The sequence below is a fragment of the Calypte anna genome, chromosome 3 (genome assembly GCF_003957555.1).
Source record: "Calypte anna isolate BGI_N300 chromosome 3, bCalAnn1_v1.p, whole genome shotgun sequence".
NCBI lineage: Eukaryota > Metazoa > Chordata > Aves > Apodiformes > Trochilidae > Calypte > Calypte anna.
The window spans coordinates 17,539,993-17,612,081 of NC_044246.1; the positions used below are offsets into that span (position 1 = coordinate 17,539,993).

A 72,089-nucleotide genomic window follows, 5' to 3' on the forward strand; every position below is an offset into this window, starting at 1 on the left:
ACAGGGATACCTCACTGCTTTCAAGCTGATAGTTTCTTAAATGCAACACTTGTTGGTCAGAGTTGGTTTTGCAGCTGGCAGGGTCACCTCCCCTTCTTCCTTCTCCATTGTCAATGACAGAAAATGGCACTTTAATCGACTTTGCCAAGTTTTTACCCTGAGTATTTTACTTCAAGCAGTTCAGCATCTGCTGTAGCCAAAACTGTTCAGCCATTTCCTGGAATATTATTAAGGGAAAAGTATATTGTTTGGCATGCATTAAATAAATGCAGACAATTTTTTTATACGAGGATCTCTATCTTCAGAAAGGGAATTCTGAAATTTGGTAGAGAGGCCAACCTTTGTGGTAGAAATGTGTTTATACCTATTAAAATCTACCCATGTTCAGCCTGATGACAGAACAGTGGAGAAAACTGCAGTGAAGGGCTCAGGAAAGGCTTTTGAGAAATAGCAGCTCCCTGCTATTTCTGCTGTGGGCAAGAAGTCCCTTATCTCCCACAGAGCCCCAGGCACAAGGGTGACTTTGAGCTGTGAAGGAGGAGACTGGAGACACAGGAAGAGACACAAATGGAAACCAAGGAGCTCAGGAGCAAGGAAGATACAGGACCTGGGGCCCTGGCAAGGGAAGGACTGGCTGTGCCCAGAAGAGATGGGGAGATCTGTTTAAAAATGGCCTTGCCTATGGGAGCTAGCAAGGGCAGAGGAAATGTGAGAGAAGAGGGAAAGCTGGTGAGGGATTGAGACCTGGACTTGCAGAATTGGAAGAGGAGGTGAGGCAGGTGGGAAAGGGATTTGCTTTCTGCCTGACCACACATAGTCTCAGAGGGTTACACCTGCACAGCCCCTCCATGGCTGGACCCTGGATGTGTGTAGCTGGGTGACACATAGATGCATAGATGGTAGGTCATAGGGTGGGCTGGAGAGATCAGCACTTAGAATCATAGAATTGGCTGGGTTGGAAGGGACCTCTGAGATTATCAAGTCCAACCCTTACTCCACTACCGCCATGGTTACCAGACCATGGCACCGACCATGGCCACATCCAGTCTCTTTTTAAATATCTCCAGGGATGGAGAATCCACTACCTCCCTGGGCAGCCCATTCCAATGTCTGATCACCCTCTCGGTAAAGAAATTCTTTCTAATATCCAACCTAAACCTCCCCTGGCACAACTTGAGACCGTGCCCTCTTGTCTTGCTGATAGTTGCCCGGGAAAAGAGACCGACCCCCACCTGGCTACCCCCTCCTTTCAGGGATTTGTAGAGAGTGATGAGGTCTCCTCTGAGCCTCCTCTTCTCCAGGCTGAACAGCCCCAGCTCCCTCAGCCTCACCTCACAGGACTTGTGCTGGAGTCTCTTCACCAGCCTAGTTGCCCTCCTTTGGACCCACTCCAGGACCTCAACCTCCTTCCTGTACTGAGGGGCCCAGAACTGGACACAGTACTCGAGGTGTGGCCTCACCAGCACTGAGTACAGGGGCAGAATCACTTCCTTGGACCTGCTGGCCACGCTGTTCCTGATGCAGACCAGGATGTCATTGGCCTTCTTGGCCACCTGGGCACACTGCTGGCTCATGTTCAGCTTCCTGTCAATCCAGACTCCCAGGTCCCTTTGAGTCTCATTGCTCTCCAGCCACTCTGTCCCTAGCCTGTAGCGCTGCTTGGGGTTGTTGAGGCCAAAGTGCAACAACTTGGCCTTGTTCAACCTCATCCCATTGGAATCAGCCCAACTCTCCAGTCTGTCCAGGTCCCTCTGCAGAGCCCTCCCTGCCAGCTCGTCTTTCAGCACACCGGGACAGCCTGCTCCTGTGCTTTCAAAACTTGCTTCTTGAAGTATGTCCATCCCTCCTGAACCCCTTTCTTTTCGAGGGCTGTTTCCCAGGGTACACTCTGAATCAGTCTTCTGAATAGGCCAAAATCTGCCCTATGGAAGTCCAGCATAGAGGTTTTATTGACAGCCCTCCTTGCATCCCTGAGTATTGAAAGTTTTATTATTTCATGGTCATTCTGTCCCAGATGTCCACTGACCACCACATCTCCCACCAGCCCCTCTCTGTTTGTGAACGGGAGGTCTAGGGGGGCTCCCTCCCTGGTAGGCTCATTTACCAGCTGGAGCAGGAAATTATCCTCTGTACACTCGATGAATTTCCTAGACTGCCTCCTCTCTGTTGTGTGGAGTTCCCAGCAGATGTCCGGCAGGTTAAAGTCACCCACAAGAACAAGAGCTGATGATTTTGAAACATCCGCCAGTTGCTTGTAGAATTATTCATCACCCTCATCATCCTGATTGGGTGGTCTGTAACAGACTCCCACCAGGATATCAGCCTTGTTGGCCTTCCCCCCGATTCTGATCCACAAGCACTCAACCTTATCATTACTGAATTCAACTTCTACAGAGTCAAGAGACTCTCTAACATACAGAGCTACCCCTCCACCTCTCCCACCCTGCCTGTCCCTTCTGTAGCCACCCATGGCAGCAGCAGTCCAGTCATGGGAGTCATCCCACCACGTTTCCGTGATAGCGACTGCATCATAGGTTTCCTGCTGCACAATGGCTTCCAGCTACTCCTGTTTGTTGCCCATGCTGCGTGCATTGGTGCACATGCACTTCAGCTGGGCTGCTAATTTGGCTCTTAACTTGGGCTGTCCACCCTTGGGCTCCTTTCTGGAGAGCCCGGTTTTGACGCCATCCTCCTTCAAACCTAGTTTAAAGCCCTCCTTATCAGCCCCGCCATCTTATAGGCTAGAGTCCTTTTGCCCTTGCTAGACAGATGAAGCCCATCTGGTTTGAAGAGACTAGGTTTGATAAAATTTGGCCCATGCTCAAAAAACCCAAAGTTCTGCCAGTGGCACCAATCCCTTAGCCACCTATTGATATGACAGGTTTTCCTACTCCTCTCCTCATTCATCTCTGCTACTGCAAGAATTCAGGCAAACACCATCTGTGCTCCTGACCCATCAACTAAATGACCCAGTGCCTTGAAGTCCTTTTTAATTGTCTTAGTACTTCTTCCATTAATGTCATCACTGCCAGCCTGGACTACCATCAGTGGATAATAATCAGAGGGCCGAATTAGCTGGGGGAGTCTCCTACTAATATCCCTCACCCGGGCCCAAGGAAGGCAGCAGACCTCCCTGTGGGATGGGTCCGGTCGACATATAGGGCCCTCAGTTCCCCTCAGAAGGGAGTCACCAACTACAACTACCCTTCTTTTTTCCTTTGTAGCTGTAGTTGTAACCCATCTGCTAGACAAGGGGCGAACAGGAGACCTTCCAGACAGATCTTCCTCTTGTCTGTCCTCTGCCTGATGCTCTGAGTCCAGGGCCTCATATCTGTTCTCCAAGGGCACCTGAGGAGATGGTGGGGGTTGGGAGGGGATTCTTTTGCCTCTCCAATGAGGGACCTGTTTCCATTCCCTCCCATCCACCTGCTCTGCTCCAACAGCCTGATGGCAGGAGTGGCAGGGCTTCACCATCTCCTTCTGGACTTCCTTAGGGTTAGAAAGGGTGTGACTCCACCAGTCAATTTCCCTTTCACTGTCCCTAATCCTTCTTAGTCTCTCTACCTCCTCCATGAACTCTGCCACCAGGCATAGAAAGTCATTCACCTGCTCGCGTTGCTCACAGACCCCACTCACACTGTCCTCTGGTGCTAACACGAGGCTCAGACACTCTACACAGCCAGAGGCCTGATAAGCTACGTCTATCTTCAGGGGTTCCGTCTGTGTGGACACGCCCTGCGTCTTAACAGGACCAGGTTTTGCTTTTTTGGAGACCCTTGCTCCTTCAAGAAAGCTGGGAGGTGCCTGTGCCTCTCCTGCTTACCCTGCCTGCACGAACAGCCTCGCTAACTGCCATGCACCGTTCTTGTTTACCTGCTCCTGTTTGCCGTACTCTGGGTCGCTGACGCTCCTCTTCGAAGCCCTTTAGACCTCTCTGGGCAGTGGTGGGTGCCGCCCCCTTATCAGCAGATTGATTGGCCTCACCTGAGACCACCAGCAGAAGGGGGGGCAGCTCTTCGCAGCCCTTTATATCCCTCTCGGCAGTGCTGGGTACTGCCCACTTATGAGCTGATTGATTGGCCTCACCAGCAGGAGCACTTCCATCTGACATCCCTGTATTTTTCCAGATTTCGTTGGATTCCAACATGAAACAAGCCAAAGCTTTTGTGACAGTTTTGTAGCTGATAACAGCTGAGAAAATACTGACTGTAGCTCCTTGTGAAACAACTGTTTGCCCACCCTTAGGGAACCAAGTGGTGGCTGGAGGGCACTCCATGCCTCTGTCCCCAGAGCCAGGTGGCCCCTGTGATAGCTCGAGTGTGAGTCTGACATGGCACAGCCCCATCTGCCACACAGACCAGGATCAACCTCAGCATCGTGAGGACTGAGCAGGCAAGGGAGCACTGCAGGAACTCAAATGCCACCACATAAATTGGGGTAGTTAAAGCAAAGAGAGGCACAGCCCTCTCAGAAATTATGTCAAACAATGTCATTGCTGATATCTCCTAACAATAAAAGCTTGAATGTGTTGCCTCAGTAGAACCCTCTAAGTGGAGTTTGTGTGCAGTACAGTGAGGCTTTCTCTAAGAAATATAAATATAGGCCCTCGTTCTGCAAACAGTTTTCATGCACCCAAGCCCTTGCATTCAGATGCCATCTCACTGGCTTGGCTGCAAAATCAAGGTCATTCCCTTTAAAAGCACAGAGGAGAACAAGTGTTCAAACTAGTGCAGTGGTAACCCTGCTAGTTAATTATCCAGACAACTCTTCTCACACCATGGAAATACTGTTTGAGGACAGGCAGATATATGCTCTTGCACTTAAAAGGGAGAAGTCAGTATTTGCATTGTATCTGGCGTGAATGGAACTGATGGTCTGTGAGGAGGTGGGCTCAAAGGGCTCTTATTCATATCTTACAAATCGGGGTTAAGAGGATTTACAGATTTACAATGAAAGCACTTACCCGATAATGTCGCCGTATTTCAGTAATTCCTCAGTCTTGGCTCATGGAGAAAGGACAAAGCCAATCAAACTCCATCTGAATAAACGTGTTAAGTAGAGTTTATCTAGACCCTGCTGTTCCTTCATCTCTGCCCCCAGGGATTTACAGCCTGGCACACCCACCAAGGTGATGGTTTCAAGGCAAGCAGGAAGATCTGTGGAGGAAACAACCTTAAACCAACCATGGGACAAAGCCACTCTGCCTTCCACAAAAGGGTATCTTGTCCATGATCTTTAGTAGATAATACAACCCATTCCTGTGGGACCTCAGAAGTAATTTTCCACAGACAAAGAGCTGGCATGTCAGCAACACCCTACAGAACAGTTTCAGTTCAGTAACTGCTGCTAGGAAAAGGATTATTTTTACTTTTACAATAAAAAACAAAACCCAACCCAACCAACCAAACAAACAAAAAACCCCAAAAAACCAACTTAACCTGACTTGTGAGTTGAAGGATGAATCAAGGGAAAAGCTAACATACCTCTTAACTCCTTTCCACAGGACAAATCCACCATTCCCTTTCCTTATCTTGAAAACAGAAGCATCATTAGAACTTCCATATATATATATATTTATATATATATATACACATATATATATATATATACACACCTCAGTATTTAAATGTACTGGAGTTGCAAGGTCTGGTTAAAGCATGGTGGTGAGTGGAAGGACTTGGTGGTGCTTTTGTTCCTGTGGGAGAGGGGAAACCATTGCTCCTGCAGAAGGCCAAGGCACCACACAGTCTGCAAAAGGAACTTGACAAACCTTTTTGCTTTGCCAGACTCAAGTGCTTGGTTAATGATTCACCACCCAAAAAGCCCAAAAAAACAGACCATGGAGCCAGTGCAAGAGGAAGCTTCACACCCTGAAGTGCTGGAGTGAACTCTTCCCAGGAACATGAACTGGGTTTATGTATCACAACAGGAGGTATGGCAAGATCTGAGGAGTCAAACCAGCAATATGTGAACCTTGTGTTGTTTTCCATTAGCAGAACCCAACCCAGATGCTCTGCATAATCATTGACTTCCAAATGGGGAAATCGAAGCATAGAAAGCACATTTGGTTGACTTCCTGATGGGCAAATGAAGACCCAGAGGCTGGATCTCCTTCAGCCCCAGACTTGGAGTGTCTGCAAAATCCTCTTTTCCTCTCACACCCCTGAAAACTGCCTGCATGGTGACATGCTGCTTGTTTATGTGTTTTTGCCCATGAGACAACTTTTTTATGCCTTGTGAAACACACGGTCTCACAGAAATCTGAGGAGAAAAAACACACATCCAAGAATTCAGTAAAACATCTTTCTGTTTGGAGCACACAACTTCAACAAGACTGCTTTAATGGGAAGAGGACTTGGTAGATGTTTTAAAATGCTGGCAATATATTTTGCTAGACAGAATTTTATGATAACATTCATCATATAGATAGCTAATTTGCAACAAAAACATAATCTGAGACCCAGTGAAGGCCATACAAATGGTATAGAAGTGGTATCAGAAGATTTCCATGGGCAGTTTGGAACACAGTGGCATGAGGTCAGGCCAGTTGCAAGTGTACAGGCTACTTAATTCTTCCAGGTCTCATACACTGAGCCACTTGGCTGTCTGAAGGGCAACCTGAGCTATTACAATGCTTCCACAAAGGACTGCACAGAATGATCATCCTCTCCTCCCCTTTTAAGAGCTGCATAACCAGATAAATGATTCCATGTTCAATAACTAAAATTAAAATTCCCTCTGCACAAAGCCTCCGGTGAAGAATTTGGCTGCTCTCCTTGAGAAACCACATCCTGCTCTATACCACAGTCAGATTGCTCTCACAGACAGAACCCAGGTTCAGCAGCCTTCCAAGAGTGCTGGTGACCTCTTGGAGTCCACAGCAAACATTTCTTTGCTGTACCAACAACTGGGTCAGATCTGACAAGCTATAGAATTTTACATCACCCAGGAAAAGTACTGGACTGGCTTTTTAACCAAAGCAGATGCAGGGTTGCATTTATGGGACAAATATACTCACAACCAGTAGAAAAACTAAACAAAAAAAATTAAAACCAAAATGAAACATCTCTTTCCCCCTCAGAGCTTATGTCCCGATGGACAGTAATTGTTTTCCCAGGACTTCTGTGTGTCCAGTAGTGATTGGAACCATCATACAGTAAATCCACTCAGGCTTACCAGAAAACTGAGAATCCAAGACGCACACACAGCCACTCTTCCTTCACTGTGGATATTACAACCCTTTTGCAAACTCTTACTCCACATAACGCTCAGGGCTGCATGGTGGATTCACCTAAGTCTGATGCTGGGGGAAAACAGGTCCTGCTGAGTCAGTACAATCTACACATATGCAAACAAGGACCTCTGGAAAGCATCAGATAACACACCTAGCAGTTGGACAAGAGATATTTGACATTTCTTAGGTGATGTCACAGAATCACAGATTTGTCATGGTTGGAAAAGACTTCCAAGGTCACTATGTCCAACCATCAATGTCCCCTCCCACAAACAAAACAGAATTTTATACAGACACACACACACATATATCACTATGCCCACTAAAGCATGTCCTGAAGTCCCTCATCTACACGGTTTTTAAATACCTCCAGGGATGGTGACTCCACCACCTCCCTGGGAAGTCTCTTCCAGCACCTGACTACTCTCTCAGTAAAGAAATTCTTCCTCATATCTATTCTAAACCTCCCTTGGTGCAACTTCAGGCCATTTCCTCTAGTCCTATCATTGTTCACTTGAGAGAAGAGGCCAGAACCCACCTCCCTACAACCTCCTTTCAGGTAGTTCTAGAGGGCAATAAGGTCTCCTCTCAGACTTCTCTTCTCCAAACTAAACATTCCCAACTCCCTCAGCCTCTCCTCACAGGACTTGTTCTCCAGACCCATCACCAGCTTGGTTGCCCCTCTCTGAACCTGCTCCAGCACCTCAATGTCCTTCTTGTAGTGAGGGCCCCAGAACTGAACACAGTGCTTGAGGTGCAGCCTCACAGTGCTGAGTATTGGGCAGGGTCACTTCCCTTCTGCTGCTGGCCACACTATTGCTGATACAAGCCAGGATGCTGTTGGCAAGTCCTGCATTTGCAAATTCAAATAGGTATTAGTACAGAGAGTAGCAGCACTATGGGGTCCATACATATACTCCAGACCTGCCTGGTATGACTGCTCCAAACAGCTCTCTTCCCACCTCCCACATGCCTCAGCACATAAGAAAATCAGCCTGAAGTGCCTCACTTCAGCCTTTGGTCAGCTGGTTTGCACAGCCCTAGAGCTTTGCAATGTCCCAGAGCACTACCAGTTGGCTTCCACCATCACTGCCATGGACAGGCAGGCAGGGTGGAAGTCACAACCCACCCCCTGGATCCTCCCATGCTGCACTTACAGGATGCCTCACGGGTGTTTTGACTTGAAGGCAAAAAAAAAAAAAACCAACCCTGATGAGGCCAGGAGAAGACTGAGGGGCAGGCTCAGGTCCCAGACCTGTGCAGACATCTGCTTGGCAATCAAGCAGAAGGAATTTTGCTGTGGAAAAGAAGCCTGCTCCAGCTATCAGCAGGAAACAGAGCTTTCAATGCACAGGCTCTGTCAAACCTGCCTATTTATGGTGGCAAGGTAAAGGTGCTATGACTCAGGTGCCTGAGCAGGAATCTCTAATAATACTTTCCAACTACATGTATATAAATAGACTGTGTGGGTAAGAAATGTACGAAATAAGAGAGCATTTATTATAATTATTTTAAAAGAGCTTTAAAAATATTTAGGTATTTAAACTTTACAGCATGGCAAGAGAGCTGCTGAGAAGGGAGAGGAAAGTGGATAACCTTCTTTTCCCCAGCTTTCTTACTGGCCACTTGGCAACAAAAGGTTTGAACTCTGCTTTTCTGCTTCAGTCTCCTTGCTTTTACAGTCACATTGGGCAATACTTCACTGTTTAATAAACTGAGTTCTACCGATGGAAAGGAATTTATAAAGCCTGGTGAAATTTGTAAGTACGAGACAAGGATATTCAAACTGTGGCTTCTTTGGCCAAAGTGGACAAATTTCTGGATTTATCAGTTGTTTTGATAGAAATTAAGCTTCTGTGGAAAATGCTGGAGCATCAGTACTGAGAAGCAGAGCAAAGAGGCAAAAGCAGCTCTGAGCCCTGCACAAAGGAGATGAGGAGCAGGGGTGGGAAGGTTCCCCAAGGCTGGGGCTGCTCTCAGGAGATGGTCTAGGTTGGTGCTGGTGACCCACGTGTGGTGTGTGTATTTGCCCACTGTGCTGTGGGGCAATGTCACTAGGCAGGACTAACACTGGCTGCTCTGGGGCCTCTTGGGGACAGCCCACCCCTGTGTCCCCAGCTCTGTCTTGGGACCACACAACAGAGGATGAAAACCCTGGGAGATCCATCTACAATGGCCACAGCAGAGCTGCCTGACCAGAAGGAGACTTCCTGAGAACAGAGGAGTGGATGTTCAGGAGAATTTTAGAACTGTCCCTTTGGAGAGGGGTTTGAACCTAAGGGATGTTTTTGGACAGTGACTCGTGGTGCCCAGTGCACAGCTGGGGCAGGACTGCACATCCAATTACAGTTATTCAAGTCAGTCAGCTATAAACAACCACTGCTTCAAAGTAGGATCTGAGAAACCACAATAATTTCCAGCTCAAACTGCAGAAGAAAAATGTGGCATTTTTTGGTACCAGCATGTAAGAGTATTTGCAACAGTATTTGTACATATTCAACTGAAAGGAAAATTATGTTTCCTGACAAATTTAGTTTCTGGTATCAAAAGTCTGGTCAATACAAGAAGGTCCACCAGTGATGAAGCATATGCATTACAGATGCAACTTTCCATTCCTCAATGTCAGGGAAGGCTTTGGACAAGGGGTGTAGTCATACCTATGGAAAAATACCACTCAGCAAACCCTGACATCACCTGTCCCCTCCTTCCTAATTTACAGAGAGAACAAAATGCACTGGTAGAATTACAACTTTCTAAAGAACAAAATAAATCCATAAAAGTTAGGATTTGAGTAGATCCATTAGAGATAGAAATGTGGGTATGCCCCACAAAGCAGTGCAAAGCTCTAATGTCACAGCTACTCATCCATATTTTTTTAAAACCACAATTTCTGAAGGTTTTCTCCTATATACTTATTTAACATTTATAGGATAAGTAATTTTTACATAAATCTTAACCAAATAGATGTTAAAAAAAGAAAGTCCAGCAGACATCATCACCAGAACAGCAGGTCTAGTCAGTTTACATTTGAACAATCACTTCAGGAAAGAAAAGACAGTGAATTACTTACACTGCTTGTCTCCATGCCAGAATAAAAAAAAAATATCTAAGCTTATTTTTAAGTATGCCCACATTTTTAGTCATAATTAAACACTCAAAGCACAGAGACACGTGGTACCTCACAGTATCTCACTCAAGTGATTAACAGATGTAGGTGACTTACCATGCTTCATGTTTCCATGACTTGCTTTAATAATCTTTGAGAGGCTGAAGACCTGTTCTGTTGCATTAGTGATTGCCAGGATTATGATCAAATCTCTTTGGGTTGTGTCCTTGGAAAGAACTGTATACAATTAGCAAATACCTATGTGGCTTCCCAAAGCCCATTTCATTTGTTGTAAGCCAGCAAGTTGAACCTTTGGCTGTCTCAGCTCCCCAACAGTCTGAGTTGAGCATGAGGTCTTTGCTGTGGCCACATACAAAGGTTTTTGACAAGCATGTTCCAGGATGTGTGTCATCCCAGAAAAGTTTGTTTGACTGTAAAACACCCACAGAAGACCTGGGAGCAACCCAGTGAACGCTGGAGTGCAACCCTGGCTCATGTGTTGAGGACAAAGAGAGAGCTGAGTCAGCCCCTGAGGTGATAACATGATGGAGGATGAGTATAGAGGCAATGTCACAGACCACCAAACAGCACCGGGTCCCAGGCCAGATGGTGGTGAGCAAGGAATAATGGAGGGTCAGGCTTCCCTCCAGCAAACACAAAATAAGAAATCTTTTATTTGGATGAGTGACCTAATGCTAGCAAGGAACAAAGCACAGCTGTGCTCCTGAGGGACTGTGGACTCATGGAAAGCATCTGAGACAGCACATCCACACCAAGACATTTTGAGGAAAGAGGTGAGTGTGCACCTTCCCCACATCATGGCCTGCATTCAAACAACATAAAAACTCACAGCTCAAAGGCTGCAATAATTTGCCAGGTGGGCTGACTGGGAAGCTAGGGCTGTAGGGTGCACCCCAGAAGGTGAACCATGAGCACCTCACAGCCCCACACAGAGAAATGCTGCACAACCCAGCCCACCCTTTCTGAGACTAGCTACTCAGGTTCCCAAAATAAATCAAAACACCCCCTTACAGCTTTCCCTTGAGTCCTAATTGTAAACTCATAGCAATTTCTCATCTTAAACAGCAGCATTTAATCACTGTAGAATAAACCAATTAAATCAAGACACTACACATAAATCATTAAACCCTGCAACTTCAAATTCCATGTTTCTAGATCTAAAAGCCACACTAAAAAAGATTCAGGGGGTGTAAATATTCCAGAATCTCATACAACTCAGATGGAATCCCAGTCTTGTAATTTTTCCTCAGGTTCCAATACCTATTAACCCATCACATGCATGCCAAACACACCATCTGACTTTTGCTTAGCATTGACCAACAGCTGCCCAGTAAAGTGAGAATGGGATAAATATAAACGCACAAGTACATTTGATTTCCAACCTTCTCCTCCTCCTTGCCAAGGGGTTTGGTACAGAAAGGCATCCTCGGATACGACTTCCATACACTTGAATTATTTTCAGAAAACTAATTAATTTTTTAAAAGCATAAATCTATCTGTTAAGACACATATTTGCTGCATCCCAGCTGAACTGTGTCAGAGTACTCCTGCAGCCATTTACACAACACCCAGCAACATGTGCTTTTGCTTACCTTGTGTCCAGAGCAGACGTAGTGTAGATATTTTCTGCCCTCATTAAAGTCACTTTGATTGAATGCATTTTCAGAACATGTCACAGAAGTGTCATTTTTTCCAGGAGCAACATCCATTTCCACAGAGTATGTACTTAGTGGACAACCCTGCTACCCCCTGAACCTGAGTAAGCAACATGATGAAGGATTTTATGGCCATTCAGAGAGTAGTGAGCACAATACTCTTCTCTGAAACCACACCATACCTGGAAGCCCCCCACATCAGCTGGCTCCTCAGTAAAGATGCAACCATGGTTCAAGGTAGCTGCTTTCCTCACCCAGACCATTCAAGTTGTCCACACTTTGGTGGGCTGTATTTTGGCCATGTTTAATACTTCCATCCTGTCACATTCCTTGTAGAAGATGTCACAACCAACTTTCTAGTACCACGACCTGTGGATAAAATAGCTGAGCCCTGGACTTCTGTTGTGGAAGATCCTCCTGGTTTCACAGTGTTCAAATAGAAAACCAAAAGGTTCCTCAATGTCTAAGATAAAATGGGATGATTCAGGTATGAACATCTGCAGTTTTGGAAAAAAATAGAGTAATTAGCACAAAGAAAATTCACCTCAGATCAAAAAGTAAAGCAACTGCAACAGATAATTTTGTCAAGACAGAGAGAGTATGGAAAGGGCCAGCTGTAAGGGCATGTATTGCTCATGCTTTTCATCGATTTGACAGCCATCAGAATGGTTGTCCTGGGCTCAGCAATCTGATTTTCATAGAAGTCTAAAGCAGTTTAAATATCCCCTAAGGAAAGAGATTTAAAAGTAACATAGAGAGATGACAATTAAAGAGAATGAAAGGAAGTGTTTCCAAATCCTTAAGGTTTCTAATTGTTGCAGCATGAACGAAAAAAATATTGTCTGAGCAGCAAAGATGGCTTTAGACAAATGTTTAACTAGGCTCAAACACCAAACAGCATGCCAGAACAAAAGAGGAGGAACACCTCCCTGGGGAAAAGAGATTACTGAACTTCAAGCAGAGAATCTAATTACTTGGCTTTGGCATTCATTCGACTGTTAATTAGGGTATCTCCCAATAGAAAAGCAAAGCCATGAATTAACACAGAGGACCATATGAGTCAGGGAGTGAGGGCAAGGAGTGGAGCTTTGAGTGGAGATGCTGATTTAAAAATCCCTGAGCAGGTCTGAAACTGTGCCTGCTTGATCAACGTTACTGATTAGTAAGTTGCATAGTTATTTTTGACAAAAACATGCTGCAGCAAAACAAAGAAATTATAAGCTATTACTGACTCAGGTTACAATAAACATGACGAGACTAGACATTGTCTTGAGCCCTCTGAAATGACCTAAAGGGGACAGTAATGCTGCAGAAATTTTCCTTATGCTAACCTGAAGGCAGCTCGCTGCTCAGAGTGCAAATCACTCATGATAGGGGTGCAGAAACATGATCTTTGCACTCTAGAAAAGGCAGCCTGAGGAGAGCTCTGTGCAACCACCCTTAACCAAGGCAGCTGGGCACAATCTCTTATCTTGCACATGACAAGGGGGATGCCAGAACTGTCCCTGTTAGGTCAGGGATTTTGGTCCGCAGCCTCACTCAGGCAGGAGGCAAGCCAGATTTTCTCCTGTGAACCTGAGAATTCTGGCAACAGGAGGGCAGTAAAAACTCCCTGACTACAGAGGATGGAAAGCAGGACTGGCCACTAAATCCACTCACTGTCCAGCCTGAGAGGGGGATCCACCCATGCCTGGCCCTCCCTTTCCACCTATTTTAGGTGGCAATGGAAGGCTGAGCCACTTTCAGATTCTCAGAACATATTACACTGTTCCATTAGATTCCATCGGCCCCAAGAAGAACAGAAGGTTTAGAAATGAGACCTCTGTTAAAATGTCTAAACTGCCAGGAAACCAGGGCCTAGGGCAAGCTCTGGAGGGCACCAGCACCTACGAAGTAGACAGTCCAGAAATCAATGAACTGCTGGAAAGTGACTTCCAAGGCATCTACCAAGAACTGCAGCCAAGCGGTGTTTCAGAGCACTACTCAACTTTTCTGGGCAACTGTATCTCTGGAGATGGTGCCAGTCTTTAATTCCTGTGAGAGACACCAGACACCTGAGAAACTCAGGAGGTCTTAAAGCAATACAGATACAAGTCTTGGAAACAGTCCTTTCAAAATATGTGCTGTTGTTATTTGCAAGTACCTTTTCTTTTCCTTTCCCCTCTCAACATTAAAAAAAAAAATCTAGTTGAGGTGACCCAACCTAAGAATCAAGACTGATGTATGCAATGAAGATGAAGCTAAAATCTTTCAGAAAAATTACTTGAAGCTGTTGATGCTTCTTACAAACTCTTGGCTTAGAACCCCTGCCCACAGAATGCTTCCCACCAGCTTCTTCCTAAACAGCATAAATCCTGGCAGTACTCATCCGACGGTCAGCAGTGACTCCGACACATCTGGAACAACTTAAAACCACAGCCTTTATGCAAAGCCATGCCCACAAAGACAAGAAGACAAATTTTCAGTTAAGAAGAAGTTGGATAGCTATATACAGTTCGACTGGACAGTCAGGAGAACAAGGATAAAAGTGTGCTCCAGCCAAGAGTACACAACATGTAAGCCACGCTGGGGAGAAGGGGAGAACCCTTATGAATACTGCTTGGGCAGGGAAGTATCTGGCTGAAGCACCAGGATTCTGCATGCCCACAGTATGAACAGTTACAACAGGCAATCACTTGAAGGAGAAGTCTGCCTTTTTTTTTCTTCTTGGCACATAATGAAACCGTAGACAAACGGTGTATAAATAAAATGGGGTGCTTGTGTAGTACAGAATGATAACCATCTCAGCAATTCAGCAGCTCGTGCCAGGAAACTCTCCTCGCACGCTGCTTGCAGGTTATCCCTTATCAGATGGGATACAAAAAGTAAAATGACAGGAGGAGGGAAAAGAGTCTCCACAACAGAACCTGCAAGGAGAAAATAACTCTTTATATGGGGAAAACCCAAACTATGCCTTGACAAAGGGCTGGGATAGGAAAAAAAGGGCATATGAGTCAGCATCCTACATACCTGTGTATGGTGAGTATTGTGTCCATAGCTGTCAGTTACCACTAGAGCAAAGCCACTGAATTACAAGTAGAGTGGATGCCAACCTGCCTCAGGTCTACTGCTGGGTGAAGGAAGGGTGTCACACATTCCCAAGTAACACAGACTCATTCTTAGATTATGCTGCTCATTACTAGAGCACAAAGTATGTCACAAAAGGATGAGAAGCACCATTTTTCTTTCATTAGAAGGAAACCTGAGCAACTATCCAACTTGCCCAACATCTAGGAAGTCCAATGCCAAGCAGCTATTTGTGACCTTCTTACAAAGGCTGTGTCCCAGTCTCAAAACTTAGATGAATTTACACATTCCTCCCCACGTAACAAATGGAAGGAATTTACACTACCTGGAGATTAGAGATCCTATAAATAGCGATTTTCATTAATTTTAGTTTACAGTCTTGACTTCCCAGATGCTACAGGACACCTGATGGGAGAGTGAAATGAGAACAGTCTCATAAGCAGGTCATACCAGTGCTATTTCCACCCACAGCAGAGATATTCCAGGGACTGTTGGGAAGCCCAGATGTGGAAGTACACCAATACTCCTCACCCCACCAGCTGCTTCAGAAGTGAAGTGACATCATGAACCCTTCTTACTGATCCATTTGTCCAGGTCCTTGGGGTAGGGTGGCAGCAATGTTGCTTCAGTAATCTCTACTGTGAAGAAAGCTCTTGTACTGCTTCTCAGCATTTGATCTGGGTGGCCAAATAAGTGCTTATGAGGACAGGAAGCTCATGAAGCACTGCTACCTGTATGTATTTATCTTTTGCACAACTTGCACTACTGTAAGTCAGCCATGCTCATTCTAGGGCCTCTCCTGTATTTATTCTGCATATCTATATATTCTATTCTAGATACCTACGTACTTTTGACATCCTGCAAAGTCACAACACATGAAGCTTTCTGGAACAGACTCCTAAAATTTCCTCTTCTAGGGAAAGTGGCACAAAAAAGACTGATTACAGAAATCTTAGCTTCAGGTCACCGGGCATTCTGAAACCCTTTTGAAATACTACTGTGCCTGCACCTTCCTTACCTAAACTATCAAAATACTTATGATTAAATATTATTATTTCTGCAGTATGTTTAACAGAATTAGAGCTTCATATTTCAAACATTATAATAGATAATTCCCACAGCCTTCAGTTATTAATCAGCTATGAATATATTTTAGCTGAGCTGAAGACAGGTAACCTTTTGTGTGTTCCAAAGGAGCTAAAAGTACAAAAGCAATCTCTGCCTAAACAAGCAACAAAGCCTGCAGTTTTGTTTTCAGGGTTTTGTTTTTCTATTATTTCACTAGTCATGAGAGATAAAGACTCCAAGGAATGCTAAATATATTTTTAGGAGTCATGTTCAAGAAAACATATAATTAACAAATTAAGAAGCCCAAAATAGTTGCACAGAACAGACCAGAACATATTTTCAGCTTGTCACACGGCTGTTGTGCCCAGCTGCAACTCCTCACCAGCAGCATTTAGTCCAGTTTTCACAATTACAGAGCTTGTGCAAACTTGTTTTAGTAGCAACTCCATCAGGCATGAAGGAGAAAAGCTTTCCATTTTACAGGACAACAGCTACATCTGTTCCTGAAGTCTGTGCTCATGGGGGCTGTGCTCTAGAATACACATTTATGTCACTAATAACATGTACTCAGCCCACAAGTGGGGAGAAAAACCCTTGATATTTAAGTGAAAACTCCCTAAATTAAGAGCTTGCTGGAACTGCAGAGTGCAATCAAACTCCTAAAAATTATAATTATCAGTCTCTGGGTCTCTTCAAGTATTTGAGATACAACAGAAACGGACTGGAATAAACATGAATTACTGCTTATTTTTATCTAACTACTTATCTCTTTTGACATGGAGGACAACTAAGTATAGCAAAATATGTATTTACGCTATAGTGTTAAAATAAATTCATTAAAATCACAACTTTTTGCTCCCAAACAAATATAAAAGAAAACAATATGGTAGTTTATACCCCATTTATTTAGACAGAGCCATCTACTACTTAATACACTGGTTGGGTAGCCATAAATCACATTATTTTCTTACTATATTAAGATGCAAGACAGTTTGGCAACCAGATAACACAGACACATCAGGAAGGGTGGAGAAATATTTAAGCTGCAGCAGGTTAAAAACCATCTAAGTTAGGGAGAAATAAACCAGTGCATTTACACAAGATGCTGGCATTGGGTGACACTTGGCACAGCATCCTTGCCAGCCAACTCCTCGAGTGCCTGATGGGACTGCCAGGGCCCCTTCAGATGGAATGTCAGGACAAGGTCCAGGGACTGTCTGGGTGCTGCTTTTTTGGCCACCTACCAAACAGTGCATCACCAAAGCTACAGTTTTTCTGTGTGGGGATCACACATGGTTGGTTTTTGTTTGGTTTTTTTTTTGTAAGAATGAAGGCTTCTAGTAAGAAAGTTTATAGTGCAATCTGAATTAATTTGTGCCCACAGTGTCATTATTCATTCTTCCAAAACACTTTAAATATAATCATGTAGGATTTTGCTATCTCTATAAAGATATTATAAAGTAGTGCTTATGCAGTTGGTGACTACATGAATTAAATTTTAATAAATACATCTCTTCATGCTTTTACGATACTACAAGCAAGAAGTGACAATGCAGCCAAGTTTAATATCTTCCAAAAGCTATTAAAATTCTTAGGGATCTAAAAAGTGACTATACCTTATCACACAGGAAGCACACACTGTGTTCAGTTTAACAGCTGCTCAGAGAAGAATAAAACCCAATTCTGCTTCCTCTTTCCTAGTGTGCCACCAAGTCACAACTCCTGCTGACAAATCAGAGGTTGCTTTACTCCAGACAAGCCAGTTCAGGTATGTTTCTTCTTGTTAGTGTAGCTGGGTGATTAACAAGGAAATCTGCACATAAACAATCATATATTTTTTCTACTGAAGACGGGGAAAAAAAAAAAGGGTCAAGCACCAGGAACTTCAGCTCATAAGTACACTGTGTTGTCCCTAAGAAACTGCTGCAGCAGCTGCTGCAGCTGAGAAGAGCTGCAGCTTTGATGAAAATTTACCAAGTGAACATTTATTCAGCTTGAAAGCATACACAGTAGTTACCCTGATAACAAGAGAATTAAAGACTGTATTGGGTTAACATCCTGCTGATAGACATTTTTTAAAGTGGAATATTTTATAAAAATAAGAAATGGCAGTACTTCATTGAAATAACCCCAAAATTTGCTGCTTGAAACAGCTACTATTAAATCAGTATGGCAACATGCAAAGCACCAGATTTCTTTTCAGTCTTTAAATGCCAATAAGGTCATATGGTTAAAGTCATCAAGAGGTTGGCTGGTTTGGCTTTTATAATTATTTTTTAAAGATACTTAGACCATTGTGAAACACTTATGTATCTTATGAAAAAATCAAGCTTTTTTTATTTTCAAATACCTCATTTTAATTTAAAAATTAAAAGAAGCTTGAAATTCTGACATTTTAAGTGAACTGCATTCCGTACACAATCCGTACACAAGCCAAATGAGTCTTTGCATATCAACACTGCAAATAGGGAAAACAATCAGCAGTATTAGACCATGCTTTATAAGAGTTAACAGTTTAAAACCTATCTGATTTGATTTCTGTCTCTTGCAAAAATCTTTTAAAAGTAATTATGGACAAAAAAATCTCCTTTGGTCACAATCAGGAGACATTTGTGTAGGCAAGTGTGGCAATAGCAGGAAAACACCCCAGTCACCTGGCTACAATATATAAATACAGCTGAAGATACAAATAAGAGGGTTTTTATTTGCTAATGCATGCCATGCACAGACAAAGAGAGAATTTTTAGAATTCCAATATATTAATGCTCACCATATTGGTGTACTTCAGGCAGCTTCAAAAGACCATGACTGTACACATGCTTGGAAGCATCATATGTATGTATGGACTACATAGATTCTTGCAGACTAAGGTGTGGCGCATACATGATAATTTCACATCAATGCTTTGGGAAAAAGAGACTCCAAAAGAGCTTTGGGATTTTTAAAAACGTGAATGGTTTTAAGAGACAAATACTGTTATTTTAAAGAGAATCACAGAAGAGTCCTGTAATAGTTTTCTATTAAGTACTATATTTCAAGGCAGCTTTGAAAAAAGAAAGGACCACAATCCCTCCAGATTCACCTCTGTGGTCCTCAGCAATTTCTGACTTGACAGCTTCAGTCTTACATGCAGCTTTGCAGAGACAGGCTTGAAATATTCTGCAAATATTTTGGCTTGCACATGGAGATGAAACTAAACCAGTTTTGTGTAACAGAAATTCAGAACCTTTGCTTGCTTCTATATAGTGCAGAACCTTCATGTCAAATATAGACCTAATGTGACTGAGTGTCAGGATGTCTACCAGAGACATGAATTCACTACTATAAATCAAACACTTCAGGCACATAGGAAGGTCCTTCAGAGACCATGTGCTTCTGACATAAAGACTATCATTTTGTAAGCTCTAAGTCTTCAAATACACACAAATTTTCAAGTACATAAATGTAAAACATGGCTTTGTAACTTATTTTCCTAAGAGAAGTTTCATTCTAACTAGTAAATCTTCTGGACAAGTGCCTGCACGTTCCTTGTGAGTATTTTCAGAAGAGTTATGCCTGCAAAACTGATAAAAATCTTAACCTGTAGACACTCATAATATAGTTAAAATATAGTAAAGTTACTTTTCTCCAATTCTATGGGGACAGAGATCTCAAAGATTCTGACTTAATTATCTAATTTTAAAAATTGTAATTCAGTGCTACAAACAACGATCCAGTTAAAATACAAAACCTCCACGCACTAAATGTCAATGCAATAATTAGATTGCTTTATTTACACAAATAATTTTCCAACGTTAGATAACATGTCATACGGAAATTACATTTATTTTAATTTCCATACCTTGGTAAACTGGAGCCGTTGCTGACTTTCTAAAATATAATGATGTGTGTTTTTATGCGCAACAAAACCATTGTGTTGTGCTAACTGCTTAAAGATCTTCATTCCCACACAGCACCACCACCTCGTTCTTTTTAAATATGGTCAAAGATCTTTAAGATTTCTTTTTGCAAAACCATCTGATCAAGTAAGCCCTCTCTACAGCCCTTTCTGTAGCAATGAGAATCTCCTCAAAAAAAACACCTTACAAGACCTATGCTCAAATACTTATCTGTTATGTAACCAAATTAGATTGGAATCAGGCTAGCAGACATTATTACATTGTATCCTATTGTTAAAAAAATAATCAGTGGTTTGTGCATATCTGTTGAAGAAGACACATATAAGATTTTCTGAACAAAACCAGAAGGTTAAAGCACATTCCTCAAACAGAAATGAGGAATTCACTACTTGCATCCTCAACATACTAACATTTTAGTGCTTTTAGAACTGAAAATGTCTTCATTAAGAAATACACTGCAACTTGAGTAGTCAGTGCTCAAGTCTACTATAATTTTAAAAGTGATTATTTTTAGCATAATCACACTAGCAAGTTATTCTGTTCATTTCAGTGAAGCAATGATTTTTAAAAGTTCTAGAGAAATAGATCATTCCATTTTTGCCTGTTTTAAGGGAGCAATAAATTTCTCCATAAAGGCTATTTACACAAATGCAAGAGCTAACTTTGAGATAAGGGCTTGGGGGGGGGGGGGGGAGGTGTGTTATTTTTTTCTCCCAAGAATCCACCCACAAGATAATTAAAAAAAAAAAAAAAAAAAAAAAAAAAAGTGTATTCCTGAAGCACATTGATAATGTCACAGCTAGAATCTCATCGGCTAGGTTTCTGACAAGCAACTGCAACAGGTGTAAACAAAAAGCAGGCCCCTACACTGGGACAAAGCCTGGATGCAGATTGACTGACACTGAGTAAACTCATCTGGAATCCAAATCCAACTGAGGGAACAGTGAGAACAACACAGTGAAGGTACACTTGGGTGCAATTTCATGCTGGTGATGGTTTTTTCCTCTTTTTATGCTTAAGAGCAGATTTTAAACCAGGAATTGCATATCCAATGACACACACACACACACACAATTCAAAACTTAAGTGACCATTAGCACATTTGTACTCATACTTACATAAAATTAGTATTATTTACATATTCTAAACAAAGTTCCATTTTAACAGCTGAAGTCTTTTAACACACAAAAGAAAATAAGCTACTACAAAGAATGCATAACCAGAGCACAATTTTTCCACAAGCATATAAACACATTTTAAAGTGCTTTCTGGGTGCTTCAGATTAATCCCTTGCAGTATGAGCCTCTATGTAGTGCTGTTCCAGTCATTACAAAAATATTTAAATCATTCCCCTTCAGGTGCATTGCGAGTTCAAGAAAAATGACACCACCATTGATGTAAAAGTTTTACGCTCTACCAACATAAACGTATACATTAGTTAGGTTCAGATGAAGCTGTCAAAATACTTTGGTTTATCATAGCTTGGGATAAATACTTGATAGAAGTTGCACCTCTCCACTCTTAAGTTTTTTTGCTAAAAAAATACTCCAACATAAATTGACAGTATTCTTTGGTAAAAACAGGGCATTTGGCCAGTTTGTCTGTACTTCTTCTATTAAAATAGTGTAAAAGTGAACAAATGCCACTGCTGTACTGTCAATTTACAAGAATAACCATTCCTACTCAATGGGGGGTATCAAAACATGAAGCTTAGCAGTTAGCTATATAACAAGCTGAAATGCCTCCAGCAACCATTGCAGGGGATCAAAAATGTTTCTGCTTAACATTTATCCTTTACGTTACAAAAACTGTAAAATGTTCTATGCCTGCAGACAAGTCCATTACTTTGTGGTGACCACAGAAACATTATCCAATGGTGTACACTGTTAAGTTTCTGATAAGCATGTAACAAAAAAAAGGAATACTGTGTGCTGACCAACCAATACCCAACTGCACAGTAGTTGTGCATTACCTGTACGGAGTACTAAAAGAAAAGCCTATGAAAAACTCCATTAAGTGCTACAAGTTACGTGAATATATAGAAACAGAGCAGATATACAAGTATAACACTGAACATACTGTACTTTATTAGCACAAAAAAGCCAGAACAAGGCACAGCAAGCAGAAAAATACATCAATAGAGGGGTTAGTGTAGTGCACAAGAACAATGCTTATTGTACTTGCTGCCAAAATGTTCCCTACCTCGCACAGGTCACTGCCATAGAGAAGTAAGTAACAACATACTGTAGCAGCTGGTAAAGAAACTAGGGAGCACTCATCATTGGTACAAAACATTAAACAGGTCAGGGCATTCCAACAAAATTTTAGTGCAAAATTGCCTATGACAGAACTATTTCAAGTTCCATCTCCAATTAAATAAGCAAACAGAACTCAGAATCTTGTTTCCAAGTAATCTGTTGAAACTATAATCAGTGCATATTACTTTAAAACATTTTTGAAAGCGCAAATGGAAAGATATTTACAAATGAAGTGTAAGAGTACCATTGAAACCTGACATTTATTTCAAATATGTCAGATTTTGTATTCTAATAATTCAACGACTCATAATTTTCTCCATAAAAATATCAGACAACTTTAAATAATGAAACATTTTTTCCCTTCACTGCAGCCTTCCATTGTAAGTTACTAGCAGTCAGGTCACCAAACTGTTTTAGAAAAAAAAAAGCAACCTTTTGTTCCATGGCAATAATCTAAGCTGTGTACTGCCACACAATCAGTAATTCACACTGGAAGGTATTTTGCTGTCAGAGACAGTATCACCTTCGCTAACAATGCCACTTAAATCTCCAAGTGTTTAAAATAGTATTACAGTACTGAGCAGGCATATTCAAGTCTTAATGATTAGGAAACCTTATACACTGAGAAAAGCATGATTCATCTGTTAGGATCAAAACACCATTAACTCTTAATGGACTGCTTCTAATGAACTGCTCTTCATTAAAAGAAATTACTCTTATTCATTAGTATTTGGAATCTTGTTTATCAGCTAAATCAGTACTTTGAGTAGTGGAAAGTTTTCAAGAAGATAATTTAAAAAAAATACTTCAGATATTAGCAAAATACTCCTCTAATAAAGCCTTTTATTAGCGATACATGAATGCCCCATGGAAAATGCCTCATAGTTTCTTCATCCAATTACTACAGCTATAAAAGGGAAACAAAATATTTAGAAATTAGCAAAAATATTTTCATTAGGCTTTAATGAAAAACGTGCAGAATTGTGTCTGCTTATTGTTTCCAAGAGGCATCACAACTTAGCTTGATTAACAGCAGGCAGCATCTGACAGGATACTAACACTCAGCTTAAATAGGATATTGCAGAAAAGCCAGACGTTGTTGGTGCACTCACTGCAGTTAAACTGTAACATACACAAAAAAGCATATTCTAGAAGCTTATTCTGATTTCCATTCACTTTGTTTTTATAGGTTCCCGCTCCAGCCATCGCACCCTGACTTTTTGTTTATAGTGATACTCCTTTAGAAAGTCTTGCAACATCGAGGGTAGGGGAAGGTCATCAATTCCATCATAGGTAGTGCACCTGCAGATTACTGCCCGGCAGATATACTGCAGACTAAAGGGGAAAGTCCTGTTCAGAGACACAGTAAGTAAGGGTTCAAAAAACATGCAAGAGCTGGGGTCTTTGTAGTGCTCCAGAAGCCCTGTAACAGTGGAGGAGTGAAATACGCAGGGATCGTGGGCATCGAAACTGAAGTTGTGATTCCACTGCTCGATGCGTGCGTGCAGCGATCGGTTGTAGCGACGGAAGCTCACAGAGAAGAGGTAGTCCTCTTGTGCAGAATCCCTGAGCAAAAAAGTGCCTTCAGGCTTACCCTCCAGCAGTGCTTCTGCTTCATAGCGGTCCATCACACCCCAGTAACACGGGTTACCTGTGATCTGAAGTAAGTCCGGCACGAGGCAATGGATGTAATCAATTTGAGTGTGAACTTTCCAAGCCCCTTGCCTGCTGATATGGCTGTGGCTCTCTCCAGACACCTGACGCTGCTTCTGCCTGCGTGACTGCAGACAAAGTGTGGTTGTGTCCTCTTCAGAGTCACAGTTTCCTGGAGGTGTTAAGTTTTTGTCCCCGGTCAGCTCGGTCATACCAGGGGCTAACTTTGGTCCCAGTTTATACAATGGATTAACCTGTGCTGTAGCTTCAAAAGTATGTATTTGGGCATTGGGAGGGGGATCAACCCCTTCTTCAATACTAAGTCTACGTCTTTCTCTGAGCCTGTCTTCTTCATCTTCTGTGGAAACCAAGGAAGGATCAAAGGTGTCAAAAAAGGTTGAATGCGGGCTCACGGGTGCTGTGTGTTGTTTGATGAGATGCCACTTCTGAGCCAGGTCTGAGCCTGCAGGGAAAGGGCATTTCTCAAGCATGAGTTCTGAGAGATGGATCTTTCTTTTGTTAGAAAACAGAGGTTTGGACTGTTTGCTGTAAGTTCTCATGGGAAAACACAGTCCCACAGTATCCTGTAGGCGCTGCCGCAGAGAACGGCTGCCTACTGTCCTGTTGGATACCGCATCCATGTCGTGGACAGAGCTCACCCCATACCTCCGCTCCCTCCTCTGCAAACCACTTCGTGTTCTACCAAATCTTTTTTCAGTATCTAAGGAGCTCTGGGTTTTGGTAGAGCAGGAATGCTTCTTCTTCCCACCCCAAGGAGCATGCCGAGAATAGGAGTCCCTTCGAGCAAGCCTGGCTCCTGTGGTGACACACGAGTCGTTCTCCTTCTCAATGCTGATTTCAACAATCTGAGGAATTTCCGTGACACAATTTTGGTTCCGTCTTGACGAATTCTTTGAAGGACTTAAACCTAATTGCAAAGCAAGATTTTCTCTCAAAGGGCTGCTGGGCTGTTGTTGAGCCAAATCAGTTATCTGGATAGCTTTCTCTTTAGCAGATGAGCAACTACTGGAGTTCACAACCACATTTTCATTTTGGCTTTCCCCTTCATGGCTGAAGAGATTCTGGCACCTGTATTTGAAATTGTTCCACATCTTTCCCACTTTATCCATGGATTATGTTATCTAAATTCAAGAGGAGAAGAAACATGAGAACAAAAATATAGGTTAAAAAAAAGGAGGATACATCTTCCACTATCAATTAAGTTACAAACACAAGATGACTTAATAGAATACACTACATTTAAAACAGTGCCTAGTGTTTGAAAAGTTATGTGGCACTGACAGGCATCACACTGCTTTGATATTTGCAAAAATTACCATGTAGAAAATATTGGGGTTATTAAAAACATTTTATTTACAAACAGCTCATCCCTTTTTTCTGTAGGTACTCAGGTAGGTCTGCATAGTTGTGTCTGATGGACAGGAAATATATGGCCAAAATTCTTCACTTTCGGAAAAATTTGTAAGTCATATGCAAGGTATGACTCCCTGGCAATCTTCCTATAAGCTGCAGTAAAACAAATCCTGAAAATATAATTCTCTAAACTATGAGATAGATTAGTGAAATCCAACAAGTTCACTGCAAATATCCAGACACATGATCTAAAAGCAAAATCTGCACCTGCAGGTCACATAAATTTCAAGCTATAACTGACAAGATTAAAAAATTAGCACAAAAAAAATTTAGAGAAAAAAAAGCATTGAGCATTCTTAGATGAGACAATCAGCAATGGACAGGGAAAGGCAGTAAGGTATCAGCAGAGTTTTAGAATTATGAAGTCTTTGATATATTAATAAAAGCCATGCATATGAAACATCTGAAAAAAAAAATTACTGTCTGGCTTTATTACTTATGCTATAAAAGAATGAAAGAGCCCAAGGAGGTTTTCTATCTTTAGTAAGAGCACTTAAAAAGAAAGCAGCTCTGCAGCAGAAACACGATGATGGTGAATCATGAAGATACAATAACAAGATAAAAAACATTAACTGTGCATATTCTGCAACTACCTCTTTAGAAACAGAGTATGATAATTGGAACAAGACTGCCAAAAACACAGGACTGCCCTAGGACAGAGAGAAACAGGCTTATTCTGTACTAAAAAAAGTCAGGCAATGCCAAGCTAAATTAGATCTAATTAAGTTCCGAGAGAAGTGCTAAAGTTAAAGAACTAAAACATGTCATCTTATCTAATTTAACTCTCAATGGAAACCACTCTGTTCTTTGGAAACATTAGTCTAGAATTCCTTTCAGACAGATGCACAGCTGTAAGCCTGTGACTTTAGAGCAGAATCCACTGAGACCGGGGAAGGGTCAGAGGTAGAGCTTACATGAGTCACAAAAGGATAATCAACATGAAACACCCAACTGTGGGAGGAAGAGAAAGTAAAAGGAGCAAAAGCTTGCTTCCTCACTCCTTTCCCTAAGAGACTTCAGCAAATCCAGCAAGTCAGGTATCTACATCCAGCTGCACAAAATAAAACCTTAAGAATTTAGGGTGGTTACAGGAAGGTGGAAGGGAACAGGGAATTGAGGCCTTAACAGTCTCTGGAGATTTCTGGTCCAAGTTACCTAGAACACAGTGCTATTGGCAATCTGAACAACACCTAAGGAGTTGCACTTGCAAGAGAAATATTATGCACAGAAGATGCTAGAGTTCTGTGCATAAGTGAAGTCTGTACACAAGTGAGCAGGGAATATCTTCCACATTAAAAAACATATTCCTAAATTTGTTATTTCTGGAGTTGTCTGGACCCAGCTGGGGGAGTTCTAAGAGCAGCAGAACTAATGAAGTCAGATCCTGTACCATACAACCATGTAACATGCCACTGGAATAATCGTAGCTGTTTGCAGTGTCTCATAATACCCACACTGACCAGGAGGCAGCATATGTTTGCTGGCTGCCAGCCTGTCAACACACTATACATAAGGTTGACTTTACCCATTTTTCTTTCAAGTTGTAAATTTCTTCCTCTTCCTAGCTACAGAGATGTTTAAGATTTCTGGGAAGGGAAAAGGAAGAGTATATAACCTCCATTCCCTTGGAAAATCAGGCTAGAAACAGTACACATCTATGCAGCAGTGAAATGGAATTACTTTTCTAACCAGACACCCACTATTCAGTGGTGCCTTTTATTCTAAAATTGCTCCTTATTGCTCTCCTTTGCACTATTATTCTCAGATATCTTTTGACTGTTTGATGGGTGAAAACTCTCTACATTTGCCCAGAAAGTTTCAAAAACAAAGAAAAAACCCAAACCAAAACAACAACAAAACCCCCCACCATACTGGCTTGACAGACTGTACTTTTCAAAAGTTAAATTTGAAAGATTAACTACTTTTTGTCATAACTCAAGAGAACATAGATACCCTTCTTACCCAGAAAAGCATATGAGTCACTGTATCTTGTCTTGAGAATATACCTCAACATGAACTTGGCAGATTCCTTCTCTGAGTTTTGGGCATGATTACTAAAAAGAGAAAAATGGTATTTTGGTTAGTTTTAAAAATATCTTTTAATGTAGGTATTTACAGTTAGGCACAAGTATGAAAGTTGTATTTTACTAATTACATCTTAAATGTGTGCATGGAACTATCAGCTCATTATATATATGCATATTAACACAAAAATCTTTGTAGAACTTTTTAATCCATTAAAAACATGAATGCAATAGTCCAGGTGAAGACCCTCAAATGCAGCTTTTGAGAATGACCAAAGCAGCCACAGCATCTGGTTGATGGAAACACTAGGCAAAATGGGCAAACTCAGGCATGTAAAATTGGTTTCTCCACATTTTGGTCTCAAGTTCAAAGCAGTGGTTCCCAAGTTGTGGCTGTCAGATCACTTCATACTGCCTCTTCGCCTTGTTTCCAGCTGCTACATCACATCAAAAGGCAGCTAAAAATACACACTTTTCTAATATTACTTTTCCAGGTAAGCAACTGCTGTTCTTGACACAAGGATGTTATACGATTGTGAAGCAAGAGGAATATGAACCATGATTCTAAAAACGGGAAGGAAGTGGAATACTACACTAGTTCTTTATTAAAAAGAGTAGGTCAGCCCTTCCCTAAAATAATTATAATTGGGGTTTTTCCAGAAATCCAAGAGGAACTGAGGGATTTAGTATGCTTGCACCACTGTCAGAAATCTTAACAGTAGCAGGTTATAGAAATCTGCTTCTCTGCAGTAGAACCAAACCCGGGACAGCAGTAAGGGTTAACAGAAAATATTGGGAACTTATGCTCAAGCTTTACACACAGAACAAGAAGGAAAAAATACTAAGATGTGATATATACATATATATACTGGAATAAAAAACTGTGGGTCTGAGCAATCACTAAGTGAATATGAAAAGTTAATATTCTAGACAGAAACTCCAGAGTAATGTTGGTAACAACCTTATTAGTTTCCATCCACCCCTGGAAGCACTAAAATTGCTGAAATGCTTTTCAAGTTAGGCCATACTACTGCTATTGAAAGATTCTATAAAAGTAACCTTTCCAGAGAGCAAGAAAGTTACCAATATAAAATGAAGATGAAAGAGAAACAAAAATTTTTCTGCAATTAACACTTATACCCATTTCTTTTTTCTTCCCATTATGTTTCTAGCAAGTCTACAAACACAAGACAGTAAAAAACCTACCATAACTGGCTCAGAGCAAGGCATTAACAGAGCAAACAAATGGTAAAGATGCTAAAACAAGGGATATATAATTTTCAATAAAGCCTTACTTAAAACATTAGGTCATGCAAGCCTCCATAGACACACTCATGTTCCAAATAAAACCAGTAATGCTGTTTTATTGGGCACTGGTGGCCAGGGGGCTGCACACTCACCATTTAACTAATTAAAAATCTAAAAAGGATATGGACTCTTATATTGAAATGTCACACTTAATGGTACTTATGTGGAGTTTATACACCCTTATTTTCCCTCAGTCCTATTCAGAATCATGAACAATCAACATAACACCCATCACATCATTACTGCTGGCCAGTGGATCCTGCCTATTGGATAAGTTGCCCTGTGGCTCTGAGAAGGAGTGGTTGCTTTGGAAACCATTCGCTAATGGAAAACAGTTTCTTGAGCTTGGGTATCTGTTTTAGTTAAAACTCTCAACCTTGTGTTAGAATAAAACTTGAGTCACTGGTAAAGTATTTAATATTCAATAAATTTAAATTAGTTTAAATCACAGTGCAACAGATGTGTGCTGAGGTTGACAAAATACAAATTACTTCTGAACTGGCCTTAAAGCTACTCTGGCTTTATTAAGGAGCACTGCCAGTGGTTATTTTAGCCTAAGCAGAAAATAGAATTTAATTCCACCAAAATTTACAAAAAAACCCGAACAACAACAACAACAAAACCTAAAAGCAACAACGGGTAGCAAACTCTCTATAGGACTTACAGAAGCAGTGAACAGTAGTGTCTAAACATTATTTTCCCACTTCCAGTAAATTTAGAGATATTCAAAGCCATGAAGCTTGCAAGACTGCAGTCTTCAAGTATTCCAAGTATACAAACGATGAAACAACAGAGCTAGGAAAACCATTTGTGTAATATGATTTAAATAAAGACAAAAGTAACAACCTGTCTGCAACCCTGAAATACCACGTATTTATAGATTACTGTGAAAACTCAGACCCCTCATTCCAGAAGTGTCACAAGACCTCGCCAGAGCTTTCCACCTGTGATTTCCTATGAGGAACATTCAAAGCCATGTTTCTGCTCTGACCTAGACTTGTTTCACTTACTTTACTCTCACAGTGTAAACCTCATTTAAAAATTAGTCAATATAGTAGATTACATTAAAAATAACTTCTAAATATGTACCATCTTTACAAAAGCTGCAACACCACATAATGTAGGACACTTTGCAAGTATAGTATGCTTATTAAAAAACAGGAATCTTGTAAATTCTTTGCTTTGGCCATTTTTACATTATGATAGTTTCAAAACGCTGACAAGTAACAAGGAAAAATGTTGAAGGAAAACAAAGCCAAACAACTCTTACACGTCAAAAAACCCAACAACTTGAAAGGGAGGAAAGAGAGGAGAGAGGGAAGTCACAGCCTCTCTGCTCCCTGCACACCCTTCCTTCAGTTCAGTGCTAGCAGGAGCCTATACAAGCAATCAGCCCAACACATTCTCCGACTCTGGGGCACATCCTCTTGTACCATGGAGGTAAAGGGAACAGAGTAAGACTACATTTTTATTTGGACTGCTCCTCACTTTAAACTCATTCACTTAGCACTGACAAGAGACTCCATTATTAATGACATTTGCTTCTATTAAAAGTATGCTTGCTGAAGAGGTTAATGTCCTATTTGCACATTGCCAAATGCCTGCTATAGGCTACAGCTCCTAGGGATGCACTAACAAAGCTGCTCACATAAGCACTCCTCAACCTTATTCAGTCAAAATGAATAAGGCTGGCAAACACCTACTGTTTAAAGTAACCCACTTGAGGGAGGAAGAAAGGGCAATACTAAGGATTACAAAGCAACTTCTCCCCTTCCAACACACATTCCAGAAATAATGCATTAGTAATGTAACACTAGAGACATTTCTTAAAAAAAAAAAAAATAAACAAGGAGTATGTTGACTTAAGTGGGATCATGGATTTTTCTACACACACACACACACAAACACACAAAGATGTGCTCATTGCAGACAGCTTGAAGAACCGATTTGGAAGACTGCAGGGAAAAGGTGGCTGTTATTTTTTTTTTAACTAGACAAGGAAAAGAAGACAAGTGTTCCAAGTGATCACAAAAGCCTTAAGGCAAAGCACAATCATTTTTTTCTTTTTTCCTTTTCAGAAGAATGTAAAGGTCTGAACTCTCAAAACAAAACTTAAACCTGCCAAGAAGAGGTAAGGGATACCAAGCTGTATTTCTAGCAACACACAAAATTGGCAAAGTCAGCATTGCTACCATAAGAAATGGTATCATCCTCTTCCTAGCCACCTGTGCTGGTGCAGGAGGTGGTATGTAGACCGTATGGCTGTTCAGTGAACCAGCTCAAGGAACTGATCCAGACTAAAATGAATTCTCAGAAAAAGTATCATTTATTCCATCTGGTTTATGGCTTCTGTATAAACATTCATGTTAGCACAAGGGAGGAGCAGATGAGGAGGGGGGAGAAGCAGCAGCCAGGGCAAGACTGATTCTTTCCACAGCAGTGCTCACAGTATTCAGACCTTAGATGGATACTTCTGAGAGCAATCTTAATTTGAGGCCTATGTATCAATCAGCTGCAGGGCTCTGGCTGTGAAGAAAGAAATTAGCGCTATTTAAAATGCTGCTTTGAACATACATGTTTAAAGTTCAGCCACTGAAAACATTTATTTCAAAAATAAGATGCTGAGCTGGCTTGATGTGGCCTGCTAAAACACAGGGAAAGCTGCAAGTCTTAAGGGCTTATGATGGCAGGCTGCCAAATCAAAGAAAAATGTTATTTTGCTATTGTTTCAATCTGAAAGGAAGAAGTAATCTCCCTGCCCTCGGTGCAGATTCACAATGAGAAAAAGCAGTCTCAGCTTGGATAGCTGATGGTCCGCCAGTATCTTTCCAAGAAGCTACACATTGATAACTTTAGTTCAAAAATACTGTTTCAGTGTTTTTAGCAGTGGAATAAACCTTACAGGTCTTTGCTAGGCCTTGGGGTTAAAAAGACAATGTCAGCACTACACGTTAACATGTTAGGTTAGAAAATAGTGCACAGTTACCATCCATTTATGTTTGGAAAATCAAAAATCCCCAGAAAACAGAAAAACATCAACAGAAGAAAAGAACATGAACAACACTGAACAAAAAATAATTATTTCTGAAGTACTCTTCCCTGTACTACCATAAGTCTAGAGGATAATAAGACAACCATCATTAACAAAGCTAGTACTCTTAATATTAGGATCACAGAACTATTTATAGCAAGCATAAGCTTCACACATTAGTAGAGAAATACTGCTGTACTGAAAACTCCACATATTTGTAGATATCTTTGATAGAAGGCCTGAAAGTTCACAGCAACTTTGAATACTAATTCCAAGACACCCACAAATCACTTAGGCAGCATCCTGATAGCCACTCACCACAATACACAATAAAAGGAAACAGTTTCTTTTAAATCACCTGCACACATGCTAAGTAGGCAACTCAGAACTTCACCTTATCATTTGAAAAAGTCAAAGAACCAGCATAAGTTAGTAAAGTAAGGTACCTGCTACGGAAGAGAACTCCAGGTAACACACTGAAATAATGCTTTCTGTGCTGCTAGGCTTAACTCGCCTCAATTAGAAGTTGCCAATATAAATTTTAAATTCATATGGACAGAATAAATGGTTCCAGTCAGTGTTCAAGTTACGTATGGCAGCCCTCTTGATGGCCTCTGCAAAAGCCTGAAGTAGCCTGAAAAAAAGTTATGGAGCTCTCCCCTAACAGGGCAGAATTTGTTTCTACTTTTAAGAACACTAATGAAGCATATTCTTTTCTAACAAGTTCTAAAATATATATAGGCCTTTATTTGATAAAACAAGTTGTCTAATTCATATGTAATTCTTGGGAGTTCCAAATTAAGAAAAAGAATACCTTAACAGCTATGCCTCACTAAAAGGAAACTGGAAGCCAAGTTGAAAAGTTGGGTCAATCTTAGGGTGCATCCTTGACTAGCACAGTAGAAACATCCAATTTAAGATACTTTGTAAACAGCATTTCATTCAGGTGCTACTTGGCTACTTGTAAACAGCTAGTATCTCTGTTCTTTGATCAGTTTATATTCTTTTAACAGTCTAATTTCTTTTTGCTTGATACTCTACATTTTTCAAAATCTCAACAGTCTGCCTGATGCCTCCCCCTCACCACAGTACCCTTGCTCTCCACAAACTTAAAAGCATCTCCTTTACACACAGAGCTCTTTTCAGGCACTTCTTTCAGAGCTCTTCCCATGCTTCCTTTCTATCCAACCAAGCAAAGGATCATATTCTAGCTTGCTGCCACATCTAAAAAACGATAAAAACAAAACTTCTACTTATCTTTCTCTCTGTGGTTTATCTACAATGGTAAGTACACAGGTAAAAGCAGCATTGCTTCTCAAGCAGTTTCCAAGACATATCAAAAAGAGCTGCCCTTCTTTCTAATTTGAGTGACGTGGACAACAAAGTTCAAAAGTTTCTAGAACCACAACAATTGAGAGGAGTGACAGCCTAAGCTGTGATTTCTTAGGAACTGCAATTAAATAAGTCAAAGTTAATCTCAAGACTAAATATTGTTACCTGCATTTAAAATTTAATTCATCTGTAGCACTATGAGTTTCATTGCTTTTCAATGCTGTGTTTGATGAAAATTAAAAAAACAGAGGTTTTATGGATAGCCTCTATTTTTTTAACACTGCTAACATCACTGGAGCAAAGCATGTGATAGCAGCAAGGTCACACATGTGAAAGACAGGAAAACCCATGAAAATTGCACAACAATTTGCTTTTCTCTGCAGCAACATATTAACTTGAAACATTTAATTGTAATTTATAGTTAAACTACATTAATGGATGACTGTAAATTGGTCAGACTCCCTTGTGTCACTGCAATAGTGTAGGGAAATTAGAGTTCAGGCTACTTGGGAGAAAACTGTAGGATTTGCCTAATGTCTTATCCAGCTACAGCTACTCTCTGCATCAAGTAGAAGGTACCCTTGGATGAGCCATTCTGATAGAATCCACAGATATACAAAGTAAACTTCATAATGACTTGATTTCCGATTTAATACTCCATCTATCACTATAGCACCACCAGCACCACTTAGATCAGCTTCTGCATAAAACATGTTTTCACAAATTGGAAGCATCTTCAAATACTTGCAGAATGAGGGATATAACCAGTGAAATATTTGGCAAGTAAGGAGTTAAAATCCTTCCTAGGACTACCCCACAGCTGCTGTCAGCAGTCAGGCTTGTCAAGAGAAGCTTGGGCTGCCTTGACAAGACTAATTGGCAGCAAGCACCTGGTTCCCTAGGCTGGGCTGGGGTAGGTAAAAGAATACAAACCCTGCAAAGAAGGAGAAGAAGCTGGAAGGGTGCCAGTAGGTCCAGCCTGTTTCATGTTTTCACTTTGATCCACAGGCAACTTAATCCTACTCTATACCTAGTTAGAGGTATCAGAAGTATTTTTCTGCAACTTTCCAGCTGAAAATAACCCGTGCTTTATGGTTCTGTACCTGCAAGCTCCACCACGGAGGGCACACCAAGCCTCGCTGTGCAGGGTAACACTGCAGCACAGCCAACTGCAACATCAACACTGTTATTATTAAATTGCAACAGAACTGAAATTTTGGGTTTCAAATGCCACTAATAATTATCTTAAAGGAGTTGTAACAACTTTAAAGTTACAGATTATATGACAGAAAATCAAAACTGACTGAACTTGACATTTTGTATATTGGGCATATATAAAGCACGTGAAATGATGGTTTGATACATAGCAAATTAAAGGAAGGTAGGAAAAAAAAGAAAAAAAAAAAAAAAAGAGAAAAACAAGAAGAAAATGTAGTAAAGACCCAAACTTTCTGGAAACTAGATAAAAGGACAAGGAACTTTAAGTAGGACTTCTAGAAGTCAACTTATTTTGACCTCTACTAGCAATTACAGTTTCAGTGAATTTTAAACTTTCTGAAATTCTGACCTTTTTTTGTTGGTTTGGGGTTGTTTTGTTTTGGTTTTTTTTTAATATTAAAACTCAAGTAAAAAAACCACAACAACACATTAGCCTTGCAGGTTCATCCTGAGGTACTGAGATTTTTCTTAGGAATAAGGAAAAAAAAAGTTTGTTAGCTTTACCCAAGTTTCATCTTACTGAACCTAAAGTGTTTTATTATATACACACACATAAAAATTAATACATAAATATATATATATATAACATCAGTATACTTCAGATTTTTGTTTTGTGCAAGACTAAGTATAAATAGTGAAAATTCAGGACTGAATTTCTTTAAAGCAAAGCACTCAGAAACTGCACCTATGCCTCTGCCAAGTTTCACATTTTAGGCACTTTACTTTTATCTTACTAATCAAGAATTCCAACAATGTAAAGTAGCACGAATATTTTCATAACATAAATCATTGGAAATTTAGAAGTGCTAAAAGAAGAAGTCAGTACTTGTACCCAGTTTCTGCATGAAGGACATTTCAGTTAGTAAGTGTTAATGCAGAATTATGGAGTTCGTGAAATCAAGAGGCTGTAATGGGACCACTTGGTAGTCACACCACTGCTACCACTAGGAGAAACCCACCCCAACAGTCACCAAGTATCCTGCTTTTAATTGAACATGTAATATAAACACATCTAAAGCCAGTCTAGTGGAAGGTATCCCGGCCAATAGCAGGGGACTAGGAACCCAGATGGCTCCCTTCCAATCCACATCATTCATCCTGTGGAAGAACCCCACCATTCCTTTAACTGCTAGTGATGTTAAGCAGTATTAATACAAAGATGCATTAGTAATCTTTGAAAAGCAAAGGCTCAGTGAAATGAGATTTTTAGTTACTAGAGTTACTCAAAACTCTAACAAGTTTATCAGAGCAATGGCACAGTAGAGAAGCCAGCTCTCTCCAAAACCTGATCTCCTTTTGTATTCTGAACCTTTACACAAAGATGACTTAGCAGTAAATTTAGAGGCTTTCTTGGTCTCTACTCATAAGCAAAGAGACTTCTGTGTTTTCAAAAGGAATGCTCGTGATTCAAAACATTGTATAGAAATACAAAATAAAAACTTCAGAAAAAAAGCCTAGCTCCTCATGCTGCCAAAAATGTAAGACTATCACTATATACACTGGATATGCATCAGAGAGACTGAACACTCATTGATAAAAGTCAGGCCTGTCTTTCATCTTAAGAGCATCTATTGCCTCAATCCATTACAACTGAAGTGTCAAACAGATTATTATGTTACTGTCTTACCTTCAAGGAGCTGAAGTCTATTGCATAGTGAGATGCAAAGGAAGTGATTCATCTTTTTTCATGGATAATGCAACCAGGTACATCAACACTACCCAAATGAAATGCTTATTGTAGCAAAGAAGTATCTATGTATGTTAGCAAGTGAGCCTCCACAGGATGAGGATTTTCTAAGAAAAATATACTTTTTTATTAGCTCCTAAATTCTTCTGAAAATAAAATATATGAATGCTTTGGGTTTTGTTGTTGCTTATCTAATACTAAAACAGCTTCCTGTTTTTCATTAAGGATTGCTGCACCAAGACCTACTCATAGGCCAGCAACTCACTGGTTAGCTAATGTGCATTCCCATTAATCAATAGGAAAAGACAACTCACTAACCTGGGATACCACTCTAATACCCAACAGACACATCAGCATTGGAAAGCTGGTAGGTATTCATGGGCTCCTGTCTGATAGAGGTGAGTATAAGTTATAGGCTGCAGGAACTCCAAGAAGATGCAGCAAAAGAACAGACTAGAATAATTAATCTTTACACTAGCACTACCAGCTGCTCAAGACTAATGAAGCTAACAATCCTCTTTTGCCCTTGATTAGATTTATGAAAACAGAGATCCAGTTGTATGAATGGTTTAAGAGACTCCATTTTTTGCAGGAAGTTTGCAGCACCACATAAAACTGAGACAACCTAAATGAGATGAATACTGGATAATGAAGTTGACAGAGAGCAGGTATTTAAAACACAAAACAACAAACAACAGCAAAACACCACCATGCATAGAAACAACCCCCAGAACACAATGGAGACAAAATGAGTGGTTGATGCTGTTCCATCATACCTTGAGATGATAATTTACCATGCCCTGCATAAAAGGAACAGAAGAGTACAGGTCTTTTTAGACTGTTTGATTAGCAGAATCTAGCCACAGCCAGGGCACCCTAAGGGTGATTTAATCCATGATAAATAATCTATGATTGCTTTGCTGCTATTGAAAGGGATATTCCTGCTTTGGCCCCATCCCTTTGCACCAGTTCCAACATCCATCTGACTTCTATTCTCACCATAAGTTAATTAATGGAAGCACCAGACATACAAACAACTTTTCAGCTAGGAAAAAGAAGCCAGAAGAAACAAGTGACAGTGTAAGGGTCTGGGTTCTAATGCAAGGAGCAAATGTGAGAAGACCCAGCAACAGTGAGATGTTGACACTGGTTTAGTTATTTCTGTGAAACTCCACTCCTTAATGTTAAACCAAATTTCATTTATACCAGAAAATATATTTCATGAAATGGTAGATTAAATGAAAGTCATAACTGTGAAACAAAAAGATAAAATGAAGCCTTGAGACTAAGACTCACGTAGGAAAATACTGTACATTTCAAAAGCTTCAGAAGCCATAACAGTGTTTAGAGGCAAATCTATTAACATAAAAATACAGGAACTACTCCATTTTTTTCAAAAAGATGGTTCAACTGTTACTTAAAATAACACAAAATCTACATAAACGTTTTCAGGACAATAGGGACAACCTGTTCAATAAATGATGTCTGAAAGCCATCATCTTTAAGTACTGTTAATACAAGGAAGAAGAATTTGATTCTTGATGTAGAAATATAATTTTTTTCAATAAAACATCAGGAGAGATGTGGCAGCCCCCCCACCTAGCTACTGTCATATTGTGACCAGGAGTTCCTGATGGAAGACATGCACAATGATCTCAAGAATGAGAACAGCAGAAGTGTCACTCTCATTAGCAGATGGAAACTGAAAAAAAAAAAAAAAAAAATAGGATTTTAATCTAGTAGGATTTTTAACTTACAATTAACCACAGTTTGAGCACTCCAAGAGCATTAGATAAAGCATAAGTGTCAGAATAAATAAAACCAGTTGTACTACTACACAGACCTCAAATTCTTCTTTGGCAAGAGTTTACTGATCAGCTGGGGTAAAGGAGGGGGAAACCAGAAAATACTATCCAGTGTTTGAGTTGCACATAAGACTGCAAATTTCTGACAGCACTGGCATCAGTGGCACATAAGCACAAAGGTTTACAGCTGGTAATGTAGAACCTGCCTTGGTTTGAAGAAAAGCAAAGATTTACCTTCATAACAGTTCTGATAGTCAGCCAGACTGGAACTACTTTCAGCAATATTTGTCTCTTCTATACTGAACCAACATGAAAAAGAAACTTTTGCTCAATCAGTTACCAACTTATTGTGAAGCTACCACAGCTGCAGTGGGCTCTGCTGCTAGCTCAGAAGGACAGCAGTAACTCAGTCAAGCTTCTCTCACTACATAACTGACATGTATTTTGCTACAGGGGAAATGCATGAAAAAAGGCTACAGTAAGCTATAGGTTATCACCATGAATGGTCATCTTTCTTAAGGTCTGACCTAGCTACCTTAAAAGTAGCAGAGACATTCAGTCTACCTGATGGGTTTAAAGTCTTCTTCCCAACAAGAGGGACATGCCTTGGAAAAAAACTTATTTTTAAAATTCATTACCATCACTTAATGCTTCCCACTATCACAACACATTCTGTGGCTTTCTGCAGCTTACTGCTTTGGTCTGAATTTTACCCCCCACCCTCCCCCCAAGTAGCTATCTAAAATAGCTTTTCAGTGTTCAAGATGCTGTATGGAAATTGCCAAAAAAAGTTACATTTTGTGAGTCTTAAAAAAGAAAAAAAAACCCCAACACCACCTCCTCATCTTATAAATTCAGGAAGTGTGGACTTTGTGTGGCATATCTCCTGCTGCTCTTACAGAAGTACAGCCAAAATTGGTCCAGTGTGGAACTCCTGAAGAAAAAAACCCTTTAGTTTCATATGTCTAAGTAGTCTTTCCAGCTTTTATCTGTTAAGGTTTCCAAAGAATCAGATTCAGCTTCTTTAGATGATCATCACAGCAACCACTGACTTTACTCATACAAAGGGATTGAGTACACTCCCTGCAATCCTCAGCTACACATTAGTATGATGGGTGGTAACCTTGTTATGCTCACAAATAACACAGCTGCTACAGGAGAAGCCAGTGCTGTAAATAGTACAGGTGTTGGCTGGAGTCTGGAGGCATTGGGGAGCTGATGGGACAGGAAAGGAGGAGTAGTAACTCCATGATTCTGGAGCTAGTATGTGCCAGGGCTGTCTCACAGATTTCCTACCTGGCTTTCTCCCCTAAGACCACTGTCACTGGTCTGGGACAATTCTGGTACTGCAGTTTAGAGATCCACTTGAAAGAAAAATCCTGCTGAGCACACAAAGAGGGCAGACAGCCTCCAGATTTTTCAGAAAAAATTGTGTCAAATTCGTCAGATTTTCATATAAAGTTAAAACATTACATATCAGGCAGAGGTCACTCACTGACAAATTTCAAATACATGTTCCAGTTCAGAGGTGCGCTACAATATTTCAAAGAAGAGACTGCCATATGAAAATAGAACACACAAATTCATTCTAGTTTTGTTTCTGAAATCAGATGAAGAATTTTGGCTGAAAACTGTAAAGAAAATGAAACTCAAAGCAAAGAAAAGGCACAACAGAACTTCAGTCAAAAAATCAGAGTTCAGAAAAATTATAAATAACTTAAACTAGCATCTCTTAAAAAATGTTAGCACTTCCTATTATCTATGGAAGAAAGACATGAAGGAAAACCACCACTGGGAACAATGACTGGTGTGAACTCCCATACTCACACTTCACTACAGAAATTTACATTTGCACAAAACAGGATTCTGTCAATGATACAGAATTCCAGCTATTCAAATTGTCCATTATGAGTTTGCAAACATGATGAACAAGAAACTCTCAGGATTTGTCTAATGGCCAATGCCAGGTTCAGTGAAATGACATAGCAGACACAAGTAAAACATAAAACTATCTTGTTATCTAAAAACTCCAACAATTTGTTTAGTCATTGAGATCAGGTAACATTAACACCTTGATTTCTCCAGAAAACATCATGAAAGGCAAGTCAGAGCAACCTTTGTAAACCTCAGAGACATTACATTCAATTGGAAGACTTCACTGCCTTGATGTTATACAATGGCCATGCTCTGTCCTCAGAGAACTGAGTGGAGGCAGTAGACAAAGCAAAACAACACAGGCATATAAGACAATACTCTGAAGTTATTACAGAAAAAAAGGGCACTTTTAAGCCCACAGTGAGCAGGGGCTCAAGTCCAGGAGGACCAGATTAAGTGGCTATGCTTCTGCTGACACACAACAAGCTTCAGCTCTGCAGAGTCCAAACACACAGAGCTGGATTTCACTTCCTTCTCCTCCCTCCCTAATTTACACTCCTTTGCTGCTGCTCCTCACCAAGAAGGCTCACATCCATCTCCTTCCTTCGCATTCCCATACCACCAAAGTACAAACAGTTTACTCCTATCTGTTTTGTTCCTCCATGTATAGGATTGGTATGCTTGCAAAGCCTTCTAAACAGCAATTTTCTACATCCATTTATTTGAGCCAAAGATTTAGCTCCTGCACAGACACATTTAACTACTCATGCTGCCTCAAATGTTGAATTAAATCACTTCCTATTAGAGCTAAATATGGAGCTCAACTCCAGAAATAGTAAAAAGATTATAAACTACATATGCAAAGCTAAATGAGTAGGAAACAATGATCAGAAGCAGTGGATTCATCCATGCTTAAGGAACTTACAAATGGTGCTGTATCACTAGGACTACATACTAAGATTTAAGAGATTTAAGTTTGCAGATTAACATTCCTTTCCTGTTTTGGCTTCCATCATGGTCCCAAATCAAAAACCAGAGTTTTTCCCAACATATATGTATCTGTACTACCATCGACCAGAATTTTTGCCAGAATACCTGTATCTGTACTACCACACTATCTGCTATCTACAGACCATGAGGGTTTCTGACACCACAGGACAGCTAAGATAAAGACTACTTTTCCATGCTAATAATAAACTCAGTTACGTTTGCAAAGTGTTTCCTTCTAGATCATTCCTTTCATCATTACTGTGGTATTTTTATAAGAGAAAAGTGCATACTGAGCATTAAGAAAACTTACAGGGACTGATGACACTGGAGAACTCAAACATCCTTCTGAAGTGAGACACCAGCCAAATACCACCACACACTATTTAATGACTAAAGTACATCATTCTGCTGCTGAAGAGTACCACTGTTGTGTCCTCAGTGTCTTCCTGACACTAAAGCAATGTGCATAAACTAGTAAGGAAGAGTAGAAGCAGTTCTGCTAGTTAAGTGATCCATGATGTCAGCATATTAAAAAATCAACAACTATTGAATTACTGTCCTCTCTGAATTCAGAATAACTTGAAAAAAGAGAGCACCACGCTTTAGAGATGACAACCTCACTGTTGTGAGGAAATTTGGAGGTAGTAGGCTTCAAAAATGCTTCAGCATCAACTTCTTTCTAAGTATGAAAATACCAAAAGCTTTCACAAAATTGCCATCAATTTTATAAGCAAGCTGTCTGCCAGTAACTTTCTTGCTAAGCTCTATCAGTTCTATCCTTGTGTGAGCAACAGCTTGCAGTAGATCCACAAATTACCTAGGTAACAGTTTAGAAAACCTTATTAGCACCTACCTCTATGCTTGCCTTTGGCAGAAGTTTTGGACTCATTTTTATGTTCAATTAATCCACAGTCACATTCTTCATCGAAAGCCTGCTGGAAAAACTCAACTTGCTGGAAACAGTAACTGTAATTACTGACCCTCTTCAAGTCAGCCAAAATTAAATTGCAAAGTAGATTTTTTGGCATTAGAGTTCTAAGTTAATGGTACAAAGAAAAGCAAGTCTGTGTGTAACAGATTAAACCAAGCCAAACATTTGTGAGAACTCAGAAAATTAGATACAAGTGGTCAGCTTACAGGGAATGATTGAGAGTGGACACTGGACAGAGAAGCTTTTATACTGCATCACAAAAAGGGCTAAACTTTGCACACTTTTTCTATATCAAACTTCTGTCAAACAAAACACTAATATTAAAAAGGAATACAATTTTAGCAAATGTCAGTGATGAAAAAATTATAAACCACAGGTGTATGGCATTTGATCTCCTTACATAACAATATTATCTTTTCTCCACAACTTTCAGGTTTGCTTTATTAATTGCTCTCTGGGAATATAAGGAAAGAAAAAAAATAATTAGAACATCTATGTTTTTAAGGAAAAAATGCCACTGTAGGTGTCCATTAAGAAATATGAAATTATATACATCTGTCAATGAAACTGGCAAATTGAGAATCTTACCACTGATTACAGACTTTAAAGCAAGTACAGGGATGACATATCCCTCAACTATGCACACGTTAACTTCACTAGCATTGAGGTGATTTGTACAAAATTGATTCATCTCATATTTGACAAAAGTTTAAAAAATATTACAGAATTCATGAGCTATCTAGATCTCTTGCAGTCTTTTTTCCTACTGCTACAGTCAAAGTAAGGGAATTATTTGCATAACCGAAACAAAACTTGATTTTATAAATTGATAATTTTTGAGCCTATGAGAAAGAACTTACAGGACTAAGACCAAAGTCATTTATATTTCAAGAACCATTTACAAAATAGGTATAAAAGCAAATCTTCAGCTTAGCTATTTTCACCTATGATGCTCAGGAAGAACGTTTTCTATTTAAATAAACCAACTGTATTGCTTAAAACAGGTCTGTAAAGTTCCTCTAGGTGTCATTACAATGAGGATTTCAAAAAATAACAGTTAAATACAGACAGCCTCAAAAAGACAACTGGTAACATATTAATATATAAATTTTTTTCATTCATAAAATTCTGATTAAAATTAGTTAACAAAAAATGCCAAACAGCACTTCCCCTTCCAAAAAAAAAAAAAACCAAAACCCCCAACATTGATCAACAGATGTGTGGAAAGAAGGAATGAACCAAACATCACACAAAAGCAGAGTTCAAAATTTCAGAGCTCTTAGGAGTTAGCCCCTAAAAACAGGCGTCCAAACCTAGTCCTGGAAACAACTTAGTTTAAATAACAAAAAGACAGTTTTGCCTGAATTATATCCATTTCTATGATCTCCAGTAGAACAAAATGTTATTCCAACCCCACATGCCATACTGAACCTAGAGCCCAAACCTCAGTCTAAAATACATGATGGCTACTACATTTTCAGACACAAATTACTCTACTTGCCTGGACCTTAAGGCCCTTTACCTTGTTTATTCAGCTCACAACTGCCCAACAAGTAACAAAATTTTAAAACTTTTTAAATGCAGTGGTCATCAGTCATCCACATAACCAACTCTGTGCTACGTTTGAGTGTAATTACTTGATAGTTTTGAATTTTAGGCACATTCCTTCTGAAAAAAATAAACCCCACTAAAAATCCTTTAACAGATGTTTCACTCCCAATGGAGTTTGAAAGAACAAAACCATGTCATATGTATATAAGGACTAACAGTTCTACAGACAAAAATGCTAAATCCTCTAACAGATGCTTCAGACACTAAGGAATTTGAGAGAACAAAACCATATAATCAGCACATGAGAACTGACACTGGTCAGTCCAGACTCAAGGCAAAGCAGTTTTCTCACTTCTGAAAGCATAACTGTATCAGCATCATAAAATTCAAACTTCTGACCAATTCCCAGATTTTCTCTTTTTAGTTCCAGTAATGGGAAACAGTAGATCAGCAAGTAGATGAGCAATACAACTACCTCTAGAATACCATGTGGATTTACTGAACTTGCAAAAATTCTAATTGCAACATGAATGCAGCATAGAAGACCATAAAAAAGTTATTTTTGAATTCTCACACTGGGAGACTAATTGTTAGGTTATATTTCTAATGAACAACAACACAAAAAAAACCCAACAAAAAAAAAATCATCCTTGAAGTGAATAGCAATTAGAAACTCTATTTCTCCCAGTGCACAATGTATTAAGCTTCCAAAATAGTTTCAAAAGTCTTTTGTAAACATTCTGTTCTAAAGATAACTATGTCATCAAAAGAAACCAACAACCACAACGGCCTAATCCAAGATGGGTCAGAGGTTTTTAAATAGTCCAAATCAGGCTATAAGCTAATAAAGTTGGCAAATACTAACAGGCATCTGATGCACTCCTGAAATGGGATATAACATAAGAATAAGGACAGATAATCAGAAGGAACACCTAAGAAAAACCCTGTCAGGCCAATACATGGTGCTGAGCAAAGAATACAAGAATAGGTGAAATATTTATAAACACATTCCTGATATCCTCTCCCAGAGTTGGTATTACTGAGAGGTAGTACCTTTGCATTCTCTGAGATGATATGAACAGAAATTTTCTTCTCATATTCTCAATCTGAATTATTGCATATACTTTGTCTTACAGCTGTAAGAACCAGAGGTCTTGTTGTCTTGGTTCCATAAATAAGGCATCCAGATCTTTAGGACAATAATTATGAGGCACTTCTTCAGCAGACAGACCACATGTTTTTTAAGATAAAGCTGGTCTGATACTGAAACTTTAAATCCAGTTGATACCCAGATATACCCAGCAATGTTACAATCTGCATTAAGACCTGCTATTACTAAATAAAAAATTAAGAAAAATCAAAGCAGATCATGTTTGTAGCAAAAGTTCTAAAGAATGTAAGATGTTAAAACAATCTAAGCCACTGTCAAGAACCTGCAGAAATACACAGTGAGATCTTGGCAGCAGAAACCTTGTTCATTGGATTCAAGTGCCTTTTCTTACATTAAAAGGGTGTGCCTAGATGAGACAGATTTAAGAGAACAAATCCCTGCAGTCTGAAAGGACAACACAACACTGTTACCCCTCTGCAGCCCCCCACCTCCTCACACACCACAGACCAGTCTCTGAGGCACCCAGAGTTGGCCCCTGGCAAGTTAAGTCTCCCTCAACAAACCATCACCAACTACCCAGTAACCAGAGGAGAAAAGAAAGTAGATAATGGATTAAATTATCTGGTTGAATAAAAATTGAGAAGCTCTGTCAGAGAATCTGGGGACCCTAAGCAAGTAATAAGACAGGTTCACAGGTACAATTTAGGGCAGGTCAGACAGTAGCTTTTATTAACTACAACAGTGAGAACATTGACAGCATCTCTCCTGGTTCTCTAACAAGTGATCACAGAGACCCAACCTATCTACTGTTTGAGAAAAAGTAAACAAACTGTGTCAACAAAGCCAGGGACCCATCCCACAGAGTGATGGATTCCTCAGGTCCCTTGCTAACAGCCATGGTTCCAAGAAGGTCCAAACAGTGACAGTTTGGAGAGACAGCTCTCAGTGGAGCCTACAGGAGTGGCACACCCACACAGTATTATGCTATCTCAGAGATGGGGAACTGGAAACAACTACAGACCACTAACTTTTAGTTGAAAGGAATGTTCTTTTAGTAAAAAGAACTTTTAAGTTGACCTCTCCATCTTAAGCATTAATACTTTTAGCGCTACAGCTGTCCGGCAGCTTAAAAATACATTGGTATCTTCCTCTTCCAAACCCATGAATAAGACCAATGGATGAGAAATGAAGTCTACCTCATCTAAATACCCACAAGACACAAGTGAATAGAGTTCCTAACTTACTGAACAAATCTTAAATCAAAAATGTGTTTGGATAAATTGCTGGTTTTACTGCTCATCCAGCACATCTGAAGTTATAAACTGCAAACTAGTTTTAAAATGCTATTTGTCTATTAAATTGAATTCCTCTTTCTATTGAGGTGAGGCTTAACCTAAATTTTAAAAAGTATGTAATCCACTATTCCCAGCAGAAATTGGAAAACCAAAGACCTAAGAAAACAAACTATCACCTAAGCAGTATACATGTTTAACCAAATCTATCAGACAAGGATTACAGTGAAGTGAAGAATAAAGATAATTTGCAGCCTAAAATTCATTCACTTCATCTATATGCTACATCAAAAGAATAAGAGAACTCTTATTGCACTAGTGGAATGATTAAAATACTCCCCTATTCAAAGCCAAATGCAAAAGCTCTCTAAAAACTAAGTTTAGTAATGGGCACTTTTTCCAGAAGTGAATCTGGCAGTAAATCAGACTCTGCTACACAGACCTTGCTTCAAAAACTTCAGGTATAGAGGCAGAGTATATAGCTAGATATAAAAGCAGATGCACCTAGACAGACAGAATTCAAGGTATCAGAAGTTAGAAACATCTTGGAGATTTAAGTCTAGTTCTCAAGTTATTTTCAAGAAACAGGGTACTTGCAGGTCTGGCCTATTTAAATGTTCATCCTCAGCTAGCCAATTTCTGTGAAGAAATTTAAGTCAAACTGGCATAAGCAATTATTACAACCCAAGTTTTTGCTATTAAAGGCCAAATACACCAAGAGGCTATCTTGCTCAGTTTTAACAGTCTTGATCAAACCTAAATAATTCAACAGCAGTCCTTTAGTCTCTACTAGCCTAATGGGAACATGTTTCTTCTTTCAAAGATTTTTTCTATGATTCCATGTTAGAAGTGCTAGCTGCCAGACCTTTTTTATCCCAGAATTACAATTTTTAACCCTATAACTGACATTTGGATCCTAAACAATGAGGCCCAAGTGGCTGACTTTTGAATTACTATTACTATTCATTCTGATAAGGAGGAGCAAAAATGTTACCAGATTTAGTACTGCAGGATAACTATTCTGGATTGCTTCTACTGTATTAAAATTTGTAAACAATCTTCCAAATTCCACCTCTGTAAACCAATGAGGAATCACTGAACCACTTCTAGATATCATAAAAGTTTCTGCCTGCAAGAAACTGGTGCTTACCATATGTATTGCAATACATACAGTAATTGCAATACAATATTATATCCTAAGAATGCTCTGTGCATCTTCAACGAGTATATTTACAAAACTCCTTGAGTTTATAAAGAAACCTTATGCACTAAACTCAATTTTTTCCTTATTCTACTGCACCAAGAAGAAAAGTAAATTCCTCACCTCTTCGACTCTTTCAGATACTGGAGAGACCCAAACTTTCACAAGGACTGACTACTGGCTTAAGTACTTCAGCTGATAACATAGTACAAAATCAAGTAGTATCCAGCCAGCCAGGAACACACTATATATGGCTACATAAAGAAAATTCTTCAGAGTCTTCAAGGAGTATTACTTATCTGGGCAGCCTACATCTCCCCCTCCTTTTTATCCCAATCTTTCAAAGATAGGCTTTAAATGTTTTGCAGCTGTCCAACACTAAGGCTGAAGAATTCAACAACCATGGCTGTGTAAAAGCACAGGGTGAAAAGCAAGTATACCACCTTATCCAGGAATTCAGGACCAGTTTCAAATCGAGGTTCCTGATTTCAAACTTCTTTAACAAAATCTGGATAAAGTCCCAAGAGCAGACAAACCTGTAAAATTACTTTTTTCCTTCCAGATAGTTCTTCAAAGGAGTTTCTACCATATAAACTAGTGCAGACTATGCATAACTACACTGAGTTTTAGCCAACCTCTCTCACAGCCAAAAATATCAACCACCACCACTGCACACATTTTCTTACTGAGATTTTCAGAAGGTCTGCATAATCTTATAACCACGAAGTTAGTGAGCCATTTCATATTTCCTGAAACTAAACTGCACATTAGATGATTCACCAATTAGTGTATTCATGAAGCTTTAAAGGTAATTAAAATTTCATTTTTATTGAAAAATTTAACAGAGATGTCCAGCTGTATGGACAGACAGCACATGGGCTCTTCTCCTTTATTTAACTCAACCAACAATTACATTAGCTGGTGAAAAAAATTCAGTGTGTCAAAGTTAATTTATAGAGATGACAAAGTATAAGGGCTCCAGAAGGTATAGCATAAATTTACTAAACTTTAAATACAATATTCTAACTAGATATAGCTCAATGATTAAAATAAGCTCCCAAGGAACCAAACCACACAAATATGTATTGTTTCAGAACACTTATTATTTAGTAGAGCAATTGCATACTTGTTCCCAGCTATTGCATACCTAACGGTATCAGAAAACTTAATAATCCTTCTGACTATAAACCTCTTAAATCAAAATGTATTTTATTTTTTAAACTAGGAAGACACCTCTAGAAGAAAGCAGGAGTCTCAATATAGTGCAGGCAGGCCACGATCAGATGGAGGGGAGGCACTGCTTCCACTGCTCAACACAATCAAGCCCTGTGCCTTAATGAAACCTCTAGGCATAAATATCACAATGTAAATACTAAGTGCTAATTTCCCCTTAAGGCTGAAGAAACTACCAAGCATAGTTCTGGGGTAAACCAGAGGCAAGGAATAAGCCTAAAGCAGACAGCTACTCAAGAATTACTTAACTGTCCAGCCTACTCCAATATTTTGGAATAGGAATCAATAGTTTAGGAGTTTATGTAGAAGTATTTGCATCAAAAGTTCTTTCATTCTACAAAGTCAGGAATGTAAATTTCAGTAAGGAAAAAGTTACCCTGCCTAGGTTTTATCTTTGTTTTCACTATTTGTAAAGTAAATGAAACCACCACTTCACCTAAATCTTAAGAATAGATAAGCCCACTGTAGGAAAGATACATGGAGTCATCTGAATACCATGAAGCATCAACCAAAAATTCAGCTATTTAGCAGCAGGGTATCACAGGACAAGGTGGTGTACAACTGTCATCAGCAATCACCACTATCCCTTGTTTACACTACATCTCTTACTTAACTTTAAACATAGTAACTGAAACCAGAAATATTTATTGGGTTATTAGTCCATCAAGGAAACGTGAATCTGATGAACACTCATCTCTCTAGAACCTTGCTGCAGAATGACAGTTTTCACATGTTTCAAAGCAGCTTTAAAAATAACCTATTAGAACACACTTGGTTTCTAATCTCTTCCATCTGCTCTTAAATGTACCTGCTATCATTAAAAGAGCTATAGAAAAGAAATTCAAGATATTCTCAGCTGGTTTTCCAGTGCTCTCCTACATACGAAGTCATGTCAAGCTATTGCATGCTACCTGGCTGTCTGAATCCACTACTTGGTTGCACTGCTAATGTCATTCTGAAACCAGAGTAGATGCAAGGCATTCAGAGGAATTGAAAAATCAGAACGAATTTCAGTAGCTCAGTCCATCACATCTCAAATTAGCTTGGTTTTCACTTTTTTTTTTTTTTCCAGCTTGCTTTGGATTGAATGCACCCCAAAAGCATAGCTAGTTCACTCTGCCATAATTACTAATGTACAAAACCCATAAAAAGACAGAATGACATCTGTTCTGACAGAGACCCTATTCCTCAATCTATTGCTCTGACAGCAGGTCCACTGGAGTATGTTGGTTTGCAGATTGACAACTGAATGATTTAGGAAGCTGTTATCTTGGAAACTTCTTTCATCATCTCATTGCAGTAACCTCACCAGCTGGGGATATTCCAGGTAACCAGGGTTACCTTCAGGCTGAGGGCTGCCTGACAGCTTCAGCAGGAAGCCTTCAATGGTGAAACCTGCATGACACAAGACCCTGGTGTGTGAATTATGCCTCAGGATTTCTATGGATATAATGATTTAACTACCAAACTGCCCTAATGTCATCTGCATATGTGCACAGTGGCAGTGAGAGATCTGAACTCAAGAAAATACAAGACCTAAGTGAATAAGGCAGACAGCATTTGGGGGCTATGATGCCTGCATGGTTATTACACAGTGACACAACCCCAACTTCCCTTCCCAAAATGGATTTATGAAAGGACATTCCATCCTCCTCAATAATAACTTGCTGGATTTAAAACTTCTGGCACCCATAAATTATAATCTCATTATTGCACAAATACATTTTGTGAGGAGGAATGGTACTAAAAAGGAGTATTAAGAGTACTGTATCTTGGACTAACATCCCCTAAACTGAAGTTACGCAGGTTTAAATGAAAGGTTAGGAATTACACACTCATTGTATAATCTCACAATAAAAATAAAGCACTCCTAGAAAGGCACACTAAGACACTGACTCTGTAAAGAAGTTCACGCTAAAGGGTCCAGCAACTAAACAAGTTCCTTCCTCTATGGGATCCCAGCTCATATGATGTTAACAAAATTATTAAAGTGATACCACTCTAAAGCTACATTTTAGATGATAACTCGCTTAAAACCTAGTAAAATTATTATTGTACTTGCAACCACAAAAGGGTCTTTTTTGCTATTCAATCAGAAGGAGGTGGAGGAAGTGCCCTGAAATGCAGTCTCTTTAAGGGAATTTTAAATACAAATTACACAAAATACATTAAGTAAAAACTCAAAAAAGCAGAACACTCAAATGTATTTGAAATATTCAGACAGCCATGAAAATGTACTTAAGTCTTCAGCACAATGTTTTACAGCCTGGAGAAAATCTCCCCAAGATTTTAACTCCCATCTTGATATCCAATGCACATACTTAGTTTGTCAGTTTTCTAAAGGAGGCAGAACACTTTTAAAATGAGACCCAGTCAACTTCCATACAAATTTATTTTAAAATAAGGTTATATTAAACCAAGTTTTAGTAGTACCTTCTATTCATTCTCCCTGCAAATAATTAACTTGGGGCACATCTATCACCAAAATATTTTCTTGTTTTAGAAGTATACCACACTAACAAAAGCACTCTAAGTTGCTGCAATTTATGTGAAAAAAAGCCAGAACTTTACCAAACACACAAACCATACTGGAATCAGCTTCAGTGGAAAAGCACTTTATTTGTCCTAACAGGGTTTGTGTGGCATGGTCAGGGATCACACCTCACATGATGGGCTACGATCCCCTGTCTGCTTTTTAGCCTAGAGCTTACAGTTTACAATCACTGAAACACTGCAGGAAACTTCAACAAGCTTTAGAGGAGCCAGGGGGAAAAAAAAAAAAAAAAAAAAAAAAAAAAAGAAAAAAGAAAGAAAAAAAAAGGAAAAAAAAGACAAACATTCTGTAAGTATTCAGGGAATGGAAGCATAGCTATTTAACTATTGTACATCCTGTCTTCCTTAGAATGTATGTTCAGATGATACATAAATATCAGAGACAAAAGTGTGTTCCACGGGATTAAGTTATTGTGATTCTAATCATTACAAAGTTAACAACAGCAGAAATAACCCGATTTACTGTTTCTACATTTCCAAGAAACCATTCATAACTTCGCGTTAGATGTAGAAAAACCACTTCCAAATTTTCTGAGAGCTCTTGAAGCAAACAACCCGATGTTTAACGTACAGAAGGAGTCAACAATAGGTTATGTGCCCTGAAGACTCTAAGGCCAATTTTTAAAGGGTGATTTCCATAGGGACGAACATGCGTGCGAGCTACGGGAGAGCGACGAACAAACCCCCACTCCCGCACCAGCTTCTGAATTCCCCTGGAAGCCCAGAGGAGCCGCGGGCCGGGGTTGCCGTCCCTCCTGCTGCCCGCCACAGGGCAGCTCCGACCGACAGACCGACCGCCCCGGGGTGCCCGCTCCGGCTCTGCCCTCGGGCGCGTTTAACCCCCGGCCCCCCGGGCTGCGCTGCGCACGCCAGCCCAGCTTCCCCCAGCCTCTCCCAGGAGGGTGGCCGGGACCCAGCGGAGCCGCCTCCGCTACTGGTCCCCCACCTCCCCGGGGAGGCCTTCTCCCCCGCAGACACCCCTGCCGCGCCGGTTCGCAGCCGCTCCCGTTCGCCCGGCCCCGTCCCTTCCCCCGGCTCCCTCGGGCGCCGGCTGCCCGCGGCCAGGAGACGGCGGCAGCTTCTCCGCTTCCCTGTCGGAGTCGGGGCCCCGACCCCGCAGCCGCCCGCCGAGGCCGCGGCCAGGAGCGGCCGCCTCTCGCCGCCGGGGGGCGAGCGGCGCAGGTCCCGTCCGCCCAGCCCCGAGCCCCGGCCAGGAGGCACCTACCGCGGCGGGGACAGCGACGCCTCAGCGCCGTCCCGGCGGCCCCAACGGCCGCAGCATCCTCCGCCGCCCCGCCAGGGCCCGCCGCCTGCCGCTCGGCACCGACGGAGCTGTACGGAGGAACCCCCCACCCTGGCCCCCCTCCGCCGAATGGAAAATAGTTCCCCGGGCCCTAGAGCGGAGAGAGCGGGAGCGACACCTCGGTACCCAATGAGAGCGGGGATGGCCCCTGGCAGCGCCAATGGGAGCGGCAGGATGGCCGAGGCGGGGCTCCGCTCAGCCTACCGGGCCGCAGCGTTCGGACTGACCCGCTAGGATGTCTCCGGTTCGCCTCCGTTGACGACCATCTTGGAATCGGGCACGATGCCCAATCTGGGAAGGGGCTCGCCGGTGGCCATGTTGGGTTCGGGCGAGGGGCTGGGTCACCTGCTGGGGGCCGACGGGAGGAAGCGGCGGGGAGGGGGCGGGGGTTCCGCCGGGTCCTTCCCCGGGTTACCCCTTGTCGTGCTGGGCTGGAGTTCGGCTCGGGCGCCGGTCCTTAACGTTGCCTGTAGCAGGCAGAAGTCTCAGCCCGGCCGGGATCCATCCGTCATGCCCGACATCAGCCCCGTAACGGCGGTGTCCGACCGCGGAGCGGGGCAGAGGCCGAGAGACTCCCCCCAGGCGCTGTCTGAGCTGTGCCCGCCCGCCCAGGCCTTGCGGGGCAGCCCCTGGGAGGCTCCGCCTCGCCCAACACCCAGATCCCAGCACCGCGGGCACAGGAGGGGGTTCGGCCCCCCGCGGGCGGGCCGAGGCAGCCCGGCTGGCAGGGTCTTGGATCTGCTCGCAACCGGCGCTCTGCTCGCTCTTTAAAGCTCTTTAAGTGTTCAGGGCAGCATCCCAAAGAAAGCCGAGTGAATTATTTCTTGTTTTATTTAACGAGATGGGTGCCTGGCTGCCGTACCTGCTGTGGCTGCTGCGTCGGCTTTAAATTTGGAGAAGTCGAACGGTTCCTTGTAAGCTGAAGGGACTGCTAAATTGAGACTCTACACAAAGGTGTTGTTGGAAAGGAGTAATACTGCGTTCAGTTTCCTTTGTGTAATGGGGAGCTAACACATTGGTTGGCTCAAGTATAGATTAAGAGCGTTTGAGCAGATCAGATGATGGCACTGATCACTTGCACCAGTACACAAAGACAACTTGGTATTCCAAGCATCAGTGCATCCCATCTTTCTGCATCTAGCAGACAAATGGGACGCTACAGTACAGAGTGAACAGTTAGATGGGAAGAAAGGGGTTAGATCATCAGGCTTGGAGGGCAGGGGCAATGGGTTGTACTCTACTTGAAGCCAGCAGGAACCACAGGGGCCAGTTTGACATCTTTCTCCATAACTTGTGAGAAGGAGATGGAGTTTGTGCTCATCAAGTTTGATGGTGATGCCAAAGTGGGACAGTGGAAATGCTGAAGACAGACCTGCCATTCAAAGGGATCTACACTGCTTGGAAGAATGGTCTCATGGGAGGCCTTAGGAAATGAAGCAAGGAGAAATGCAAAGAATTCAACAAGGCCAGCACCTGGGAAGGAAAAGCCCCCTGCAACAATGTGGGCTTGCGAGCAGCTTTGCAAGAAAGGACATGGAATGTTAGTGGACAGCAAGTTGGCCACAATCCAGCAGTGTGTCCTGGCAGCGAAGGACAAGAGCATACTGTGTTGTACCACTAGGAGCATAGACAGTAGGCCAAGGAAAGTGATTATCTGCTTCTGTTCACCCACGTTAGTGTGTTCAGTTTTGAGTTGCTGAATGCAAGGAAATCCTTAACAAGCTGTAGCAAGTTCAGTTGAGGCCACCCAAATTGTCAAGGGGAGGCTGCAGCACTTGCTCTGTGAGGAGAAGCTGAGGTAATGGGCTTCATTCATCTTTGAGAAGAGGCAGCTTCAGAATATGTGTGCTCACAGAACACAGCCTGGCATATCCATTACCAGCAAAAACTCCAAAGATGAAATAAAACACTCCATAAGCAATTCTGCACCTTGGAAGAGGATGAAAAATACAACGAAACACATATAACTGATGTTACTTGCGTTCAAAATGATACTGATGAGGCCAATGTGTGCATCTACATTTCTAGAACAGGGTAGCACTCATGAAGGATTCATGTGTGTGAAGGATTCAGCTAAGCTGCCAGTTGGCAGTCCTACATAAATAGTGCAAGAAAGAATAAACTAACAGGTAGTAACAACAGGCAAAATAAATGTAAGGCCAGCACAGCCAGGATCTAGTGAGTCTAGCAGTTCAACAAGGGGAAATGCAAAGTCCTGCACCTGGGGAGCAACAGCCCCAGACGCCTATACATGTTGGGGCTCACTGGCTGGAAAGCAACTTTGAAGATAAGGACCTGAGGGCCTTGGTGGACTCCAAGTAAATTTGAGCCAGCAATGTGCCCTTGTGGCAGAGAAAGTTAATGGTAGCCTGGGATGCATTAGGAGGGATGTTGCCAGCAGGTCTAGGGAGGTGATTCCTTCCCTCTGCTCTGTATTGGTGAGGCCATACCTGGGGTGTTGTGTCCAGTTCTGGGCTTCTCCATACTAGAGAGATGCAGAGCTACTAGAGAGAGTCCAACAAAGGGCTGGTGAAATGATTACGGGATTGAAGCATCTCACATATGAGGAGAGGCTGCTCCTGTTTAGCCTGGAGGAGGCTCAGGGGCTCTCCCCTGAGATACCTGAAGGGAGGTGTCTGTACAAGTGGTTCCCAGTGAAGGGACTAGAGGCAATGAGCACCATCTGAAACCTAGGATATTCTGCCTGAACATCAGGAACCACTTTTTTGTAGCAAGGGTGACCAAGCACTGAAACAGATTTCACAGGAATATTGTGGAGTGTACATCCTTGGAGATATTCCAGAGCCATCTGGACCTGGTCCTCAGCAGTCAGCTCTAGCTGATCCTGCATGACTGGGGGAGGTTGGAGGAATGACCTCCAGAGGTCCTTTCCAACCTACACTATTCTGTGATTCTGTAACATTTAATATCAGCACATCACCTGAAAGCTTTTCCTCCAAAAGCTTCACTTCGTGCTGGTTTTGGCTGGAATAGTTATTTTTCTTCATAGGAGCTAGTACGGGGCAAAGTTTTAGATTTGTGCTGAAAATAGTGTTGACAATGCAGAGATGTTTTCATTATCTCTGAGCAGTGCTTACACAGACTCAGCTGTTTCTGCTTCTCACCGCACCTCACCTGCTAGCAGGCTCGGAGGGAACAAGAAGCTGGAAAAGGACACAGCTGGGACTGCTGATCCGAGTTGGCCAAAGAGATATTCCATACCATGTGAAATTATGCTCAGCATATAAATCTAGGGGAAGAAAAAGGAAGGGGTGGACATCTGGAGTGATGCTGTTTGTCTTCTCAAGAAAGTTACACATCACAGGTCCCTGCTGTTCTGGAGATGGCTGAACACCTGTCTGACATTGGGAATTAGTGAATGTAATTCCTTGGCTTGCTTTGCTTGGGTACATGGCTTTTGCTTTACCTATTAAACTGTCTTTCTCTCAACCCATGAGGTTTCTCACTTTTACCTTTCTGATTCTCTTCCCCATCCCACCAAGGGAGACACTGAGTGAGTGGCTGCATGGGGCTAATTGCTGGCTAGGATTAAACCATAACAATCTTTTCTGCCATTACCTGGTACTGACTGCACTTCTATAAACAAGTTCTGAAAGTCAGATTTAATTTCAACTTTTAAACTGTTTCCCTTATCTATGAATTCTGTGGTAAACTAGCATTATTTTATAATTTCTAGTATGTAGTAAATATGTAGTAAATATTTTTACTTTAGATACTTACAAACTTCTCAAAAGTGTAAGGTTTTAGAAACATAAGCCCCCAGATTTTCTGTATCTCTTCTTATTCATAGAGAAAATACTCTTCCGTTTTTGTCAGGATTAAGATTCAGCAATAGTCATCTGCATGTAATGAAGACACCTGCCATTCTGATCTGCTTCTCTGTCAAAGAACCAGTAACTGGATAGAGGGAAATAATCAACTTTTTTTTTTCCTTACTACCATATGTTTCATTTTGAGGATTTGGTGATAGGATGGAGGAAATGAAATGCAGCCTATATACAAGAAGGAAATTTACTAATACCAGAAGAACCAGGCTGTAGGCAGAACCCAGCAGGACAGAGGTTGTGCAGCTGGTGGTTATTTTCCCCAGCCTGACCCACACAGCTGTGGATCCTACTTAGATTTTGCTTTGGTGCAAGAGGCCAACACAGACCTCAAAGCATGATGCTACAGGCAGTGGTATTTCTGTACTAATGTGTTGGTTAAAGAGCTCTATCAGAAAGACTCAGAAAAGCCATGGCCAATTGTGGACTATGAGGCTGCAATGAGTCTATTAAAAGAAATCAGTTCACCTTCTTTCTCAGGAAATGCACACACCCTTGAATGCAAAGCAGTTCTCTGGGGAAGCATCTGGGCAATCTTTTTCACAAGGCAATTAATTTTCCCAATGGAAGGCAATGACCTATTCATTGTGGGAGGACAAGGGGACAAAGTGAAGAAAGAGGGCTTGGAAGAAGGTGATGAGAGGCTGGAAACCAAGCAGGCTGCTACCTCCCACATTGGTCTGCTTTAATCTTTTGAAGTTTATTTCCAGGGTGTGCCACTAGCTCCTGTGTGTGCTGCCAACAATGCTGTGTAGCACTGCTGAGCATGTCATGCACACTGTCTTCAGCCTGGGTGACACTGCCCACTTCCTGTGCCTTCAGCCACCAGGGCTGCTCACCAGTCCTGAGCTGCCACACAAACTGCATTATTCTAGCCCAGCTCTGCTGGATCACTGCTTCTCCGTGCATTTCTGACTGATCCTGATTCTGTGTGAAAAATTGCCTGGGCCTAGCAAACTCTGCAGGTCTGGCTCCAAGCACTTTCTCCCACTCCTTTCTCCATGGTTTATCCTCTCTGCACCCTAGAACAATTCTGAGAAACCAAATGCAGGCACAGACCATAAATACACCTTTTAAATTCCAAACAGAACTTGATAAAGTTTGATCAAGTTAGTCAAGGCACATGTTCTCCCTTCACTCCTAGCAACAGCATCAGTCATACTGAACATCAGTTATTGTGTCAGAAGTTGTAAAATCAAATTGTAGTTCAGGAAAACAAAAGAACACCCTTTCAGTTCTGGCTGGCATAGCAAGCAGCCTTCTCAGCAGACTCAGCATCCCTGTCCTATGCTCAGAAGTCTCTGTGTCTGTGAGAACCAAGGTGCACCTACAGTGGTAGGACTTTTGCATACTTGGGTACTTCTTCTAGGCTATAAGTCAGAGCAATCCTAGTGGCACACAGCTGGAGGACTGCCCATAAAGTCAAAGCAGCTGTCAGAAGTGTGGTAATTGATGCTGCTTCCTCCCAGGCTTTTTCCCTTCAGACTACAACTAGATGAACACTCGTCTCTCAGTCAGGCAAAGCAGAAGAGTTAGTGATGGAAAATCTAATAGAGCAAGGAAAAAGAGATGGTATAAAATAATAACCACTTGCATTATCCCCGTAAGGAAATCTTGGTGTCTATGGATAAATCCTGTTAGCAAAGGGTACCTTGAAGCAAAAGGATGATAATCTATGTGCTAGATAACCCCCAAGGCCTAGGAAAAGCACTTGCAGTAAGGACAGACCTTTGCAAGGCAAAAGTGTGCAAACCTGGGGAAGGCTGAGTGAGCTCACACAAGTGCAAAGCCTTGCCTGGTTTCTAATCCAAAAAAATAATTCCAACATGAGTCATATTTAGGATTAAGACTTGAGGAACCCTCACCAACAGGCCAGCCAGCTCCATTCAATTGGGCACCTTGAGCTACCCAATAGTGCTTTGATTTCACTGTCCTCTAACACTTTGCTTGCATGTAAAATGAGCCACAGCATAGGTCATGTGGCTGTTTGCATGCACAGACATGGTTAATTTTACAGGATCTAAAGCTGCATCTTGCCCAAGTGAATAGAAGGCAAATTTGCACTTAAAAATGCATTTCAGAAAAGAAATGTATTTTTCAAATGATGACCTGAACATCTAGCACAGGCCAGGTCCTGCTCTTAAAAGAAAAGGCAAGGCTGCATAAATTACTGGAACTAGGCTGGGGAGACATAGGTCCAAAGTTTTTCAATCTGTGTTAACTGAACATGACTAGAAGTAGAGGGACCCACAATAACAATACCCTGGTGTAGTCACAGTGATGGCTGAGGAGCTCAGGAGCAGTTACTTGCTTTCTCCTTCAGCCCTTTGCTTTCTTCTGCCTGATCCAGTGCACCTGAGCTAGAGGAAGGACCTAGAAGCCTTTCTGGATTTTTCTGAAGTTTAGTCATTGGGGTGGATGAAATAACATTTATGGTGCTCCCTTCTCCATCGTTGTGTACCTTGAATGAACATCAACACCAAGGCTGAAATACCAGCTTCCTGATGCAGTTGTCAGTTCCCCACTTTGACCAGGGGTTAATGGTGATTCCTGCTGCTGGGTGAAGGACAGCCAGGCTCCAGGACAGCTTCAGGTAGGCACAATGTAAAGTGACATTCAAAAGTACTCTGACATGTCCAAGCACCACCCAAGACTGTAGGATGTGGTCTTGATCTTTCTTTTACTGAGTAATACAAAACAACTGCTAGAACCAGTCCCTAGCCTGCCCTCTTTTGCTTACATGCTTGTTCATTAAGTAGCTTCCAGTCATCCCAAGAGCCTGTAAGTCTGTTCTTGCAGGTGCCAAGAAGGCATAATTTTAAAAACTTTCCTTTGAAATTGATTTATTTGTGATCTACTCCCATGCTCTGTTAATAAATTGTGAATTGACATAATTTTCTATTGTTGCCTGTAAACATAACCTTAAAATGAGAGGGTCAGAAGGTTTTAAGAGGGAGGTAGATCATCTGCAGAAAGTCAGTGCTTAGCATTTTTTGAAAACCAGGTCCCTCTTTAAGGTATTCAAACTGAATACATAAAAGCAAGGAAACCCCAAATCATTAGTTGCTTTTGAAAATTTTAGCCAGGGAACACTTTTTTAGTGCTGGTTGTGGAGTCATTAATTATCATTGCAGAGAATGTAATAACAAACCAGAGCTCCCCAATGGGCAAAAGCAAACCACTTTTAGCTTTTTCTTTTCTTTTTTTTTCCCTTTTCACAGCAATAGTAAAACATATTATTATGCACGTCCAACCATGAATGTTCTCCAAAGCAACTAGATATTAAAACCCAAATCATCTGACTGGATGAGTTTTTACAGCTTGTTACAGCAGGGCAAGCTAGGAATGTTATTAGAATGGCCTGAGGCACCGTGCTGTTCCATAGAAACTGAAAAACAGTTAAAAATTTAAAGTGTTCCAAAATTAATTTTCTCAAAGAGGATTTGTGGCACTGCTGAGATTAGAGCCATTCCCATCCAAGCAGCTGTATATCCAATGAGACCTTCATCTCTGCCTATGTTGTCTCAACAATCTGGTTTATTTCACCATATCAGAATACTAATGTGAGCTGGCAGTTCTGTTGTCTGGACTTGTTTCGTTTTCCCTCCTTTCTTCAGCAGCAGTGCATTTGCATAATTTTTCAGGATACAGCAACAGCAGGAAAAGATTGGGTGGAAACCTAGTTAATGCCACTGAAATACATTCCAGATTTGTATTTTCAGTGCTCAGTCCCTGTGACTTTGCACTGTGCTGCAAGGCCGTGGCAGACTGCTGGCAAACCATGGCTTCCACCATTGAACATGGGAGACCAGTGTTCAGCACTGACACGGCACATTTCATCTGCAGACGTCACAGGTAGTAAGGAAAAAGCTAAAGAAAATGACACGTAACTCAGGTGCCTGACACCAGCATGAACAGGGTTGTATTCACAGAAATCACAGAGTGTTAGGGGTTGGAAGGGACCTCAAGAGACCATTGAGTCCAACCCCTCTGCCAGAGCAGGAACACCTACTGTAGGTCACACAGGAACACATCCAGGTGGGTTTTGAATGTCTCCAGAGAAGACTTCACAACCTCACTGGGCAGCTTGTTTCAATGTTTTGTCACCCTCACAGTGAAAAAGCTGTTTCTTATGTTTATGCAGAACCTCCTATGCTCCAACTTGCATCCATTACACCTTGTCTTACCATTGGTCATTATTATCATTTCATCTTTCTGAGTTTTAGAATGAAATTTAGGTGCAAACAAGTAAGGAATCAATGCAAGAGACATATGAGCGATCTGTCAAGTTATTTCAAAATGTCTCCTTGTTCCCCAGGCCACTTCACAGCATCATAGAATGGCTTTCATTGGAAGGGACCTTAAAGATCATCTACGTTCCAACCCCCCTACGTGGGCAGGGACCCCTTTCACCAGACCATGTTGCTCAAAGCCCCATCCAGTCTAGCCTTGTACACTTCCAGGGATGGTGCGTTCACAACCTCCTTGGGCAACCTGTGCTTGTGTCTCACCACTCTCACATTAAAGAATTTCTTCCTAATGTCTAACCTAAAACTACCCTCTTCCATCTTAAAACCATTCCCCATTGTCCTTTCACTACATGCCCTTGTAAGAAGTCCCTCCCCAGGTTTCCTGTAGGCCTCCTTCAGGTATTAGAAGGCCACTATAAGATCTCAGACCCTCCTCTTCTCCAGACTGAACAACTTCAGCTACTCCAACCTGTCAGCACAGAAGTGCTCCAGCCCTCTGATCATCTCTGTGGCTCTCCTCTGGACTTTCTCCAGGAGGTCCATGTCATTCCTGTGTTGGGGGCTCCAGAACTTGACTGTCAGATAATCTGAGTATAAACTGAAGCAGGCAAACAGTCCCCCAGAATATCCAGGCAACAGTCTTCTGTGGCAGTGCCTACCAGGAGGTGACTTGGGAGACATCCTGGTTGGTGGCTTCCCTCCACTTGGAGATTTCCATACTTCAAGCAAAGACATTTCAAATATGTTCTGTGTTTTTGGAGCACTGAAGATCAGTGAGGTAGGACTGCAGATTTAGATCTTTTACTCTCATAAAAATGGAAGAAAGTGTTGAAAGAGTCCATACAATGTCAAAACACCTGAATAATTTATTTTAAATGATCTCATGTCTGAGCATGTGCATGTGTGTAGGTATAAATGTAAACAGAGATCAGTAATCAATAGCAAGGTAATAAAATCATCTCAGCTGTCCTTAACTCTCCATCAGGAAACATAAAAAGTACATGGTGTGTTTATTTAATTCTTTGGTTTGGGGTGGGGTTTTTGGTTGTTTTTGGTGTAGTTTTTTGGGTTTGTTTGTTGGGTTTCTTCTTAGGAGAGAATACAAACTGGGAACACAACTAAAGCCATAATTGAAGAGAGCTGCACAAATGAAAATTATAGGCAAATGAGAGTGAAAGGGAGAGAATACTAATAAGCATACAGGTCGTGTGAATCCAGTGTCATTTTCATAAGGGTAAACCAGGTTTGTTAAAATTAGCACCTATTTCCTGCATCAGAGTTGTCTGCAGCCTAAAGGTTGGACATTAAAAGATGTTTTCCTTATAGAACCAACTCAATAAAGACTTGAAGCTTTCTTTTCTTGAAGCAAGTTCACAGAATTGCAAAGTCACAGAATGGCTGAGGGTGGAAGGGGCTCTGGAGGTCATCATGTTCAAGCCCTTGCTCAGGAAAGGTCAGCTACTACAGATTGCCCAGGACTGTGTCCATTTGAGTTTTGAATATCTCTAAGGATGAAGACTTCACAACCTCTCTGGCCACCTGTGCCAGAGGTTGATCACTCTTACAATTAAAAAAAGTATATCCTTTTGTTCAAATGTGTCCACTGTTTCTTGTCATGTCTCTGGGCACTACTAAGAAGAGTCAGCCGCCCTTTGCTTCATGATCTTCTGCATCCCTCCGATGGATTAGATTCCCTAGCATCTCCTTTTCTCAAGGCTGAACAGTGCCAACTTTCCCAGCTTCTTCTCCTACAGAAGGGGCTCCAGTCCCTTAACAATCATTGTGGCCCTGTGCTGTTTGGACTCTCTCCAAGAAGTCTCCATCCCTGTTGTACTGGGGTGCACAGAACTGGATGTGGAACTGGAGGCTTCACCAGTGCTGAAGAGAGAGGAAGGATCATCTTAACCCTTCACCAGTGCCTCGTCCTGGTGCAGCCCAGGATGATTTCACATAAACAGCAGCCCATGCTGTTTTCTGGGCACAGCTCCTCTGCAGTTTCAGCTACCTGGGAGGCTGAATCCACCAGATCTCTTGAGCCTAGGAGTTGTGGGTGTGAGTGCTGAGCAGGTATCTGTGCTAAGGCCAGCATCAATCAGTATGGTGATACCCAGGGAGCTCAAGGTCCCCAAGGCTGCCTGAGGAGGAGTGAACCAGGCTGGGCTGGAAATTCAGAGGGTCAAAATTCATTGCAATGGACAAACTAACAAAGTTGAGATTTAGATGTGAATTTTAAACCTAGAAGAGAATTAACTCGTCTTAAATGTGTTGTATTTTAAAAATATCCCATGATTATTAATTTTTTAAACAAGGGAAAACCTTTATCACACATTCATCTAACTAAATAGTAGCTCTTCACTTTCCAAAATACTTTTCTAGGCTTTACCTTCTGGGTTAGGACAGAATATATTATCCTGCCTACCTTGCCATTGACACAAAGGATGCATAGGTGATGAGTTCAGGCAATACACTTGGTGCTTGGGTAACAAGAGGTAGGTAAGACAGCTCCCTGATCTTCCTCCTCACACACCCACATGCACACACACAGAGTGGTTTGGCAATGTAATTAGCACTGAACCAAACACATTTGTCAAGCAGATGCCTCTTTCCCAGCCTCACAGCTGGGCACAGATGCATCACCACTGTGGCCACGCTTGCTGAAGGAAAGGCCAGGCACTGCTTCATCCACATCTGCATCACCCTGTTCTCTTGGAGTAACAGTGAAAACAGTGAGCTTCGGGGCACTGTTGTTTCCCACAGTGTTCAGGAAACTTTTCCAGTTTCTCTTCTGGACTTCAAATGGGTTGTTGGGATTGATTTTGGTTAAATCACTCAGGCTGCAAAATGGGCTGAACAACAAACTTCATGTCTCATCAGACCTTGACTTCACCAATGAGTATTTCCGTGAGTGCCAGGCTTCACTGCCAGCTACACAGGCCACTTTTGCATCTAGGATGGAGTCTGCTTTTAGGATATGTCTATCAGGACCAGCATCAACTCCAGGAATGTAGACAGAGACATGTCTGAGAAAGCAAGCAGCAAGTTATGGTTGTTTTCAAGCCTCTTCTGAGGCAAGAGGAGGCCTCAGGGGTACGTCTCAAAGTGTAAAACAGTGACCAGATTAAAGAAGATTTAAAGCACAGATTAAAGGAGCCCTTATTAGAGTACACATAAGAAGAAGTAGGACAACTTGAACATTTTCTCAGGATGTGCTCAGAACCACACAGGAATCATTTCAAAGGGCAGTGGCTTATGACTAAAAGAGACAGTTTAAAGTGTTTTTGGACATCATATGTCTCTCATCTTTACCACAGGTTTAGCCCTGCATGAACAAACAGTCCAATTTCAGCACAAGGGGCATTTAATTTATTAAACAACATTATTTAAATGTTGGTAGTTTGAAGCAATGGTGCAATGGTAGAGTTTTATGCTCTGACTGTTGTGACCCTTCTTCTCCACCATTCTTGTGTTGAAAGCCCATTTGGGTTAACTTACATGTATTGGCTGGGTGGTCAAATAGTCAGATAGTACTACTACAAATAGACAAATATGGTCAAACAGTACTACTGGTTCCAGTGCTTGTTTTTCTAAAAAAACCCTATTGTCTCCAGTCAGTCTATTTCCATCGATAAAGACTGTTCTTGTAGTAAAGGAATATACTATTAGGACTTTTTTATTGGTAACTGCTAATATCCCTGAAGTATATGTAGCTATATAACTAGAATAAGATTTACTTGAAGAAACTTAAACGTTCATGTTGATCTGTCCTTAAAACTTAAATACCAAAGTTCCCTGTCTCTGAAATAATTAACTCCCACCGAATCCGGTGAAATAGCTACTAATTAGCCTTTGAGCATTTGAGCCTGAAGCATAACAGAAGGCAAAATGTAACTCACAGAAATGCATAATAGAAAATAACTATGAAATTACAAAAACAACTTATAGTGCTGTTGCAGCGAATATTTTGCACTTAGATGTTTCCTTTAAAATGATTTATGATTCTTATAATTCTGGTTCTACAATGTTCTAGAACTTAAATCTGAGATAGACCATGTCCTTTAAATTGTATCAACCCCCCTAAATTTAGTTTAAATTGGTTCAGTTTAAAAGAATGATTTTTTCAACAGGCTCTATTTTCTCCTGTAAGTATTTGATAAGATAGGCTACAGAATCACTCTCTTTTTCCTGTAGAAGACCAATTCTGCAAGGTTCTAAAGGCAGGCTCTCGAATCAGCTTATTGCAGTACCTGTTAGAGACAACAAGCTACACTGTCTGTTATCAGGAACAAGATAAGCATCAACCTTTGATGTTACCTACCACCTGTGGGAAACATCAAAAGAAACTGGCAATAGCCAGCATTTAACTCTTCATGACAGAAAATACAAATTATGAGGCCAATTCCAAAATCTAGCTGATTTTGTTCCACTAAGACACATTTTCATTTTTAGGTGCAAAATACCATCATTACAAAGAGCTTAATTGGCATCTGCAGACAGAGAGTTGCCTCGCTGACACATTATATTTTTGTGTGCCTTTGAGGGAGATAGTTTTATATTTACTGAATCTGTATGTCTTTACCTTGTGTTCAATAGAACATAATACATTTTCAGGTGCCCTGTGGTCTCACTTTATGAAATGAAAGTATTCCAGTAGTTTTCCATGCTCTTCTTCATCATATGTATTCTATCACTAACCAAACTACTCAAGGCTATATTTTTTAATCCTTGGAAAGCCTGCTATGTCTTACATTCCCCAGAATCTCCTCAGGCAAATTTTAGATGGTAAATCTGAGCTGCCCATTCACAGCTGGACCCGAGTCCATCTTTCCTGGGCTAGGCCTATGCTTTTGAGTGAAAATTACTGTAGTGCCATCTAGTGCTACTCTGCTGATCCTTGCATTCTCTGTATAGGATTTCCAAGGGCATTGCTCTGGATTCATTACTTCTAGTTCTGAACACTCTGAAATCTTGAAAATGCAATTAATTCATAAATATTCCCCACCCCCCACCCCACCACTGCCCACTTTTTCTCAGGCAAGTCATAATATAGATTATATACGTTTCTGTGACAGACCTTCCAGCAATGCTATGCATCAGAATTGGCTCTGAGCAGTGTGACAGTGTGGAATGGGGAAGAAACGGGAGATTATCTTGCAAAGAGTATGTGCTCTTATATTTTCAAACTGTGCAACTTTTAAAAATAGGAATGCAGAAGTTGCTCAGGAAACCATGCCTAGAGAAAGGGCCTGATGCCTTCCAGCATGGCCAGAGTCTGGCTGTGGGCTGGGGAGCAAGGAGAAGGAGAGGCATCCTTTCCTGCAAAGATGATTTTGAAGCACCAAGTCTAGGTCCAATGGTAAATAAACTATTATTTTCCCCTATATATATGAAGTGTTTCCTCTGCTGAAAAATCCACAGGTTTTACCATGCCTCAGGAGAGGAAAAAGACTTCTGAGACTTTCTCTGCAGTTCTACTAACTAATGGACCTGTTCATGTAACAAATGTCCTTGTTACCTCACCCAGGTCTCCTGCACTCCCAGACTAGGAGTTTTAGAGGATTTTGGTAAAGATTGAAACAGCTACTCTAAAAGTATATGTAGTTGAAAACCAGTTATCCAATTGGCATCTCCTGGCTTTCCACAGCCTGAAGCAAGGCAGCATCCCTTGAGGCACCTAATGCCATATTGTTGTTATTTTAAAAGTATTACAACAAAGATGGGCGTAGTGTGAAAAAAATGGGAAATAAGCACTTAGGGGATTGTGAAAATCCTGCTAGGTTCCTGTCTAAATCTGCAGAAGCTTTTAAATCTGACCTCAAGACACCCTGTAGTGTCACGTAAATGTGCCTTGCTAAATGTGACACTGATTTTGTCTGCTGTGGTACAATGTGATCTGTGGCCTCTGTGATTAAAAGTAGCTCTTGTTGCCAGATGTTCCACGTGTCTCCCTAGGCTGCCTATTTAAAGTGCTGGCAGCATCTACCACCAAGCAGTCCAGCACCCAATGGGCCAAATGACTATTTCTGGTTTTTGAAGAGCTAAAATGTCAAAGCATTTATCTGAAGTAGTTTGAGACTATGCCTGGATAACAACTGGGGGATGAATAATTTCAGGTGTGGAACAGGTTCCACTTAAACCAGTAAAGTCTGTTCTATGATACCTGTCACCTCACAGTCATTGTAGTTCAAGAACTATACTGGATTTGCTCTTGGAAAGTCCTGCTGAGCCTCCCAGCATTCCCATTTTTATTGCACCTTCAATACCAATCTAACGTTAGACTCTGTCCCTGAAATGAACACATTGCTCTTCAGTATGAGAGCTGCAAATTGAACAATAAATTCTTGTCTTATAAACTTAGTGCTGAATTAGCTTAAGGTAAGATAGGAAGATTTACTTTTTGTCATGTCTAAGGTCACAAAATAAATAATAGAAACTATTTCCCATGCAGTCTGCTTGAAAGATTTAGCAATTTATTAGCTAATAGAACAAATTTTGTCTGGTAGTAGAACTATAGGTAAGACAGGAAAATAAGTAAGAGAGGTAATATTATAAATCTCTAAATAAATATATATCAAGAATTCAGCCCAATCTACAAATCTAGAAGCATTACTGTTATTTTATTAAAGCTCAAGTAAGCACAAACTTCCACATGCTTGATATAAATATCTAGACCTTACCTTCTTTGAATGAATTCATGTCTGTTTAAAAAGCAGAATGGTACCAACTTTATAGAAAGTACCAACATTATAGAATGTTTTATTCCTCTGGAATGTCTCCAAGCAAGTCACACTCTTCAATAAAATTTTTGGCCCTCATCCTGAACAGGCTTGTATATGTGTCAAGTTTTACATGCTGTGAAGAGCCTCATTGATTTAAACAGAGCTTCTCACAAAGTAAAATGTTAAGCATCTGCACAAATTTTACCAGGTTTAGGACTTCAATTTGAAATACATTTATGTTTTATTAACCTTCATTTTCAAAGGGCCTCTAATACCCACTGTTCAGTTTTTGCATATGCACCACTTTCTGTAGGTGTTTCAGTATTACTCCAGCCTGAATTTGATGGAACATTTCACAAGGCACTCTTGACCTGGTAATACATATTAATTATATTAATAGATCTCTGTGAGTTAGTAACAGACCGAAGAATATGATCTAACAAAAAGTGCCTAAAATCCACTCAACAGGAGTAAGGATGTTCCCCCAGTAACTTTCAGTTTAAAAAAAGTTTCTAGTATAGGTCCTGAAAAAAAAAATCAAATGTGACTTGAGAATGACACAGTATAGGACCATCTTCCCGAGTCTACAGAAGAGAATCCCAGAGTCTTCTCTGCTGTCCAACGCCTTCTCAAAATCCACAGGAGTGAAAAAACCTGATGTGAGAAGACACTTCTTAGATTTTGCCATGTAAGTGCTACAGAACAACAGCAAACCTAACATCTTCTGAAGTCTTCGAAGTGACTGTATAAGCTATTTCAGAGGTGTTCACTGTCTATCTTGGATAGTGCTCAAGTTAGAGAACTGAAAGCAATGATTTATAATTACCATCTGACTGCCATCCATTTGGAACCTATCACAGAATCTGTGGGAAAGACTCATACAGTTTAATTTAGGCATATTCATACTGAATTTTACTTTCCACTCTACCTTAGCTCTGCTAGAAGGCTCGGTTTTAGGACTGTGCTAAATATGTCTTAGCAGTAAAATATACCAGTTGTGCAAATGAACCATCTAGATTTTACTTTTTGTTAAAGGTCAGGATTACATCCCATTGAATTTAGAAAATATTTCATACATTTTATGAGCACAACATATTAAACATAAAATTTAGCTGATTAACAGTGTCACTATTAAAGACAGTACATGACTGTCTGATTCTTTTAAATGTCAAATAGATGTTACCCTTGGCTATATCTCTGGTGAAGAGATATAGTGATAACAGGTGTAGAACAGTTTTTCACTCTCAAGCTATAAATTTAACTTAAGAAACAATATAGAAAAAGAAGGCTTACATATAAATATTTCTTTCCTTTCCTTTTCTTTCCCCTTTCCTTTCCCCTTTCCTTTCCCCTTTCCTTTCCTTTCCTTTCCTCTCCTCTCCTCTCCTTTCCTTTCCTTTCTTTTCCTTTCCCCTTTCCTTTCCCCTTTCCTTTCCCCTTTCCTTTCCCCTTTCCTTTCCCCTTTCCTTTCCTTTCCTTTCCTTTCCTTTCCTTTCCTTTCCTTTCCTTTCCTTTCCTTTCCTTTCCTTTCCTCTCCTCTCCTCTCCTTTCCTTTCCTTCCTTTTCTCCTCTTTGCCTCTTTTACCCAGAGGACAGAACTACAGAACTGGTCTAATCTGTCCCTTTCTTCACAGGTGGTTCTGAACATGGGATCAAGAAACAGAGTAAGAAAATGCCCACTGCTCTGCGGAGAGTCCTTTCCAAAGAGCAGGTTCGTCCTCTCCATTCAACAGAATGAATAAAGAAACCCAACCACTGGCTTGTATATTAGTATTTCTTTTTCCATGCAAGAGTCACATAATGGGGGATGTGTATGTGCACAAAGTGAGAGGTCAAAACATGGGGTTAGAGTAAGGGATTCAGGAAGGCACTGAAGTTTAAGGAGGTGAAGGAGGGAAAGAGCAACTGTGTAGAAGCATGGCCAGTGAGGCTGGAGAGAGGAGGCTGAGAGCCAAAACCAGGTTGGGCAAGTAAGTGAAGAGTGGGTGAATAAACTAAAGGAGAAGCAGCAAACTACAGCAATGGGTCAGACAGATGGAGGCTGGTGCAGAAATAGGAGACACCTCGATTCTGGAGTTCAAGGCATGGTTGTGTCCAGGAGGATGAGGCCCTTCCCAGCTGCTGCTGTGCATCACTTTAGATGGTGGGACAAAGGAAGGACTTTGAAGGCTGTGGCTGTTATTCCCTGATCTCAGCCTTAAATGGCTGCTTTGAGGAGGAATATTTTAAATTAATTAATATTTCTAATTCTCTCTCCTTACTGAGGGAGAGAGAAAGGAACAACAAGGGAGAGGAAAATAGTCAAGCTTCAGTGTGACTTTTGATTTTCTTTCAGGCTGCTTGCCAACACATAGTTCTTGTTTTGTTTTTTTGTTTTTTGGTGGTTTTTTTTGGCTACTATTGGATAATATTAAGATATGTGTCAAGTTGTGACCTAATAAAGGTGTTCAGAAGGCTTTCAGTCCTTAGCAAGGAAAAGATTTTGCCACTCCCCAGGTTAAATATTTAATGTGGGCACAGACTATATGTGAGTGCAGTGGAGGATCCAGCAGGAGCCTGATAAAAAAAGGTGAGAAGAAACTGGAAACTGAGCTGTGCAGAAGCATCATGTCATCTGTAGCCTAACAACACATTGAAATAAAATACATTTATGATGTATAACTCTACTGGCCTTAAGAAAGATTCAGATGCCTTGATGCCCCCAAGCATGGTAGATCAGTGCCTGGGATCCTCTTCCCAGCTGCTGCTGTTGTTTCCCAGTGGAAGGGAATCTGTCCAACCTTCACTGCCTGGCTGGGGCACACAAGTTCAGGAGCCCTGCAAAGCACCTGGGACTTTGACAATGGCTAATCTTGATGGTACCAGGGAGCCCCTCTCAAACTCCCCCTCTCACCCCACATATTTTCTTTATCTCTTACCCATCACCTTTACAAGTGGCAAGGAAATTGATGAGTGCCCACTAGATACTGTCACTGAGCATCAGGGACTTGGGGCTCCAGTACAATGGTGCTGCAGCCCCCACCTCCCTGAAGCCTGGGGCCTCTGTCAGCTTTCCCTACTACAGCAGGAGGCTCCCAGAGCCAGTACTGCAAAGCAGCTCTGCTGGGCAGGCTATGGAGCAAGGGAAGAATAGAGGGAGTTATTTTAACCATTCTCTGTTCAATGTTGTCAAGTAAGACAGCATGGACACATCAGTTTTCATAACTCACTGCAGATGATCTGATATTTAACAAGAGTTCTTGGGTTTGCTTTGAAAAGCATTGACAAGTTGCAGAATTGTCAGCTCTGGAGCCAATCTCTCCCAAAGAGTATCCCATTTCGTGTTGCTGACTACACACCCATCTCTCAGTGGCACTGTTTCTTATCCCTTTGTTTAATAGTCAGATTCATTTTCATTATTGCCATTCCTTTAGCTTTACACAGTTCACTGCTCTAACTCCATATAATCACCATCTGGAATATCACTTTGTCTCTCTTCTTTCCATAATACTGGGAACTCATTTAGTTTTGTCAGAGTTTCAGTTTAACTCTGCCTTCAATTATTTTATTTTTTCAACTTCAGTGGCAAGTTGTTGGAAGACTGTTAGCTAAGTTTCTGGGTGAATTGCATTAGCCTCTCATTCTGATTTAAAGGTGCCAAATGCCAAAAGTTAACATGTTGTGTCACAGCAGAGATTTAAGTTTTTTCAACAGCCAGGAATAACAATGAACTTTGATCTTCCTAATGCTCACAGTACACTTGTGATGGACACTATCAAGATAGCAAGTTTAGATACGATCTTTCATAGCTCTTCAGTTGTGTTCCCAGATCTCTGTAACTTCTTCTTGGTAATAGAATGTCTTTCCCCATTCCCCAAGACTTCACATCTTCCCCCCAAGAAGTAGCTTCATGTGTCAGTAACTCTAAAAAATTATTTTTAATTAATAACAATACTGCAGGCTTCTATGTAACTTTACTTGTCCTTCTGTAAGATTGATTTAATTCTTATAAGAAGAGTGTTAGAACAGACTTGCCTCTTTACCAAAGTGCTTGGTTAAAATCAGCTAAATCCTCTTCTTGTCTTTATGCTTTCTGTGTATGCAGAGCAGAAAGCAAGTGATTAATCTCGGACTGGGCTCTGTCCTCTTTTGCAAGACATTAAATCCAGATATAGCGCTGACTGACCTGGAGTTGTGGTTGAGGTATCTTGGTTCAAAGGGGATCAGAATTTTTGCTTTAATGTGTAGCCATCACTGCAGTTCTCTCTTTGTCAGAAAGACAGTAATTCCTATTAGTGTTTAAACTATGTTTTCAGAATAGTCTTCTCCTTTTTCAGTGTGCTCTGAACTGACACTGATAATTAAAAACATTTTACAAAGTACTGCAGAAATTCATACACAGTGAATAAAGACAACTGATTTGTTTAGCTCTTCAAATTTGAATGCATTTGAAATCTCTTTGACTTTCTTGGCCATCCTTTCACACAGTATAGAATTATGGTGTTGATGGGGCAGCAATGTATCTCTCTCTGATCCAAAGGATTATCTGTAGATCTTTCTCAACATTTTTCCCCTTTCTTGGGCCTAAAATTTGGCAGATTCATACGCTGCTCAGAGGGTTTTCTGTAATATGACTGAATATGATGGTTTAAGACCAAGTGAGCCAAGAAAAGGACTCAGAAAATATTTTTTTCCTTTTCTATTCATTTAAGACTGCTGTGTTTGAGATTCTTTGGCAGAAAAAAACCCAGAACTTCAGTTTGCTGACGTGACTTCTGTGATCTGCAGTACATATTGTCAAAATTGAAAAGGAGTTTTTCACTCTCCTTGAATTTTCAATAGTCTACCCTTTATCCAACAGTGTAGATTTCATTCTGGCTTTCTGCATGTAACTTTAAAAAAATTCTGCCCCAATAAATGAAGCTTTCTTTTATCAAGAGGGACTCTGAGGGAATCATTCCTACATTTCTATGCTCTTGAAAGTCACTCCATCCCCACAGGTAAGCTTCCTCTTTTGGGATCCCAGAGCTCTTGGGCTTATCTTGAGAGATGCAAAGGAAATGGAGAAGGCTGGCTTGTGGAACCTTTGGCATTTGCCATTTCAAAAGCCAGGCTGGGTATCGTTCTACTGGAAATGATGGGCTTTATTTGTGAAATCCAGCTGCCTCTATTATGTCAGAGTAAGACAAGATGATCTGCAATGACTCTTTCTGGCTGCAGGGCTTATGAATAAATGAAGAGGTGAAGAGGCACAGAGAAAAAGCCCATGCTCTTGGGAAGTCCTTTCACACCTGAGGAACAGTAAATATGTTCACATGCACAAGAGGCAGAGTTAGAGAGATGTAAATGACCTTCAAATTATTATTTCCCAAGATACACAAACCTTGCTTTCTACTTTCATTTTAAGGTAAAGGTTTTCCATAGAATTTATCTGTAATTTGAATATATCTGACAGCCCTA

General features: G+C 41.0%; 1 protein-coding gene across 3 annotated transcripts; it reads right to left on the reverse strand.

Moving 5' to 3' along the window:
- Positions 1-19,894: 19,894 nt before the first annotated feature.
- On the reverse strand, positions 19,895-52,495 carry SOCS5 (suppressor of cytokine signaling 5). Of its 3 annotated transcripts, none has more exons than XM_030448436.1 (3): positions 52,067-52,495; positions 27,357-27,448; positions 19,895-25,102 (listed from the first exon to the last, which is right to left on the reverse strand). In XM_030448436.1, exon 3 carries the CDS (start codon positions 25,088-25,090, stop codon positions 23,480-23,482), a length of 1,611 nt encoding a protein of 536 aa, XP_030304296.1. In that variant the 5' UTR covers positions 25,091-25,102; positions 27,357-27,448; positions 52,067-52,495; the 3' UTR covers positions 19,895-23,479. The 3 variants fall into 3 exon arrangements, with proteins under 3 accessions (XP_030304296.1, XP_030304297.1, XP_030304298.1); XM_030448437.1 differs by lacking the exon at positions 52,067-52,495 and adding an exon at positions 51,762-51,925; XM_030448438.1 differs by lacking the exons at positions 27,357-27,448; positions 52,067-52,495 and adding an exon at positions 51,762-51,839.
- Between the last annotated feature and the right edge of the window lie 19,594 nt (positions 52,496-72,089).

Excerpts from the sequence above, each read along its gene's own strand:
- SOCS5 (XM_030448436.1), bottom strand. The coding sequence starts at position 25,090 with ATGGATAAAGTGGGAAAGATGTGGAACAATTTCAAATACAGGTGCCAG.